This window comes from Panulirus ornatus, chromosome 5 (genome assembly GCF_036320965.1).
Source record: "Panulirus ornatus isolate Po-2019 chromosome 5, ASM3632096v1, whole genome shotgun sequence".
NCBI classification, from domain to species: domain Eukaryota; kingdom Metazoa; phylum Arthropoda; class Malacostraca; order Decapoda; family Palinuridae; genus Panulirus; species Panulirus ornatus.
The window spans coordinates 15,080,544-15,152,632 of NC_092228.1; the positions used below are offsets into that span (position 1 = coordinate 15,080,544).

Here is a 72,089-nt window from a genome sequence, read left to right on the forward strand (position 1 = left end):
ACATTTACTCTCAACTTTCCCCCTCCACACACTTTACCAATATATATATATATATATATATATATATATATATATATATATCCCTGGGGATAGGGGATTAAGAATACTTCCCTCATATTCCCTGCGTTTCGTAGAAGGCGACTAAAAGGGGAGGGAGCGGGGGGGCTGGAAATCCTCCCCTCTCGCTTTTTTTTTTTTTTTTTTAATTTTCCAAAAGAAGGAACAGAGGGGGCCAGGTGAGGATATTCCAAAAAAGGCCCAGTCCTCTGTTCCTAACGTTACCTCGCTAACGCGGGAAATGGCGAATAGTTTAAAAGAAATATATATATATATATATATATATATATTATCCCTGGGGATAGGGGATTAAGAATACTTCCCACGTATTCCCTGCGTGTCGTAGAAGACGACTAAAAGGGGAGGGAGCGGGGGGCTGGAAATCCTCCCCTCTCAATTTTTTTTTTTTTTTTTTCTCCAAAAGAAGGAACAGAGAATTGGGCCAGGTGAGGGTATTCCCTCAAAGGCCCAGTCCTCTGTTCTTAACGCTACCTCGCTAATGCGGGAAATGGCGAATAGTTTGAATGAAAAAAAAAAAAAAATATATATATATATATATATATATATATATATATATATATATATATATATAGTCATTAAGCAGACAGGATGCAGAAGTTTAATAATTGTATGAAAGAAAGTACAGCACAAATAGGTAACATGTTACTCCCAACGCAACCCACGGAAGTAGAGTCGCCTCAGTGTAACCTTCAGCTGTCATCGTTTGGTAGTTTTAGCCGTTGGCCAAAAGTATCTAGTAACTCGTAAAGTTTAAGAATAGACATGTAGATTATGAATGAACTATAGCTCAGAAACGATGAAACACAAGCCCCCGTTCTTAGTAGGAAAGTTAAGATAACGCCCGTCGATTGGCCTGACCGCATATATATATCGGGAGGATCTGCTCAATCATCATTCAATTTCGGGGACACCCACGGCTGCTCCTGGAAGACGAATTCGCTTAATTCTCTTCAGATTTTTCTACCTTCTCAGTTTTAACTTTATCAGACATGGTAAGTCATTAAATTTCATAGTTGTTTCTAAACTGTTTGTGGTTAATAGCACAAGGTGAGGTATGGTTCAGCCAACAATGTTAATGTGGCATATATTGGCTTATCTGTCACGTAGACCGGACCGCTAATAAGGCTAAATGTCTATGGTGTTGTATATATTTGGGTGTTAACACGTAGTCATTAAGACTTGGATACATACCTTGTCAAAAAGAAAGATAATGAAAATTTGAAAACCAATTTCATACCATATATATATATATATATATATATATATATATATATATATATATATATATATATATAATGTAGACGAAAGCTTTACGTCTCTATCTTTGTTTCCTGTGGTTTTATATGTACATACTTATATGTGGATGTCAGCAATTGGAGAACTAGGTTTCCGCCTTGTATTCTTGCATATTCATGTATGTCAGGAGCAAATCAGAGTCATGAATTTAAGTTAGTCGTGTATACAGATATCCAGAGTGCAGACTTAGAAGCAAGAATACGAAGAAAAAAAAGATTTTTCACAAGAACTGAAATGTTATTTTTTCATTTATTTTTTTAAGAGAAACTTGGTGTAACATATGTGGAGAGCTATCTTATAAAGATCCCTGTTACGTCTTTTGCCCTTTTTCTGATGAAGCTGTATGAACAGATTTTTTCTCTAGCTTTTCCATGCTATATATCGAGCATGATTACGTGTTATTGCTATTTAAGTATTTACCTATGGCATACATACAGCGTCGGTGTGACATCTACCGTCAGCCAATCAATTAGGCTTGTGTAAGTTGTCTGGAGAGTTGATGTTTTTCAAGATGTCTATGTGCGTAAGTCAAAATAGCCTTCAAGATTTATTTGATTATTTGCAGTATAACGATAACCTGAATGAAATGTTAATTTTTATTTCGTAATAAAAGCTCTGCAACGTATCAGCATTAACTCCAAATTTCTTTGGATGTCTGCAAATTCCATCATATATTCAAAGTGAGTTGTACTGGGGAGGATACAGGGCACAATTAATACTGAAAAAAACTTGTAATTAGTCTAACTCGAAGAGACAAAGAGAGAGATAATAAACATGATAAGATAAGGGACAATCTCTGAGAACGGAGGAGAATCCAGATAAATTCAATATGAATAAGAGGTGATTGTTGAGTCATGTAAGAGCATGCGCTACTACTTTTAAAGTAATGAAGAAGGCTGATATACATTCAACTTGACTGTATTATCATCTGCTGTAATACTTTATGATAGTCCAAGCGTATATTGCAGTATTTCTCTCACCTGTTCATGTTTATGATTAAACAAGTTTAGGTAAAATAAGACCTCCTCTTATCAGCACATTTTGTTAGTGTATTGTTACGTCTGAGCCCGGGGCCCTTGGCTTGATAAAATGTCTGAGTACAGCAGATACTGGTATAGATAACGGAATAACTCAGCCCAGAAACAATGTGCAGCTCTCACCACTCTCACACATTTCAAATTGAAACGAAAGGCAAAGTTACGAACGCACGTAAAATTAAACATGGAATATCCTTATTAATTTACAGTTGGTTGAATCTTATCAACCGTATTTCAGACCAACTTTGGTATCTGTGTAGGTTCTATTTGTCCATAGCCTTTGCATCATCTCTGAACCTATTCTGGTAAGAGTAACGGTCCTAGAATAGAACTCTCTACTGGTGACTATCCAGTTGAAGAAGGTTCTTTCGATATTTATCCTTTGTTCTCTTCCGTCAATAATCTTTTATCTATTAAGATAGTTTTCCTCTTATTTCTGCCTGTTTTTTTCAGCATCTTAAACTCCCTTGTGGTTCAGTGTCAAATGATTTCTGTCATTTCTGATAAAAACCATATATCCAGACTTTCCTTTTTGTCCAAAAGAGTGCACACAGTTTCATAGAAATCTGAGATTCGTTATAGAAGACCTTTCCCCTAAAACCATGTTGTCTCTCTCATAGGAAATTCTTTCTTTGCCGAAAGTCATCGTTTACTTTCAGATTTTTTCTAATGCCTTGTAGGCCACACTTGTCAGGGAGATTGGTCTGTATCTCAGCCTTCTTTCCCCATTCTCCTTTATTATAGGTGGGTAAGGCGTTTACTGTTTTCTACTGACACATTTTTACTTGATGAAAGTATGGGCAAGTTTTCTCCTGCCTTATCCACCAGATTCTTTTCAAAATCCGTTACTTTTCCTTCAGTGCCCAGCTAGACTCGTTCCTTTCGTACGTTGCATATGCTGGCCGACTGATGTGATGCATTCTGACATCTTTGATGAAGCCGTTCTTCCCTCTTCCTTAACCTTTCCTCTGTGCTTGAGGCTAGAGATATACATGTCCCTACTCCTTCATTGTAAATTTCACAGCACCTTTCACCACAATTCCCTAATTCTGTGCTGCTGAATTCTACCTCCCAGTTTATGTTACCATAGAAATGATTGAGGTTTGTTTACTTTCCACGATTTTACCTTCTCTTCAAGTCTCGTCTTATCTTTGCCCTTTTACATTAACCTCTTCGTTTGCTACATAATCAAGAATGCAGTAGTAAATTACGCGATCAATTTTTCCAGTTGGTTTATCATATATGATAGTTTCAGTTTCCATCCGAGTGTGTATGAAGATATCTAGCAGTGATTGTTTATCAGTCACTGTTTATCCTAGTATGTATGAAAATATCAAGCAATGATTGTTTATCAGTCACTGTTTATCCTAGTGTGTTCACTGACTTGCTGGTGCAGGAAATTTTATGTTCACGCACCAAGAACTTGTCTCCGTATTCCCTGTCACCATGAGGATCCAAGTTCCGACAGTCTACCTCTGTTTTCTATTAAAGTTCCCTGTTCTCAAATGTCCATTACCTTCACTGAGAAGTATAATGAACAGGTACTGCAGGGGGTGATTAAGGTATATGTGAAGGGATAGAAAGACGAATACATTATGCATTTTGTTAGGGGGTATTCAACTGCATTTTTTTTTTTTTTTTTTTTTTTTTTTTTTTTTTTTACGAACGGGCTATTGCTCTCTATAACGCAAGGTGATGCACAGGTGTTTTTGCTGTCATGCTTAATTAGCTCATGACGGAAATAAGTTTATTGGTGTCATTATTAATAAGCATTGCAGATCAGCCTAGGAAGTGTAAGAAATCTAGGATGAAATTATGTACAAAGAACACACGCACATAGAAAGGTGAAAAAGATAGTCCCAGAATTGATATAGAATGATGAAAGGCCATGAATTTGTCCGCAGTGGAAGCGAGAAGAGTAACAGGAGACTTGATCATAGCCATTTTAAGATTTTAGACCAGTTTGATGATCAAACTATCCTCCAGAGATACAAGGGTTGAACAACTAGAGGCCATAATGTGAAATTCAGGAAGAAACGTTAGAAAACGTATAAAAGTAATTTGTGCCGTAAGGCTACTGGATGAATGGAACCGATACGATATTATTAATGCTGACAGGACTCAAAAGTCTGAATAGTTGTTTGAGAAAGACTACTCAAGAGATGGAACAGATAGTTTTATACAACCTCAAGACCTTTTCCACAAAGACGTTAGTGGGGGTTTAACCTCAGCCCCTTCCACAACGCGAAGATTCAACTAGGCTTCTGTGTTTAGCGTACCTGACCATGACTCGGCATGATGGGACCCACATGGGTTCGATTCCTGTGTAATAGCAGTCGGCCTACACCTACATCCAACACAGGTTTTCACACTACCCTTGAGGCTGGTCCTTAAACGGGTCCCTGCCTTAAGCTGGTGTGAGTGTGTGCGTACACAGAAATAAATACCCGAAACATATATTTCTTGTATCTACTCCTGATGATGTGATCGTTACACGAAAGTGCACTTGGGAGCTTGTCGTGTTTCGTTTCCCTGTGGTAAGAATATATATATATATATATATATATATATATATATATATATATATATATATATATATATATATATATATACACGCACACACACACACACACATAGCCACAGCAGATATTGAGTGTTTCAGAATTTGTCATTGACTAGATATTCAACGTGATTTTTTTCCAGATAACCAGCATTGTCATCAGTATACATGCAACCCACACTGAAATCAGAATTATTGCCATCTTTATGTCGTCTCCACAGCGTGAGTGTATTTCCGTCCATGTGGGCCAGGCCGGCGTTCAGATTGGCAACTCCTGCTGGGAACTATATTGCTTGGAACATGGCATCCAGCCAGATGGTCAAATGCTTCCCGAGAAGAGTGCTGGAGATTGTTATGACTCCTTCAACACCTTTTTCACCGAGACTGGGTCTGGGAAGCACGTTCCAAGAGCAGTCTTCGTGGACCTCGAGCCGTCCGTTGTTGGTAATATTCGATCTCTTTTTCCAGTATTAAGTGTTAGGTTTACTCAATGTAACTTTTTTTTTAAAGCCTTGTGACATGATTACCCCCATATCATTATGTTGTTGAGATGTCTTTATGCGTAACACAATATTAGAAAATTCGAGAAAATAATTTTGAGGTGGCAAATGTTCATATTGCAATATTTGCGAAAACTTTGATATTGCTATGTAGAACGGCTGACTTGCAGGTTTTTGCCATTTCTCTATTTAATGGGCCTTGCATGTTAATTATGGCTTATTCATTGTAAACAGTTAAAGGTAAACCTCACATTATATCTAGTTGGGTGCAATTAGGAAATTATAAAACGCGCAGAGTAGGCATCATAACTTATTTTATCAGCATATCTACACATAAGGACGCTTGCTGGTAAGTTTCCTGTACACTAGTGCTCTGAAGGCAATCATATATAGTTTATTTACATTCATGAGTCCTGAGTAGTTAGTGCAGTTAAACTGTGATTTCGTTTGTTTAAGATTATTAATTGCAGTAAATTCATACAAGAATCTGTAACAAGGGAGAGCAAATGAATATGTAGGGAGCACTTACACATGATTTTCACTTGCTGCTGTGTTGCTTATGTTTAGGGAGATCTAGAACGTAATTCCACTTGTTTCGTTTAGTTAAAACGCGGCAGGGTTTCTTTTTTTATTTTTCTTTCCCACTGGGTCCTCTGCACCTAGATGTTAGTCTGTTCCAGAAGGCCTGCTGGTCACTGGTTAAATCGATACCATCTGAGGACAGAACCATTTTATTACTGGTCTTTTCACACCATCTGAGGATGGCAGCGCCAGTCTGTAATTCTATCATACCATCTGTAGATGACACCATTGATCAGCAGTCTCGTCGTACCATCTGAGGATAGCACCATCAGTCATTAGCCTCTTCATACCATTTGGGTGTCACATCATACCGTTTAGGGATGACACCATAGATCAGTCGTGTTATCTGAAAGGGGCACACCAATCAGTAGTAGCCTTGCCATGCCATCTGAAGAGGGCACACCAGTCAGTGGTCTTACCATTCCATATGGGGGTGATAACATCAGAGTTCTTGTCGCAGCATCTGAGGTTAGCACCATCAGTCAGTAATCTTGTCATACCATCTGTGGATAGCCCCACCAGTCTGTGTAGTCTTTCATATCACCCGAGGCTGGCATTACCTGGCAGTAATCTTTGTCATACCATTTGGGGATGGCACCAACAGTCAGTAGTCTTATCATTCCTTCTGGGGATAGCACTCCAGTTCGTAGTCTTGTCATATTATATGGGGGGACAGCACCATCAGTTAAGTCTTGTCATACCAGAATTTAAAGCGAGATAACTTAGGGAATGTCTTATTACTCATCAGTCTTTTATTTTTTCATGGGTAGACTTGTGGAAACCTAAAAGTCTGTTTCTGGTAAGGGCCATCTAGAAACAACAGTAGCCCAGAACAGAATATCTATGGTATCACCCACCTTTTTCACATTAGTAAAAGGAGGATTAGTGTCATTTTTTCCTGTCTACAGGCCCACTGCATTTCCAGCTTGCCCTAGGACAGAGTAGAAATGTATACAAAAGCATCGTTTTTATGGAAATATTAAGATATTTTTACTTTTGATTTTATATGTTAAAAGTTCTCTCTCTCTCTCTCTCTCTCTCTCTCTCTCTCTCTCTCTCTCTCTCTCTCTCTCTCTCTCTCTCTCTCTCATTTTTATATCCTACTTTCAGATTGGAAAATAACAATTCAACCCTGCAGTACATTAACATGGGCATAACTGTATCCTTCCCCTGTCATGGAAACTATTGTTATTAAAAATCATAGAATTTCTTCCCAATATACTGGAGGTGCTGTATAGGTGCTGCAATTATTTGTCTTGCACATTTGGGATGGCTCTTGCAAACAAAGTGGAATGAAACATTTTTTGCCTTATTAACTCCCTTACTGTCACTTCTCCTCAGCCATCCCTTTCCATCCCTCATCATAATTCATTCCTCTCCCCATTCTGTGTGTATTTTTTTGGCTACTACCCTTTAGCACTGTCTGCATGCATGCTCCAGCCCCAGGTACCTAGATCCATGGCATGCTACTGGCTGTTGCTTCCCATAGTTTGTGTGTGGAGATTAGCCACAGCTTTTCATGATGCTGTGGAATTCTTTTCCTTCTCTTGTCTTTCTCTCTTCTTATAATCTTTCCATCTTTAAAAGCCAGGTCAAGATACATGTGAGTTCAGAGTCCTTGATGCATATTTTCTTTTTCTTAAACTTTTCATTCCACCTTTTATCCAAGATAACTTTGAAAGAATTTACTTTTGCCCATGTCATGTTGGCCACTCCCAAAAATTTTAATGTTTTACCTGGTTACCCTACATAGATAGCTTGTTATATCATACTTCTTTGATTTTGGCATATAGAAGAAGTGATTACTGCAATTTGAAAACCTTTAAACAGTTCTGTAGATTTACATGCCCATTCTTTGCAGATGAGGTTCGCAGTGGAATTTACCGGCAGCTTTTCCATCCTGAGCAATTGATCACTGGCAAGGAAGATGCTGCCAACAACTATGCTCGAGGTCACTACACCATTGGCAAGGAAATCGTTGATGTCGTGCTTGACAGGCTGCGCAAACTGGTTGAACAGTGTGCTGGGCTTCAGGTCAGATATCAAACAGATAATATCATTACTAGTATTAATTTTTGGGAAAGAACTTAACAGATGTAAGTCTTGTCAACAAGTCATACTGCTGTTGATTGAGCTTAACACCATGTTCTGGGTTTTCAGTCCTTGTGCAATAAGGGCTTAGAGTGATGTACTGCTCCTTTCCCAGAAAGTATTTCAGATCCCAAGGTAAGGCCTTTCATATAAGAGTAATAAGAGAGGAACAAGCATCGAGAAGATTCTGTCAACAGGTAAAAAATTAAAGGAAAATAGGTTGAGGTTCTGTCATGGCTTGTGGGCTGATTATGGTCCACAGCCATCCATTGTTTTCTGTGATGCTAATGAGTGATGGCATTAAAAAAGCAAAATGAGCAAAACAGCCTACCCTACTAAAAAAAACTTTAGGTTGTAGTTTCTGTAGTTAAAAATCCTGGAAGCTTGAAAAAGTAACAGTTTAGTAAAAAAAAAAAAAAAAAAAAAAAAACTGTTGAAATGCAATGAAACCTAATCCAATTTAAACAATATTGCCTAATTGTTTGAAGATTAACATAACTTGCTTCCTGCAAATGAAATTGAAAAAAGTGTGATATTGCATAGGTAGACACTCTCCACCCTTGAATGTGCCTAAACAGTCCAAGATAAATCCCCCACAGTGAGCTTATTACACAGGAAATGCTTCTTTAATACTAAATGAGATCTATATCTGCCTGTATCCATCCTGTGTAGTACGCATTCAGCATACCCTAGACTTGAGGACAGTTGTGTACCCTGTGGGCCTTTTGAAGTACATTAGAATGGCTTGTAGACAATGACCAGCAAACAAGCATAGTAACAAGTGAATCATTGATGGGATGACCAAAGTGAGAGTGAAAGACAATCATTAATAAAACTAGGTTGAAAAAAGTGATGAATCAAATGTAACATGGTTGAGATCAACAAGAAGCATTATGATTGCTAGAAAGGATCCCTCCGATTTAGGAGTCTTTCCATGTGTGTATTTCCATCTATCAAAGTTTCTATGTCTCTGAGGTAACTTTGATTGCTTCATTACATACTGATACCTTACATAAAGTGTGGTTGGTTTGTTTAAGGAATAGCATATGTAAATATTTCAAATCCTGTTGTCCTGTTAGTATTTTCATTCTTTTTCAAGGTATTGATATATTAGCATATGGCAAGGATCTTGCTTAATTTCATGTTGATGTCCTCTGGTTGCTCTGTTTCTACTTATCTTAAAGAACTGTGCGCTGTCTGTGTCATCAGTCTGTTTTAAACGCTTGAATATTGTGATTATGTCACCATTTAGCCTTTTCCAGTAACTCGTCTCTTAATTCTGGTGCCATCTCTGTTGCCTTCTCTCTACCTTCCCTATTAGCTCTTTGTGCTCCACAGTTACAGTGACCAAACTTATGTTTGTGTCACTTCTGGCCATATAATAGTTAGAAATATTAAAAGTGTTTAAAGAAACACAAAAAAGTTGGAAAGTAGGAGCATAGAATTGCCGAAAGGTGTAAAACAGAAGTAAGAGAAATTAATATCAGGTCTAGAATTCTTTTTGTTGTACAGTACTGTGGAGCGTATTGAGAAGTTTTAGAATATGTGGTCTTGAATACTCCTTTGGAGTAAAGAGAATCCTTCTTTCTTGTGGTAGTGCTGTCATAAGTTAGTCTCATCACAATAACCAAAAGGAATTATTTCAGATTAAAGATACTGTGGTGAATTTTACTTCTTGAATATACAATACTGCAGTGAATATACAACAGATGAGATGTTACATGGTGATCATTTATAAAACATTAGTAATGGCACATGAAGTATATAATAAACGAATGTTTAAATATTTTTTTTTTACTTTTATTGGGTAGATATATTTTGTTTCATCATATAGAAGAAAGTAATGGAGTGTTATTCACATCAAGGTTTTATGCTTGGTTGTGCATCAGTCATCCTATATTTTCTCATTTCTTATCATTGCTACTTCTATGTCATGAAGTAAGCTGTTAAACTGACATTAATCTGAACTAAAATTTCAGGGTTTCCTGATTTTCCGCTCCTTTGGTGGCGGCACTGGATCTGGTTTTGCCTCCCTCTTGATGGAACGTTTGTCAGTTGAATATGGTAAAAAGAGCAAACTGGAAATTGCAGTCTACCCTGCCCCTCGGGTGAGTTTTTAACATAGCATAATAGTTTTACTGTCTGCTGCTACTGCTGAATTTTTAAAAACCTTGGTTTATAAATTGCTGCACCCAATTTACTTGGCAGTATTTCATGGTTCAGTCATGCTGAACTGAAATATTTGAGTAGTTTCAGGAACTGCACTACTGAAAAAAGACAAAGAAGCATAAAGGGACTACATTTTCATGTTATACTTTTCTAAACTAGATGGGAATGTTTATGAAATATGTGCTTGTAACAAATAGTCCGTATGCAAATTACAATGTGTAGTTTATTTCATATATGAAGTGAAAGCACTTTGGCAGTGATTTGTATGAGTGATGTAGTTCTAACAGGTGACTTGAATAAGATTTCCATTTTAAGGACCTATTAAGAGCAGAGAATAATTTTCTGTCTCATTATTTTTCAAGATTCTGATTTTTTGGTAAATTAAAAGTATGTAACATTTACCATTCACACAGTCTCACCACATCCATACTATGCTTCTTACTTCTTAAAGAATGGCTGTTATCATCTTATTAAGCCTCCTGGAACACAGTTTGGGGATAGAGTGGAAGGCTTATTGATCCATCCATCCATCCATCTGTGTGTGTTTTACTTTTTTTCCATGCTTGATTGCCGTTTCCTGCAATAGCAAGGTAGCATCAGGAACAGACAAAGAAAGACCACATATACTCTTATTCATTCTCTAGCTGTCAAGTGTAATGTACAGAAAGCACAGCTTCCTTTCCACAACCAGGCACCAAAGACTTTTCCATGATTTACCCTGGATGTTTCACATACCCTGGTTCAGTCCATTTGCAGCACATCAACCCTGGTATATCACCACATTCCAATTCACTTTATCCTATTCACGCCTTTCAGTCCTTTCATAGCATTGGGCCACATCTGTAGCCAGACTTGAAGTTTGGTGTGCTAAGCCTTATTTCCAGGTATTTGAAGAGCTAGCATAGGCCTGGGGCTAACACCTATGCTGCCCCTCACACCTTGAAGGGGAAAATCTAATAATGTTCTTTTCTGATTTTCTTAAGTACTTACAAAAAAGATCCTAAATTAGGACAGTAGTAACTTCATAAACAAGCAAAATGCACCATTGTAAATATAACACTGATAAAGTGAGGACAAGCATTTCTACTTTGCCGTTAGAATAGAATGAAGTTGGGGGAAAAAAAGAAAAAACAGGCGTGGACCTCTCGACTTAAATTCCTAACTGATGTGTGATCTTATCCATAGATGTCACTAGCTACCAAATAACATAGCTGGAAATAATTCATACATCTCAGTCTTCTGTAAGTTATCTTGGAAAGTTTAACTGCATCATCATGGCAGGAGGCCAGATTTAATCAGCAACTAATGTAAACAGAAACCATTTCTCTTGTATTTTCATTTGCTTATTATAATCAGTAAGTACTGCCTTAGTAATGTTTCCTTCAGCATGTACCTGTCATGTATTCAGTGTATCAAAAATAAGTGTTTCTCAGCCTTAGTGTCACTTGACATATTTAGTTCCTTGTGATATGACTATGCCTATCTTGTATTACATTTTTATTAACTTTTTTGACTATATCACTGAAAATTGTGGACATATCATCAATTCCACCTGTTTTCCATTTATATCAAGTGATATGCATCCATGATATCGCTCAGGCTGCTCTCTCTATCTCTGTCTCAAGTAGCTATGTTAATGTGTTCCTCTGCATGCACAAAGATACAATATATTTTCAAATAGATGTTAGGTTTGTGGTTTACTTCATTAATCAATTCGGTGGGTAAATGTCAGAAGTAAGTTTAATTGGACATATATAAATGTTAGAGACTGGGTGTGATTAAGCAGGGGAATGTTATTTTGATGATATTCATCTGATCGTTATTTGTTTGTCAGCCTGTTTCCTTGTTTGTTTATCCATTATATTTTTGTCTGCTTTTGTGTGTCTATGTACAGCACTTGTTTATTTTTACCTATTAGTGCAATGCGGGAGAGAATTTTACATTCATGGAAACCCATCTTTTTGATTATGCCATCATAGATTACTGAGAGAAAGTTGTATGATTCAGAATACCAAAGATTTCATGAAATTGGTGTTTGATTATTCCATGTTTTGAGAGAGGGTACTGAATTAAAAAAGAATGGAAATCTTGTAATTCAGGAATGCCTCAGATTTTCAAATAGGCACCTGTATATACATTTTTCAAGATTACAAATGTAGTTATTTACTGTAGTTAAAGAAATTCTTCCCAAATTCCATATTCAAAATGTTCATTGTAGTCTGCAGAAGCAATACGTGATCACAGTTCACAGAATCTGAAAGGCTGGGAACGGTATGTGGTCCAGTTAAGGTTGAAAGCAATAGACAGTATTGTTATCTTGGTGCAGTGAGTTTGATGCCTCAGAAGGGGCAGGAGGTAGGACTTGCATTTCATCCATTGTAGGGGCATGTTTGGTTGTACTTAGATCAAGGAAACCCATTTCAGGCACAGGAACACCAGGGGAGGAGCTAGGTGAAGGGGTTAAACCTGCCATACCTAAGCATGTACAAAGTTTTGATGCCTTCTTAAACAATTCATACAGGGCCACTTCATGCAGTTTATTAACTCGTAATAAATCATATGTGCTCAGATTCTGTGAATATGGAAATCATTTCATAGAGCATCATTACCTTAGTAATTGCTAAAGTATGGAAGTTGCCAAAGTTTGAAATACCAGAATGGAGATATTTAAGTGTACTTGATAATTTTCCAAAATTAGTTCTATTTTTTATATCTACCATGATTATCCCTTTTTTCAATGCTCAGCCTGGGCTTGAAGGTAGAGGCACAGCGAGTATTAATGAGGTTGATGCCTCTGACTGGTTGATAGTTTGATGTTTAATCATTTTCACAATGCTCAATCCATGTCCAGAGCTATATTTATTTATTATACTTAATCACCATCTCCCGCATTAGCGAGGTAGCACAAGGAAACAGACAAAAAAAAAATGGCCCCACCCACCCACATACACATGTACATACATAAACACCCACACACGCACATATACATACCTATACATTTCAACGTATTCATACATATACATACATAGACACATACACATGTACACATGTACATAATCATAATTGCTGCCTTCATTCATTCCCATCACCACCCCACCACACATGAAATAGCATCCCCCTGTATCTTCAGGCCCCAATCGCTCAAAATCTTTTTCACTCCATCCTTCCACCTCCAGTTTGGTCTCCCACTTCTCCTCGTTCCCTCCATCTCTGACACATATATATTCTTTGTCAATCTTCCCTCACTTATTCTCTCCATGCGATCAATCATTTTAACACACCCTCCTCTGCTCTCTCAACCACACTTTTTGTTTCCACACATCTCTTACCCTTTCATTACGTACTCGATCAAACCTACACACACCACATATTGCCCTAAGACATTTCATTTCCAACACATCCACCCTCCTCTGCACAACCATATCTATATCCCATGCCTCGCAAGTATATAACATTGTTAGGACCCCTATTCCTTCAAACACACCCATTTTTGCTCTCTGAGATTACGTTCTCGCCTTCCACACATTCTTCAACACTCCCAGAACCTTCGCCTCCTCCCCCAACCTGTGACTTACTTGTGCTTCCATGGTTCAATCTGCAGCTAAATCCACTCACAGATATCTAAGACACTTCACTTCCTCCAGTTTTTCTCCATTCAAACTTACTTTCCAGTTGACTTGTCCCTTAGTCCTGTTGAACCTAATAACCTTGTTCTTATTCACGTTTACTCTTAGCTTTCTTCTTTCACACACTTTACCAAACTCCATCACCAGCTTCTGCAGTTTCTCACCCGAATGAGCCACCAGCACTGTATCACAGCAAACAACAACTGACTCACTTCCCAAGCCCTCTCATCCACTACAGACTGCATACTTAAGTGCCCCTCTCTCCAAAACTCTTGCATTCACCTCCCTAACAACCCAATCCATAAACAAATTAAACAACCATGGAGACATCACGCACCCTTGCCACAAACCGACATTCACTGGGAACCAATCACTTTCCTCTCTTCCTACTCATACACATGCCTTACATCCTTGGTAAAAACTTTTCACTGCTTCTAGCAACTTACCTCCCACATTGCTATGAATTATATAATAAGGTTCACATGATAACTTTGCAAATACATGTCCAGTTTTGATCATGATTAAGATGACTTTTTTCAGTATTGTTCTAATGTTAAAAAGTATAATTCTGTGTGAATTGATTCACCAGGTTGCAAACCAGATAGTGTACACAAAATCTATGTGATTTCTGTTGATAGAGAATAACTCATGAAAATAAGGAAATTGAAATTTCAGAGAAATTTGAGATGGACATTGTTAGAATGAAATTTGATGGAAAGGGCCCAGAATCGAAGGAAAATTGGAGCAAAAATGTCTAGAAGTTCCATAAATGTTTTTTTTTTTTTTTTTTTTTTTTTTTTTTTTTTTATACTTTGTCGCTGTCTCCCGCGTTTGCGAGGTAGCGCAAGGAAACAGACGAAAGAAATGGCCCAACCCCCCCCATACACATGTATATACATACGTCCACACACACAAATATACATACCTACACAGCTTTCCATGGTTTACCCCAGACGCTTCACATGCCTTGCTTCAATCCACTGACAGCACGTCAACCCCGGTATACCACATCGCTCCAATTCACTCTATTCCTTGCCCTCCTTTCACCCTCCTGCATGTTCAGGCCCCGATCACACAAAATCTTTTTCACTCCATCTTTCCACCTCCAATTTGGTCTCCCTCTTCTCCTTGTTCCCTCCACCTCCGACACATATATCCTCTTGGTCAATCTTTCCTCACTCATCCTCTCCATGTGCCCAAACCACTTCAAAACACCCTCTTCTGCTCTCTCAACCACGCTCTTTTTATTTCCACACATCTCTCTTACCCTTACGTTACTCACTCGATCAAACCACCTCACACCACACATTGTCCTCAAACATCTCATTTCCAGCACATCCATCCTCCTGCGCACAACTCTATCCATAGCCCACGCCTCGCAACCATACAACATTGTTGGAACCACTATTCCTTCAAACATACCCATTTTTGCTTTCCGAGATAATGTTCTCGACTTCCACACATTTTTCAAGGCCCCCAGGATTTTCGCCCCCTCCCCCACCCTATGATCCACTTCCGCTTCCATGGTTCCATCCGCTGCCAGATCCACTCCCAGATATCTAAAACACTTCACTTCCTCCAGTTTTTCTCCATTCAAACTCACCTCCCAATTGACTTGACCCTCAACCCTACTGTACCTAATAACCTTGCTCTTATTCACATTTACCCTTAACTTTCTTCTTCCACACACTTTTCCAAACTCAGTCACCAGCTTCTGCAGTTTCTCACATGAATCAGCCACCAGCGCTGTATCATCAGCGAACAACAACTGACTCACTTCCCAAGCTCTCTCATCCCCAACAGACTTCATACTTGCCCCTCTTTCCAAAACTCTTGCATTTACCTCCCTAACAACCCCATCCATAAACAACCATAAATGTAAATGAGTTATTTTTCAAGATCCCTTAACAGGGTTTTCCTTATTTACATGAACTTTATGAGTTATGGACAGCCCTTTGCAAAGTACAAAAAAACATTTTTTTCAAAAGATGAAATGCTTACATGTCACTGGAAAGGGTATGGGTTGGAGAAGATTTACAAAGTTATGTACTTTATATATATACAAGACATATTGGTATAGTATTAAGAGAGATAAAGTATATGTTGAATGGACTGAAAGTGATGATGTGTTCATTAGGGTAGCATATCCTGTAAATGTTAGAGAATTATGTGGTAACTCCAGCAGTCAGAAATAATTTGATAGAATTAATGTTTATGCTTGTTGCTGCTTAGTCTGTGATATTCATTTTAATGGAAAACATCTAACTGTATTTTCTTTTTCATTTTTCAGTGTGCAACTTCAGTTGTTGAGCCATACAATTCCATTCTGACCACTCACACCACCCTTGAACATTCTGACTGCTGTTTCATGGTTGATAATGAAGCTATATTTGACATTTGCCAGAAGAACTTAGATATTGGACATCCATCGTACTCAAATCTCAATCGCCTGATTGGTCAAGTAGTGTCTTCAGTTACAGCATCATTGAGATTCGAGGGTGCATTAAATGTAGACTTGGCTGAATTCCAAACCAATTTGGTCCCATATCCAAGGATTCACTTTCCCCTGACAACATATGCTCCCATTATTTCTGCTGAGAAGGCATACCATGAACAGCTCTCTGTTCCAGAAATTACCGCTGAATGCTTTGACCCAGTCAATCAGATGGTTAAGTGTGATCCTCGACATGGGAAGTACATGGCATGTTGCCTTTTATACAGAGGTGATGTTGTGCCAAAAGATGTGACTTCTACTATTTCTTCCATAAAAACAAAGCGCACCATTCAGTTTGTTGATTGGTGTCCTACAGGTTTCAAGGTTGGTATCAACTATCAGCCACCTACTTCTGTGCCCGGGGGAGACCTGGCTAAGGTGTCACGTGCCGTGTGCATGTTGTCCAATACTACTGCCATTGCTGAGGCTTGGGCTCGCCTTGACCACAAGTTTGACTTGATGTATGTCAAGCGTGCCTTTGTCCACTGGTTTGTAGGTGAAGGTATGGAAGAGGGTGAGTTTACAGAAGCACGTGAAGATCTGGCAGCCCTTGAAAAGGATTATGAAGAAGTTGGCTTGGACTCTGCTGAAATTGAAAGTGCTGAAGAAAATGATGAATACTAGATGGAATTAAATGTTTAAGAAACTAATAAATTGTTAGGTTTTTGCACTGATATTTATTTGTATTTTAAGTAGTACAGCTTGTATTTTTTGTTCATTCCTGATAAAAGTTCATGGGTATTGTCGTTTCATCAGGTTCAGACTGAGAAATGAGTATACCATGAATTTATGAATTTGATTGTAATTTTGATATTTTTCAGTTTTTTCCTTCTTGATTAGGTTAAAGGCATTTGTGTATTGTCATTGATCTTTAAATTTACACACTTTAGAAAATTGCACAGAAATATCAGTTTATTAGATTAGTATACTCAAATACTTTCTATATGAATACCATACTTGATTGACAAAGCTCATTAAACAAATTTGTGGGGAATTGTACCGGTGTTTGATGTAGGATGTCCTGCAGTTCCTTAGCTGAGGAATTGTGTGATTAAGGACATGACCAGAAATTTTTGGTTGATATCAGGGTGATGAAATCCTTACTGATTATATGTAGAATTTATAAAAGGTTCATAATTCAAGAAATTTTTGTACAAATTTACAGAAATAAACTGACACTAAGGTAACTACTTTTAGAGTTTCAGCAACTTATTGAATTCAGTAAGGATACATCTCTTCTCTTCTCCCAGAGTTAGTTCTTTGCATTTTTATACTTCACAATATCCCTCAGAGATTTGAGGATATTCATTTCCACATCTTTTATGTTTCTTATTTGTTAATTTCACATTACTCCACAATGCCTATCTTCCTTTATGTATATGTGCTGAAGCAAGTGTCACTCCTTTGGCACAAACTGAATTTCCTTCATTGCAAACTTCCAAGGGCAAAGAGAACATGCAAAGTTCCCCAGCTAATGTTTAGATTATAGCTGGGTCTCTTACTCTTGAATATATGAATATGACATAACTGATATTATTATTAGGAAGTAGTTATGAGGTAGCCAACGACCATGGAAATATGTTAACAGTCCTACCCACCTGTTTAGTGAAGTGAGCCAACATCTGTCAGATTACACTCTCCTGACTCAGGTAGCTATCATTTCTTTCTGCCTCTCCTACATGTGGACTACCCTCCCCCTTTCTTTTTTTAATACTAAATTAGGACAGCAACAAGCTCATTAACGAAGCAAAATCCATGTCTTGTGTTATGTAACATTGACAGCTTAAATAGGGTTTTCGTTTTACTTTTAGAACATGATGAAGTGGGATTGATAAGGGAGAAGGCCCAGGCTTGGGTTCCCAAAAGATTATTAGGCCCCCAGGGCAGCAGATTCCTCAGTTTCACACTCTAAACCTCCCTCTTCGGACTTGTCCCCAGGAATATCATTTCCAACACCACCATCTCTACTTTTGCAGATTAAGAAATGAGACAGTATTTGGCCTTAACACGGAATGCAGAACACTTCCCAGCTTTCCCCACAACATCCCCCATTGCCACACAGGAGAAACCACCTGCGCCACCTAGGACATCACTGACCCAGTCAGACCACAAAATGTGCTGTTCCATTCTGGTCACCGAACCATATTGACTGAAGAATAAAATAAACTGAAACAAACACAAAAAAGAGCAGCAAACCTAATTCTGGTCCTCAGGAAGGAATACTAGATTTATCATATTTTTCCCTAATTGCAGACCACAATTATTTTGAACATAATTCCTTCATATTGAATAGAGGTATCAGAAATAAAAAAAAATGAAGAAACGTGAAATGAGCTACACTGACCAGAATTAATGGTATGAATTAAAAGAAGTGATGATACAAACTAGCCAAAAATGCTTTGGTCCCAGTGCCCTAAATTCCTTAATAGCCATTGTTGCCCCTGTGCTATCAAGTTACTGTTTCATATCTAGACTAGGAATTCAGGATAGAGTTACTGTCCTCAACATATAACCTCTTCATACACCTTCAGATCCTCTGTTATAATGTTATCTCAACTACTGTCATCTAGCTGATAACCTCGTTATAGAACCATAAGATTTCTCGTTTTCTGGCTTTCGCTTGTACTGTCCTCTAGCAGATAGCCTTTTCATTCACCATCAGTTCTTATCGGGTTTTCCCATGTACTGCCCTTTCACACCCCGCTATAGACCTTCACACCTGTTGTTATCTGGCTTTCCATTTATTAACATGTGCTGTCATCTCATTTACTAAAGTCAAGCGGATGATTTCGTCATAGACCTTTAGCATGAATCTCTATGCATGAAAGAACCCAAGCATCTGTCCTAGAATTCCAATACACGTGGACAAATGTGACGAAGTTACGGTAGGAGTAGCAATGAATGAAGTTAAGATGTTTGAAGCAACCGTACACGCATGGAGTTCAGATTAATTAAAGAATTACTTGATTATACCTATGTAAGATTTTGGAGGTACTATGACAAGAATGAACACTGCTGGCATACTTTTGTTTTGCCATGAACATGATAACCAGATGATTGGGTTTACATGCGACAGTTATATATATCCTGACACTTGAAGAAAATCAAGATAGGAAAAAGTTATTGAATTAAGCCCTAGAATCTTTTACCCTCCATTCCTTTTATTTTTTTCTCTTCCTCGCCATACTTCTTAAACCCTCAAACAATCCTCCCAAGAATATACAATTCCTAGAAACCCGTCCTTCTAATAAAAAAAAATCAATATCTAAAATTTCATACATAGTCACTTTGACAGTGATTGAGTAAAAAAAAATATTAAAAACTACATTTTCTTTCATATGCAATGACGGTAAATCGACACAGTGAAAGCAGGCAGCTGCACTCTGACCTACAGGTCCTGACCTAATCTCACATTCCACTGGCATTTCTTGGTTCCATGATCCATCACAATCTCTACCGGATATAACGGTGTCCGCTCTCCCTCTTGACTTTACAACATTTCTGGTCAGTACTGCCAATATTCTTAATTTGTCTATTTCCCAGATTTTCTTAACTCATTCTGTGGAAGTGTAAACTAGTATGGTTACATTTACCTTACAGGCGTTCTGGCTCGCTTAATACTTGCCTCCCTCAGCGTACTGTTGTTTAATGCCCAAAATCCATTTATCCTTGTTTTATGAAGAATTCATTTCCCTACGTGTCTTACTGTATTTCCATATCATTTGCATAAACTAACCATCGAAAGGTTATGAATAAGCTAACCAGGCAACACCCTGATACCAACCGAAGTATATAATTCTTGGATCACCGTCACTGTTCATCAATGTTACTCCATTGATCTCTTGGTGTACCTCAACATAGGCCAAAGTTAATGTGGCATTGGTCAACATATTTGATGTAATTCTGATTTCATTAATGTGTCACTTGATTCGTCCCCAACGCTTATCTGAGTTAGATTTACAGCAGGTCGAGGTGCAAACCTAACATAATCCACCTAAATTTAGCAATCTAACGATGGTGGAAGGGTTGAATCTACTGATCATCCATTTTTTTTCCGGAGGGTTCATGGAAATCTGATATAACCTTCTTCCTGATTGCAAAGATGTTAAAGAATCGTCCGTAATTCTCTCCAAAATCTCAAACCAGTCATCGTTGGGTTATAACGTGAACTTTCACCAGTCAGGCTACATGGATTATCGTACTAAAGCTCTGAACCTTGTATTCACCTTCGTTTAAATTCTAACTTTGAGGAGAAATCAGTAGTTGAATAGATCCATTTTACAACACAGGTAGTGCGTGTACTGAACCATTTCCTGTTTCTCGTTATACAACTAGTTATACAACGCGTGAGCACTGCCTCTGACCCGCTTTATAAGATGAATGCTATAGCATACACCCACACAAATAGTATGGCATCTCAAATCCTCTCTGTTTAGTGTCTATTGTATTCGAGCAACACCGTGACCTTTCACTCATCAAATTTGCTGTTACTTGTTTTTTGCTTTGAGAGCTAAAGCGACCGGCAACTTTATTAATTGATCTCGTTAAAACAGCTAAGTCTGATAACATTTGATAAGAGACTGACACCTTACAGTGGCTACTGGCGTGGTGACACCACCTGACTGCCTGTGGCCAGCCGCCCACGTAATCCAATTATTCACTCACCATGAACCATGTCCGTCAGACTCCGTCTACGTCCTGCCTGGTTATACTGACTAGTATGAACAGACATCATGTACACTTGTGAACTACCTAAAATATTAATAGTTCATATAACTTAACCTACAATGAGGACCTAACAATGCACATACTTGCTGATAATTGGGAAAATCCAAGTTTTCTAAGATAGCATACAATGTTTTTCTTCATCCTTGGAGAAAAATACAGCATTCCACCCAACCGGCGTTGCTGGTGCTGCACCCATCGCCCACTCCCTCCCCCCAGCCCACCTCTAGTCTCTCCTCACATCGCTCACATCTTCCTCAACAACATCCAGCCAGGGTAAGGAAGCCTTAACCCACACGTCTTTTGCTTTCACATGAAAGACGTAGTGGTGTTTCCATCAATAATTATTAGATGTGGACAGCATAAGCCTACTTATGTGGACGTTGTAATGTTAGAGATATGGGTCTCCTGTCTAACTCCAGTCCCTTTATACACAAACAGTTAAGCCAACACACACACACACAAAAGAGATGCACCGGCGAACATGGTGGATGCCGGACCAACGTCCCTCCCGTCCGTCAGCAACTTCCGGCACACTGGACTCGGCGATACTCTCGCTGCTGCTTATCTTACTCTCCTGGTCCGTGCATGACGCTCGGCTATATTTAGACATGACATCAAGCAGTTCCAGGAGGGCTCGTCGTTCTGGGGAAAGTTGGAGGGGGGTTGAGTTCGAATTGTCATTACCAGTCCATGAAAACCTGGGAGTGGAATGGCATTTCCGAAGCACCAGACATATGAAAACTTGCCACCGAGGAGCAGATAGGTGTAAGTTCTGAGGTATAAGAGGAGGAATGTTGTTCTGTCCATATGACTTGCGTATCTCCAAAGGAAATTGTAAGAAAGAGCATTATATTAAATGTGCATTGGGGTTGAGGGAATGTTACGAGTCATCCAAGATGATATTAAAGGAGAAAAAAGAAATATTGGCTTTATCATTAGAAAAGGCAGTATGACTAATGCCCAGAAAGACTTACAAGTGGAGGCAGAAAAGTTGCTACACGGCCTATGTATAAAAGAACTATTTGCTTCTGGAAGAACATACAATATTTTGGTCAAAATTGAAACGAGAAGGCAAGAGATTCCTTTCAGTTCCAATATGCTAGGTTACTTGTTCACATGGCCTTAGAACAAGCGTGTCTGTGCCATGTGAAGAAATAGGTTTATTGGAATAGGAAATATACCCCCATTTCCGCAACAATAACACATCTAATGGGAATGGAGTTACTTGTAACAATTTTGCGTCTTTTTAACTTTGAATCTTGCGCATTGACTTCGTTAGAAATACTTGGAATGTTACGCGACGACTTTAGGATGCCATCCATAGTTTAAAGGACAACACCCCAAACTCATCACGGTGTGTTGTACAAGATGGTACTTGCTGGATCCTCAGAATTTAGTCTTTGTAAACTGACCTTTACCCTAGCACCTCTGTGTGAGAACTGCAGACAATCTATTTTTGTATTTATCATCTGCCATGAATTCAGCGATCAAGATAGAGAGATTGTAGTTGTGACTAAGGAGTTTATCACCTCTGCCCATATCTGCTGCCAAATAAGCGCCACTCAGTCTTTTATATATCTGTGATAAAGTAAAATCCCTCTTTTATATTGAATTAACTGAGAAGAGGCTCTTGGGCTTTCTGGTGTCCTGCAACAAGTAAAAAGGATAGATTTTCAAAGATTTGTCATGATACGTGCTACAAATATAAATACAAATTTCCCATCACTTGACACTTCTGTATTACATGCAAAAGTATCACTATGTACTGATCATTATGGAAATGTATGCAATTACGTTGACCAGAAAATTATCAATTCGTCATACCTGCTGGATAGATATCTATGGTGTATGGTTTTATCACCCATTGTCCCTGAGTTATCATGCTCACAAAAATGTGCCCACAGACTCAGCGATGACGGTTCTCCCATGTTTTTTTCTAATAGCGTCTCATATAATTCAACTCGAAGGTCTCTCTCTCTCTCTCTCTCTCTCTCTCTCTCTCTCTCTCTCTCTCTCTCTCTCTCTCTCTCTCTCTCTCTACGGCTATATTATACGTGCAATAATGTGGTACATCATGTCATTTGCGTCTGACAGTGTCTGTGGACTCATTCTCGTTAGTACAATGATTTACGAATTCATAACAGAGAAACTTTCTACTTCCACTATAGGTAAACCCTGACCAAGGTGTTAAGTTTCTGAGGGGCGTTACATGCATACCTTCGCAGATGAATCAGGGAAAATGATTTTTTAGTAATGTACCGTAGGAGTGCTGGATGCTGGGAGTTTTAAATTTCTTATTTTGTGTATTAAACAAAGACAAATACCATGTCCATTTTTTTTTTTCATAGATATTCCTTCTGTGGCGGTGCGTCAGTATGCAGCAAGCGCCTCTCTTTTCTGAGCATTGAGAAGGATTTACCCAATCTAAAACATAAGCTGCTACATCAAATATGATTCACTCGGGATTAATGAAGACTTCAAATTTCTATTCGTCAGCATAATTTGGTTGTAAACTTTGGTATTCCAAAAGATATGTATTTATCATGTTATAACCTAATTCACAAAATAGTCAAGTTTAGGGAGTTGTGGCGAAGTAGTTATACTAAGCACCATTCAGCTGTCTATGTCCAGTTTCTGGAAGCTTTGCATCAGCACATTTTCTTACTATCACCTAAACAAACTACGTACACGACTTAACCTAAAGCAACCCTGGCTCATGTGGAACGAAACTATCTGAAACGAGACTGCAATAATATGAAACCTCCAGCGTTGTTCTATTCCTCTTCGCGCAGATGAGAGCATCAGTGTGTTGCCATATTACGCGTTACTATATTTTGTCGAAAAGAAAAAATTATACATATATATATATATATATATATATATATATATATATATATATATATATATATATATATATATATATATATATATCCAATAGAGTAAATTGTTGATTCAGAACGGAAAGATGTGAAGTATGTTACTGCAGAGCCATTTCTGGACAGATATTGATCATTCCTTACTATATTCAAATGCCACATACACACTATGTATTTGGTGTTGGAATACTCCAATGGTCTTGAAAGCGTAGAAATATATTCGGCTGGTGGATGTGGCTTAACGTTGACTCTGTCTTAAGCCCGTAACAAACCAACTAACCAACTTTACTCTTCAAATTCTGACTCCTAGAACATTATAACGATGCTTCTCTTTCATACTGACAGTGATTGCTATTTCGTTATTGTAATGTTAACTGTAGACATCTTTAGGTTCAATCAAATGAATAAAGTCAAATTGGATATAATCCCGCCCAAATATGCGCAGAACCAAGATTTGAAATGCTGCGCACATCATGTGACCAGAGGCTATATATATGAGAGGAACGCCCGCGCACGTCATCCAATTGCGGGAACACCCAAAACTGATCCTGTGAGAGGGACTCCTTCAAGTTTACTGTCTTTAAAAACCTTCAAAATGGTAAGTGCCTGATGTTTAAACACTTTGCCCATAACCAGTTGGTCATTGTACATGTTTTTGCGTTAAAATTTCTACACGATGATAGAACGGTAGGAATTTTGAATTCGAATCATGCCGGACGCGTTTGTCTTTCTCGGTTGTTTCCAGTATGTTACACATCTGTATGTGATATGTGAATTATGTATGTGATTGCTGTCTCATTCTGCGACGTAGTAAATGTGGTGGGTGATTCATATGGGTGGGGCTGGTTTCCGTGCCACCCAGCATGGCCTCCCACGCCGTCATCCCGCCTGTCATGGTGGCCTCGCCGGCGCCCCTTGACGGGCTTCATTTCCGTTACGGGAACCAGAACCTGTAATGAGAATTTAAGAAATGCTTTAATGGGTAGTTTTTTTTAAATTCCAATTTAGTGTAACCTTTAAAGCCACATTCAAATTAACCAAGAAATTTCATATTGCACGAAATGGCTTCCAGCCTCATAACGGACGGCGACGATATGCTTGGTGGAGTGCTGACGTGCCTGATTATCTCAGGCAGTCACCTTGACGAGTGGCCTTGACAGTTTTTCACTGAATGAAAATCAGTATTTACCTCATTTTGTGTTTACACAAAGGACGAGGAATATATATATATATATATATATATATATATATATATTTTTTTTTTTTTTTTTTTTTTTTTTTTATACTTTGTCGCTGTCTCCCGCGTTTGCGAGGTAGCGCAAGGAAACAGACGAAAGAAATGCCCCCCCCCCCCATACACATGTACATACACACGTCCACACACGCAAATATACATACCTACACAGCTTTCCATGGTTTACTTCAGACGCTTCACATGCCTTGCTTCAATCCACTGACAGCACGTCAACCCCTGTATACCACATGACTCCAATTCACTCTATTTCTTGCCCTCCTTTCACCCTCCTGCATGTTCAGGCCCCGATCACACAAAATCTTTTTCATTTTTTTTTTTTTTTTTTTTTTTTTTTTTTTTTTAAAAAAAAAAAAAAATGTGTTTAAAACACCTCTTGCCCATAACCAGTTGGTTTATTGTACATGTTTTTGCGTTAATTATTCTATCAACGACTAACAACGGTTAGAATTTTATTCGAATCATGCCGACGCGATTTGTCTTCCTAGCTGCTTTCCAGTATTACACATCTGTATGGAATATTCTGAATTACTATGTGTTGCTTTCCATTTCTGCGACGTAGTAAATGTGTGGTGTTCATAGGTCGGGCATGGTTTCCGCCTGCCCACCCATGCATGGCCTCCCACTGCCGTTCATCCCGCTGTCATGGTCGGCCTCGCCGTGACCCCTTGACGGCTTCATTTCCGTTACGGAACTCAAACCTTCAATGATGAATTTACTAATAATGCTTTAATGGTATTTTTTTTAAATTTCCAAATTTAGTGTAACCATATATATATATATATATATATATATATATATATATATATATATATAATACGTAAGATTGGATGAGGATTGGTGTAATGCATGTTGTACCATGAGGAAGAAAGATCTAATCATAGGTATTTTACGTGTATCTGTTGAGGTTTGGCTCGGGTATTTGAACCGAGAAATTGCTATGAGAAACTATGTATGTATATTGTATGGAATAAGGTTTCATGAGAGCGTAAGCATTATGGATGTAATGAATATAGGATGTTTAAGCGATTTTGATGTAAGGCGTGGTTGCGAGTAGGTAGAGGGGGCGAATTGCACCAGGTGAAGGTGGGTTTGTGGCAGGGAAATGGTGGATGGGTTTGTAAGAAAGGTAAATGCTAGGGTCGTGAAGAGAAGCAGGAATGTTATGTTTGATGGAGGCCAAGGTTGTCCTTCGTTTGCTGATGACATTTAGCAGATTGTAGGGACATTATATATATAGATAGGTTAGTAATGTTTGTGGGAAAGGAAAGTTGAGAGTAAATGTGAATAAGGTTATTAGGTTGAGCCGTGCAGAAACGGGTTAGTAGGGTGCTAGATTGAGTGGGGAAAGCTTGGAGGAAGTGGTTGGTGGTCCTAGAGACTGGTGTGGAATGGAACCCTGTAAGTAGTTGTCATAGTATGTATGAAGGGGAGATTGTTTGGGAGCTTTTGAGTTAATATCTGGAAAGGATTGCTTTGGGAACATTGAGTAAAATGTCGAAAGGGAACTGCTAAGGAGGGCAGAAATAGTTGATGGAAGGTGCAAGTTTTTTGACTTTATACGAGACGTTTATTAATATACAGAGGATGACGTTTTGAAAAATTTGAGCACAATGTGGCTTGAGGTTGGATAGAGTAACGATAAAGCAAGAGCGGTTTGCCAAGAAGAGTATGGATTGGATAGCAGAGCTGGTGTGCTTTTATATATTTTTTTTATTATTATTATTATACTTTGTCGCTGTCTCCCGCGTTTGCGAGGTAGCGCAAGGAAACAGACGAAAGAAATGGCCCCCCCCCCCATACACATGTATATACATACGTCCACACACGCAAATATACATACCTACACAGCTTTCCATGGTTTACCCCAGACGCTTCACATGCCTTGCTTCAATCCACTGACAGCACGTCAACCCCGGTATACCACATCGCTCCAATTCACTCTATTCCTTGCCCTCCTTTCACCCTCCTGCATGTTCAGGCCCCGATCACACAAAATCTTTTTCACTCCATCTTTCCACCTCCAATTTGGTCTCCCTCTTCTCCTCGTTCCCTCCACCTCCGACACATATATCCTCTTGGTCAATCTTTCCTCACTCATTCTCTCCATGTGCCCAAACCATTTCAAAACACCCTCTTCTGCTCTTTCAACCACGCTCTTTTTATTTCCACACATCTCTCTTACCCTTACGTTACTTACTCGATCAAACCACCTCACACCACACATTGTCCTCAAACATCTTATTTCCAGCACATCCATCCTCCTGCGCACAACTCTATCCATAGCCCACGCCTCGCAACCATACAACATTGTTGGAACCACTATTCCTTCAAACATATATATATATATATATATATATATATATATATATATATATATAGTGAGTAGAGGTTGTTTGAAGTGGAGGAAAGATGGTGTGAGATTGGAGATAAGGGTATAAAATTGAATGGAGGTTGAAGGATGAATAGAATTGAGTGCTTGGGGCCAGAACATGCAGGAGGGTGTAAGGTGTATATGGCTTGATCACTAAGTAAAGGGATAAAGCAAATGTGGGTCAGTAGGGACTAATAAAAAGCTGGGGCAAACCACTTAAATGTTTGTAGGACCTGATTATGGACAGGAGGCTCTGATGTTAGTGCATTATACATTACGTCTAGAGAATGAATGCTTGGGAATCAGGATTTTCTGTTCTTGGAATTACTTCATTTGTTTAGTAATTGTCATATTTGAAATATTTGCAGAATTGTAGGGATTGGAAATCTTTTTTTTCTTTCTGCCACCTAGTTGATACATATTGATTATAAGCTTTTGTGAAGTTTTTCATTATTGATAACTCTTCCTTATTCTTTATACACTGGCATCCAATAAACCAGAATCTGCCTTTAACTTGAGTTTTTTCACAATACTAATTCATATTTACTTTTTCACCACTCTCAGGGACATTGCTTATTTCTGTTCATCTTGCAAGCTAATAATGCAAAGGGAAACTGATGTGAAAGCAAAATATGCAATAACCTCATTGTTGGTGTCAGATGGGTTGCTGCTGGTCTGTTCCTGTGTGGGATGTTTGGAGAGTCCTTTTCTATATGGACTATCTCAAGATTGGCAGAGATGGTTTTTGAAGTCTTTTGAATGGTGGTTTTGCTCCTTTTTTTCCATGTGTTGAAAATGTTAACCATTATTGTTTGTAATGGCAAATGGGTGTTTTTGTAATTTGAATAGAATAGTTTCATTCTTCAGTCATCTGTTGAATAGAAGGAAAAATATAGCTCATAGTCTGCTTTGAAATGAATTTTTTTTTACAAATATATTGAACTTAAGCACTTGTAAATTTTGTCATGTAAATAAGCAGTCATTTAGATGTTTAAATCGACGTTTGATATATTTGCAGTATAGGGAGGAAGTATTGACACTTCAGTACCTGCATTTTTTTCTTTAAAGTAACTTTAAGCTACTATTAGATTTTCAGGAAAATTTATTAGCTGGATGAATTAGATATTTCAAGTTTGAGATTGATCACGGCAACAAGATGTGTTCCTTGAATTCAGAATTTTCATTTCCACAGCGTGAGTGCATCTCCATCCATGTGGGCCAGGCTGGTGTGCAGATGGGCAATGCCTGTTGGGAGCTTTACTGTTTGGAGCATGGCATCCAGCCTGATGGTCAGATGCCTTCTGACAAAACTATTGGCGTCGGTGATGATTCCTTCAACACATTCTTCAGCGAGACTGGATCGGGAAAGCATGTCCCAAGGGCTGTATTTGTTGACCTTGAACCTTCTGTTGTTGGTAAGTATTGGATGTATTTAACACTGTAAGTGAAGACTAGGTTGGGAAAGTAACTCCATTGTGGGAATAACTGGAATTTGAATGGACAAAGTGATACAATAGCCTCAAATATTATCCTAGGGCATGATGATTTAGATCTTGGCTTGCCACATTTAAATGTATTGATTTTTTTTTTATACATGTTAGTGCTAACACTTTTTATGCATGTTTCTACAGTGCCATGGATCTTTCTTTGTCATTTTCCAGAACGTGCTATAATATTGCTTTGATTACAGTAGCACTTTGGTGGAAGTGCTTATTCTGAAGCGTACAGATCTTTCAAAGGAAAGTTAGGTTATCCATTGGCAGGAAATAACTAAGATTCTCCACTGGTTTTGTAGCTTTGTGTAAACATTCTTGGATCAGCTGCTTGTTTGAGAAGTCTGTTGTGTATGGTTAAGTTGGACTATTTTCCCTTCAGATTTTATATTATTTTTGTGATTAAAGTGTGTGAAATTGCTGAATGTGAAGGTTGATTTATGAATTACAGGCAGTTTATTATGAAACCATCATTTCAGTGGTGCATAACTGTATTTGCAATTTCAAGTTTGTGCTAGTAAATGTTGCTTTTTTTTTTTTTTTTTTTTTTTTTTTTTTTTAAGCATTATATGGATGAAATACTTTCATTGTACTTGATTGCCGTTTCCCACGTCAGCGAGGTATTGCCAGGAAACAGATGAAGAATGGCCCATCCACTCGTATATATACTTGCCCATACATGTACATAGTCATACTTGCCTCCCTTCGTCCATTCCTGTTGCTACCTCATGCTTCAGGGAGGTGGCATCAGGGAAACGGACCAAAAAAGGCCTCATTCGTTCATACTGTATCTAGCTTTCTTGTGTAATACACCGAAACCAGTTCTACATCCAGGCCCCACAGACCTTTCCATGGATGAAATGTATAGTATTATAAAGTATGATACTATACATTTTTCCTTTGCAGTTTGTGATGTAGTAAATATGAATGATCGAGTTCATAACTGTAAAGCAGATTTTGTTTGCAGATATACATAATCTTTGGATAAAATTTTGTACTGATTACAGAATTACACAGGTTTGAGGATGCTTGTGTGTATATTTCCTTTTAATGCCTTAGCAAGGTAGGAACAGATCAAAGTGCATGTCGAGTAAGCCTAACTAGGCATTAATTCCATTTAGAAAATGATACATATTGGAATTGTGCATCCATCCTGAATTGCCTTGTATATGTAGTAAGAGAAATGCAAAGGTATTGTCTCCTTATACCTTGAGATGCACAATTATTTTAACATCTTGTAATTTTCAGATGAGGTGCGGACTGGTGTGTACCGTCAGCTTTTCCACCCAGAGCAGTTGATAACGGGCAAGGAAGATGCTGCCAACAACTATGCTCGTGGCCATTACACCATTGGCAAGGAAATTGTAGATGTGGTGCTTGATCGGATTCGCAAGCTGGCTGATCAATGCACAGGGCTTCAGGTCAGCTTAATTTTATCATTGCGCTTAACCCCATTTGGAGATGGTTGCAATATGCAGGACACAGGCATATCCACCTTAGAAAATCCTACTAGAATAGATTATTTCAAGCGGGTGAGACAGTTAACCAGTGCTGTGTGCCTTAAACTTAGGTGATGCTGCATTAGTCAGTCTAGAAAGTTTCTTCTGGATTACTTTCAGGCTTACAGATTGAAGTGTGAGTTTGTTAGTGAATTTTTATTCATGTTAGTGTTAACTGTCCCATAATAGTGTATGAGCATAGATTTTAAACTTCTTTATCTCCTGGTATAAATAAATTTGTAGGAAAGAAGTTTACTGTAGTGTTGGGAAACTAGTGTGGAAAGATGCATAGAATTATGGCTTGCTTTTCCTTGAGGCAGAGACTTCTCATGTCAACTACTATAAGTACATGCATATTTGTATGAAGTTGACCATATTTTAAGGGTTAGTGGTAATGCAATTTTCCTGTTGTGCAGTGTTCAGGGTGTAAATTGTAAGGGCCTCAAGTACGAACATGATTGAAATTAAGATGTATGACAAATTTGTGCAATTTGCTATTTGTTTACCAGTATATGTAATCGGGCATTTCATCTGTAATTGTTTGTAACTCCTGGGAGTGAGTTTTGCATTTGTTGGGGGACCATTTCCTGAACATAGTCATTCACGTTAAATTTGTGTGCTTGGGATTAACTGATCCGTCCACCCCCCAATCCACCATTCCTATATTTTAAAAGTACTTTTTATATAATTTTCAACATTTCTTGTGCAACTTTTTCATGTTTGCTCTATTCTTGCATGTGTTGTAGAACATGTCACTGTCCACTTCAGTGATCTTTTACATTTTTTTTTTTTTTTTTTTTTTCCCGCATTTGCGAGGTAGCACAAGGAAACAGATGAAAGAAATGGCCCAACCCACCCCCATACACATGTATATACATACGTCCACACGCAAATATACATACCTACACAGCTTTCCATGGTTTACCCCAGACGCTTCACATGCCCTGATTCAACCCACTGACAGCACGTCAACCGCGGTATACCACATCGATCCAATTCGCTCTATTCCTTGCCCTCCTTTCACCCTCATGCATGTTCAGGCCCCGATCACACAAAATCTTTTTCACTCCATCTTTCCACCTCCAATTTGGTCTCCCACTTCTCGTTCCCTCCACCTCCGACACATATATCCTCTTGGTCAATCTTTCCTCACTCATTCTCTCCATGTGCCCAAACCATTTCAAAACACCCTCTTCTGCTCTCTGAACCACGCTCTTTTTATTTCCACACATCTCTCTTACCCTTACATTACTTACTCGATCAAACCACCTCACACCACACATTGTCCTCAAACATCTCATTTCCAGCACATCCATCCTCCTGCGCACAACTCTATCCATAGCCCACGCCTCGCAACCATACAACATTGTTGGAACCACTATTCCTTCAAACATACCCATTTTTGCTTTCCGAGATAATGCTCTCGACTTCCACACATTCTTCAATGCTCCCAGAATTTTCGCCCCCTCCCCCACCCTATGATCCACTTCCGCTTCCATGGTTCCATCCGCTGCCAGATCCACTCCCAGATATCTAAAACACTTTACTTCCTCCAGTTTTTCTCCATTCAAACTTACCTCCCAATTGACTTGACCCTCAACCCTACTGTACCTAATAAGCTTGCTCTTATTCACATTTACTCTTAACTTTCTTCTTTCACACACTTTACCAAACTCAGTCACCAGCTTCTGCAGTTTCTCACATGAATCGGCCACCAGCGCTGTATCATCAGCGAACAACAACTGACTCGCTTCCCAAGCTCTCTCATCCCCAACAGACTTCATACTTGCCCCTCTTTCCAAAACTCTTGCATTCACCTCCCTAACAACCCCATCCATAAACAAATTAAACAACCATGGAGACATCACACACCCCTGCCGCAAACCTAAACTTAAAAGTTGAAATTGGGTAACCCCTTACTCTTCCTAGGTTGTTACATTGAGCCTTTAGCCTTTCCATGTAACTTGACCCAATTAATTCTGGTACCATTTTCTTAATCAGCCTCCCAATTGGTTAGGGTATAATGGTTTGACCTGTACACTTGCAAACATGTACTGTAATTTGAACATTGTCCACCCCCCTCCCCCCTTTTTTTTCCTTTGTATTGTATACAGGTCGCATGGGTGTGTGATTCATTAGTCTGCAAAGATTATAAAGGTGGTCATGTATACCTCAGCTTGTGGGCATTAAGCTTTGTGTAAATCCAGATTGTGTTAAGATAAACCAAATTCATAACACTAGTAGATCCTTTCACACATCCCTTACTGAATTGAAAAAAGACAGTTGGCCAATTAGAATTATTGGTGGTTTTAACATGTGTAAAGTTATTGTTGGTAACATTTTCAGCACAGCATTTTAGCGTTTCCTTATTGGCCACTATTTTACAGGGCTTCCTGATTTTCCACTCATTTGGAGGTGGTACTGGATCTGGTTTTACTTCCCTGTTGATGGAACGCCTGTCAGTTGATTATGGAAAGAAGAGCAAACTGGAATTTGCAATTTACCCTGCACCTCAGGTAAGTTGATACAGCATGTGTCAGCATGTTGCTTCATTTGCAGCTATGGAGTATGGTGTTGATTGTGCAGTGCAAAAGTTTAGGCATATGGAAAGTGGACTGATTGTTGCAAAAGGGTTAAGGAAACCGAGATACTATCTATATCTGACATGTGTTCCAATTGGAATTCCCATAAAGGGTTGATTGCAGCAACATTCATACCATAACTGAGAACTCCAGTAATGCTGCTTAGCCTTTAGTGCCTCGCCCTTAACAGGCCACTGGCAGAGGGCGGGTCTAGCAGTGTTTGCCGATTCTCCTGTCTAATGTTCCTAATGACTATCTAATGCTCCTCCTTATTGTTTCTACCAAATAATCCTGCACAAATGTTCTGATCTACTACTATCAACTGCTACTATTTTGCTCAAAGGCAGGGCTAGTGCATAATGCTATGCAGGAAAATCTAGTGTTATCTAGAACGAGATGTTTTGTCAGAGATATCAGATTTTTTATGTTTGTGATCAGAAAGTAGTCCACATGTCAGACGAGTGCAACTTGACATCCACTAAAGTGTGAGCTCGCTAAGCAAATGTTAATAACCCTCCTGATATCCAGGCGGGTAGTGCTGGTGATATACCTCCCTGATCATTGGCTGCCTACCAACTCGCACCTACCACTGATGCTAGGGTGGATCCATGTAAAGGAATTTCATATAAAGTAACTTGAACAATTAGGTTAGTGGTAAAAGTACTGGGTAAGCTTCCTCTGACCAGGGAGGTATATTACTAGTCCTACCTTCCTGGGTATTGGAGTTATTAACAGCTGCATAGTGTGCCAACACTTTGTGGTTGTTTCACATCTGTGGCCCATGTAGCCATCTTTTCTTTCTGCCCAAGCCATGCATGGCTTGTCCACAAAGTCTTTGTCGAGCATAACACTTGACTCGCACAGCTCATTCTTGCCTAAATTTCATTTGGTGGAATCTGTGCTAACCCACATTTTTATGAAATGGTAGGAGCAATAGATTTTATTAGGAACTTGCAAGAGCTTCATATAGAAATAGTTGAGGAATATTAGATGGATGTACTAGGTAGTAGTTGGTAGGAACATAATGTAGGAACTGCTGAAAACATTTGTAAAGTTGCCCTCTGCCATTGGTATGTTAAGTGTGTGGCACTAAAGGCAAGTAAGTTGCACTGGAGTTTGCAAGTTAAGAAGACTGCCTTGCCATGGTCAACCCCTTGAGGGAAGTTACCACAGGGAATGGATGCGAGATATAAACTTGAGCATATAACACTTGTTCATCTTACTATCTAGGAAATGAACATCCATGAAAAATGTCAACTTGATAAAACATGGCATTTTTGAGGAATTTGTCTACTTATGAATATTTTTGTTGCATCAGAATTTGTATGACACCAGCTAGGAAAGTTTTGGGGTTTTGTTCACTGCTATCCCATTACCCACTGTATGCACAGGAAGTTTAGGCATTTCAGTATGTGTAGTGGGTAGATATTTGTAGGACTGAAACCATAGAAATTTTCACATTGGAAAGGAAAGTTTGAGTTTTACTGGATATTTTGAAATTCAGCGTTGAAATGGTAAAAAAAAAAAAGAAAAAAAAAAAATTCTTGTGCCTTCTTAAAGGATGTTTTGCTTTTCACTGTGATGTCTATTTTTTCCATCCCAACAGGTTGCTACTGCTGTTGTTGAGCCATACAACTCCATCTTGACAACCCACACAACCCTTGAACACTCTGACTGTGCATTCATGGTTGACAATGAAGCTATCTATGACATCTGCCGCAGGAACTTGGATATTGAACGACCTTCCTATACAAACCTCAACCGTCTGATTGGACAGATAGTGTCTTCCATTACAGCTTCTCTCAGATTTGATGGTGCCTTAAATGTTGACTTAACTGAATTCCAAACTAATTTGGTTCCCTATCCAAGGATCCATTTCCCTTTGGTTACCTATGCCCCCGTTATATCTGCTGAGAAGGCTTACCATGAGCAGCTTTCAGGTTGCAGAAATCACAAATTCCTGCTTTGAACCTGCCAATCAGATGGTAAAGTGTGACCCGCGGCATGGAAAGTATATGGCATGCTGTCTTTTGTACAGAGGGGATGTTGTACCAAAAGATGTTAATGCTGCAATTGCATCAATTAAGACAAAGCGCACCATTCAGTTTGTGGACTGGTGTCCCACAGGTTTCAAGGTTGGTATCAACTATCAGCCACCAACTGTTGTACCTGGAGCAGATTTGGCTAAGGTGTCACGTGCTGTGTGCATGTTATCAAATACAACTGCAATTGCAGAGGCATGGGCTCGTCTTGACCACAAGTTTGACTTGATGTATGCAAAACGTGCTTTTGTCCACTGGTATGTGGGTGAAGGCATGGAAGAGGGTGAATTCACAGAAGCCCGTGAGGATTTGGCAGCCCTTGAGAAAGACTATGAAGAAGTTGGTATGGATTCTGCTGATGGTGAAGATATTGAAGATGGAGATGAATATTAAATTCACTTGTGTGGATTACAAATAATCTGAACGTATTCCCATTGGCATCAGTAGCTACATTCCTCACATATGCACTCCCATAGATTGTTCAAAACCTAAAACTGGAGTTTCACATTCCTAAAAAGCAAATTTTGAGTATTTTTTTATTTGGAACTTACACATTTTAAAAGTAAATTATTTGTCTAAAATGTCTTTTATTTCCATATTTGGTAGTTATTCTATTATCTTCAATTTACAAGATTCAAGGGTTTCATAGTTGGCCTTAGTTAAGGTAACCACTCAAGTTTATTAGATGAAACTTGCGATGGACACCAACATAAGGGTTAGAAAGGTAATGGGCATCATTAACGAGAACCACAAAAAGTTTGGAAACTTGTGAATGGTAACATTTTGGTTACATTTACGGTGTATTTGGAAACTTCCTTAAGGGAGTTTGACAATTTAATGAAAAGTTTAATACCACAGTAGACATTGGATTGCATTACTATTTAAAAATTAAAACTGCTCTGGGTAAAAAGGCAAGGAAAATATTGAACGTACTTTTATTTCAGCGCCAATTGATAAGGAAACAATTACCAAACCAGTTCCTGAACTTGAATTTTTTAATTTAGCTCAGCATAACTGTTGGTGGGTTTGAATTCCATCATAAACTTTTAAGTATCACTAGTTATCATGAAAACCATCCAAGAAATTTCTTTACTGGAAATCACTTTTATTAAACTTTATCGGTTTCCCTCGTCGGCAAGGTAACGCCAGGATACTTGATGGCCCTTCTAATTGTGTGTATATATATATTTTATACTCTGTCTCGCGCGGTAGCCAGGTAATGCAAGGTAACACGATAGAATGGCCCAACCCACCCATATACAAATGAATAAAAATAAACTTGCATATATCGACGTATACATTCTTACGTACATATACTTGACTTCATCTATAACCGTCGCCACCCATCCACACATGAAACGAGATTCACATCCCGCGCGCGCGCTAGGTAACGCTAGGAAAGGACGATGAAGGCCACATTCATTCACTCTATCTGCCATGTGTAATGCACTGAAACCACAGCTTCCTTTCCACATCCAGTCCCTACAAAACTTTCCTTTGTTTACCCCAGATGCTTCACATTCCCTGGTTCAATCCATTAACAGCACGTCGACCCCGTTATACCACATTGGTTCAAGTCACTAATCCTTTCACCCTCGCTCAAAATCTTTCACTCAATCTTTCCACCTCCAATTTGATCTTGTTTCTTGTTCCCTCCACCTTTGACACGTATTCCTCTTTGTCAATTTTTCCTCATTCTCTCCGATACATTGTTATATTTTGAAACTTTTATCTTGTAATAAAAGTTGCAGTGGTTATGATATAGGTAAGTAAAATCTGAAATCAAATAATTAGCACGATAGAAATTAGGTTTATTTATGAATTAAAAACTAACAGAGCATCAAAGAAATGATACACAACGAATGCCATGGGCATGTTAGTTTTTGGACCTTTAAATGGTGCTTTGAAATAGATTGGCAGTACCATTTCTCGTTATTTAGGTAACTGAAGTCTGGAATCCTTTTAATACAGAAATATCGGAAAGAGGTTTCAAAGCTATACGAAGAAAATGTCATCGCATTACCAGCACACCTTCCCAGTGCTTTTCAGAGATTGGTTATGTAGTCAAACCTAGAATAGAAAAATTTGTGAACTTTTCGTGATCGAAAAAAAAGATTGATTTAGTTGCCCGAGAACATAAGTCGTGACCTATAGGATAGCAGTGGGTTAAGGATTCCAATGTGTTTCGCTTTGCGGTGTGTGGAAGGAGGACAATGCAGGTCTTCACTTACATCAAGGATTCTTACTGCTTCGGAGAGTACATATATGACTGATGAAGGTAGGGTGATGATATAGGCAAATCGGTAAAGCAATTGAGGCAAAGGGTTGTTCATTGAAATGGATGAGAATTGAAAAAGATTAATTGTGGTGTTGGGAAGATCCTGAATAGTGTGAAGAATGGATATGACCCATCTTCTCAGAGATAAGTCAAGGTTTAAGTGGAAGTATATACAACAAACTGGTGGATCGATGTCTTTGAAATCAGTGTGCGGGACACACTGCAGAATCCATGCTAATGTACAGTAGAAGGAAGCAATTTGTATGTAGTTTGATAAATCGGATAACCATGCAATGATAAACTTCATTGCATTATTTGGTGACGAGGAATCGTTCATTTTCCTCTCGGATTTAACAACTTGCATATTTGGTCTCGTGCATTTTAAATGCTATAAGCGCTAATGCTGGTATGTTGTGCATTATATACAGGTAGTGACATTCAGTACATTATCCAGTATTCATGTCATCTAGATATATCAAATTCTGTACCGGACTTTAAAGACCAGTTATCTGATCAGTTAACCGTAAAAGTTCACCCTCTGGCATTAAACTTTAATAAGAAACGGGATGTTGCATATCATCGATTGTGCTATAGTTGCATTTACTGTTGTTTGGAATACACATATGCTGATTAGTGCCTGTTATACCACTAGCTTTAGTTTTCCCAATATTCTCTAATGGTTTTCTTTATCAAAGTTCATAAAAGGAAATCTCACCGTGATTCTTATGGAAATTTAGAGCATTCCGTGGCCATTTGGGCGGGATTTCCTTTACCCTACGTGAGGTAACGGGAGCCTCATTGCAAACACACACACACACACACACACACACACACATATATATATATATATATATATATATATATATATATATATATATATATATATAATAGAATACCTTGATATATCCAAAGCCTCTGACAACGTGTGGCATCGGGGTATCCATCATCCCTAATCTGATCTCTTAGCTACGCTTCCTCAGTTTGTCCCTTCATACCCACCTTCCTCTGTTTCCTTGCTACTGGGAGTATTACATACGGGTTGGGGTAGCCTCTGAAATTCATCCAAAAATCAAACTTCATTTTTACAAGTATAGAATATTTGGAATCATCACATGACTACTCACTCAAAACACATAGCACATTATCTGCATATCTAATACGCTGCTGATAAGGGTGATTGCTAAGCTATGGTATCATTGCTTGTGATGGGGCTGCAGAGTGCACTTTTACAATATCATCTTGTGAGAGGAGAAAAGCAATACGCAAGGTATATATTTTTAAGAAGTTATCCCTTAATTATATCATAGAAAATAGTATTTTATTTATATTTTATAGGCGAGACACTTGCATTATGTATTCTAATCATCTGGAAGTATACAGATGTCAAAAGCTTTGATGATAATCTCTGTCTCTCCTCATGTTTGTTTGTCGTTTTTCCTTCTTTCACATTCTTCATGCAAGTTCATGACCTTATATAATTCCGTCAAAGACTAGTATGATTGCCAAAGCGTCTGAAAACATAAGTTTGCCAAAGCATTTTCAGACGCGTCCGCAACTGTTTAGAAAAACTGCTGTTTTTTGATAAACGAGTAATCACATACTGTTTTAATTTTGAAAAATATTTGTAAGGGATTAGAAAATCAAAAACTTTTGCATTACCAAACCCCATACTGCTCACTGTTCTCAACGAAATAAACGCCTAATATCATCTGATCTGTATCTTTAAATGTTACGGTAATTCGACAGTTGCAAGTGTTTCTCTTCTATGTTTGGTAATTTCATGCTATGGCTTTACCAAAAATTATGACTCCTTTGCTATAGATATTGGCTTTTGTTTCTATGTTTGGTAAGTATATCAAAGTCTTGATTAACATCTTTTGACTGAGATTCTTTTTATATTTTCCAAATACGGTATTGCTCTTGGCGCTCACAGCGAATATAATCTATATTTGCAAGTCTTACCCCAGCTCTCACTGCCACCCATGTGACTGTTGGCAAGGCCTCTATGACCACTTATGTTTACATATTCACTCTTACCCCGTTGAAGTATTTTTGCGGTGTGATTGCACCATCGCTTCTCCATACTTTACACCATCACATCTTCCTAGCTTGGGTAAAGATCTTTCATAATGGATCACTTCGTCACACAGCCCAATCTCCTGCTATATTAGTACATGGAGAAAAACATGTCTATGTTGTTGGCATCTTCACACCCCCGTCCACACCTAATCACACAAGTGTAGCGTGTACCCGACCAGTCTACCGACAACCCCTCACATGAGTACCTCGTAACTGGCATTTATTTACACCCACACATGAATATAGCATGTACCTAGCCTCTTTACCCACAAATCCTGCACATAAGTCTTTGAATCGCTCCTCAACTCCCATATCCTCAGACATCTTGAATCAGTCTACTTTCTGATCACCAGTATTGCTTCCTTAAGGCGAGATTCGCTGGTGATATTATTTCCTGTCATACTAACACCTGATCACCCCTGAAATTTTATTGAGAATCCTTCGTAGATGCCCTTGACATTATTCAAAGCTTTTGACAAGTGTGACATCGGGGTATCATCTCTAAGCTCCCCTCTTTTGCCTTCCTTCCCTCAATTTGCTCCCTCGTATCTAACTTTCTCCCCGGTCGATCTATTCCCGTGGTTATTGATTGATCAGCCTTTCCCCTTCTCTTCATCAACAGCGGTGTCCCTCAAGGTTCGGTCCTGTCTCTTACAGTTTTTCTCCTTTTTATCAGCGACTTCCCATCTTCTGCTAGTAACCAAGTGCACGTAAGGCTGACGACTCAACACTGCATTCTTCCACATCCTTCAGTCTTGCTCCTTCTCAGTCGACCTGCGTCTCGTCTCGACACAACTTCAGTAAACTCAGACTTGGAAAGGATATCCCAGTGGGGCGGGGCAGACGAAATCTAGCTAAGTTTAATGCCTCCAAGACCCAGTTTCTGCCCATCTCTCTATCCAAAAATCCTCACAATTTTCCTCTCTTTTGAAGATTCTGTAATCCCACCTCTTAATTGATATACATGGTATCACTGTAACATCCTCTTTCTCTTGAAATCCCACTTTACGGAAATATCTAAATCTGCCTCTAAGAAAGTGGAAGTCCTGTTAAGAAATTTCTTTTCTTCAGAACAGTTACTCCATTTATACAAAGGATTCATTTGTCCATGTATGGATTACTGCTCTCATATCTGGGGTGGTTCTAGCTCTGCATCCTTATTTGACAACGTTCACTCAACTTGAAGACTCCTAAGCTAACTTCACAACTTCACTTTCCCTCTTCTGTAGGTATTACTATGGTTTTTGCTTCCGAGAGCTGGCTGCTTGTGTGCCCCCACTCAAGCAAGAATACGTAATGCTGTGACTGTTGGCAACTGTGTCTGTACCCTCTCATGTCTTTCCCAATAATTATGACCTGGCACATTTTAAAAGACAGGTTTTTCACTTCCCCAGAATTCGCAAATGCAATCCTTCGTCTTCTCTTTTTCCTTTCCATAAATTTCTCTATATTTCAGTTTAGGATTTTTGTGCAACTTGTCTCTACCCACACCCCACGCAAGTGTTATATTGGGTCTATAGGTTTTTGTTGATGTAGGAATGTGTGGATCCTGAGCTCCAACTGTTGGTTAAGTAGTTTGTCTATCATCTTTCTGTAATATTTGCTCTTCCTCTGTCATATCATTTTCCTTGCATATCAATTTTTTTTTTTTGCTCCTACTCTACTTCCGTTTATTTTCAAATCACAGAGACAAAAGACTTTTAAGATATACCATGTTATTTCATTTCAGGAAAAACTTATGAAATGAGGCGATTCGCCTTGTCTTCAAGAAATTTGTCAACCTGAAAAGAGCACGGAGATAAAAGAGCTACCTTACAGAGGCTCCCAGGACAAGCAGACTGACATGAAATCTAAATAATATGTAGTGATTTGATATGAAGGCAATGAATGAAAACTTAATATTAACGAAAACAAACTTGAGGAAGGAAGCAAAGCCTTATAGAAAAGTGTATGCTTGTACGTTTTCTGTGAACACACTTGTGTTATGAAGTCTTGCCTCCCGCCACCCACACAAAGTTCAGTACAGATTCGAAGTTTTGTCAAGCATATTCAATAGGTTTATATCTCTTAATGACGATTTTACAGACATAATTACCCACAGCAAAGTAAAAAGAGATAACCTACCATTGAAAAATGTACGTGTACTGAAATTTAACCCGCTGGTTGATGGCAGCGAACAGATGTTTTTACAGCTATGCTACCATTATATAGTCCTCTCTCACAGGTCTATAAATTGACGTTTTACAAAAAGACGCCTTGCTTGCCCATGTATAATGAATAGCGTCTTTAGCCACAACACTGCTATTCACGAATGGAGGAACACGGAATCAGTGGCCCACTGCTGTAACGAAATGTGATTTCATCCAACCTCTCCCCAATCTCTTGAGGGACCATCGTTAATGAGCTTAGCGGCCACACCCTTACAATTAAGGTTAGCAGTGTCACCGACCTGATTTGCCTCGCAAATATCCAAGCATGGACGATAAGGTCAGGTACTTAAATCAGCACCTGGGTTCTGGACGCCGAGGCGCGGCTGGCGCTAGGGAAACTTCCGTTATGTGACTCCTGGTCACCGACTCTCCAGCAGGTGTTCTGGGGCGCCTCCTCCCCATGGCATCTCCGGCAGGAAGTCTGTGTGACGTAGTTAACACCATCTCTTCCCATAGTTCCCACAGGATTATGGCTACACCTCCTCCAGCATTAACCTGGCATCCACAACAAACTCTCCGAACTCTAGGACTGACTTCGGTTACTCTCTTTTCCCTCTGCTTGCAGAACCTTGGCACCTTGGCAGGCCATTTCTCCTACATCCACCACCATGATGCCCTGGCAAGAAGGCACCTCTGGACACTGAACACACGAACACCAGACATTAGGTGATGTCTTGTGGCAGTGAGAACAATGTGTGTGTTTGTATTGCTTGATGGTGCCCAGTTGGTAGACGCGAGTAACACTTCACTTTTTAGGTGATTCTTTAGAGTGAATCTCAGGTGTTGGGTACTCCAAAGGTTGTGTTTGGGTTTTGGTTGTCGTGGACTTGAGTCATGAGGTTATTGTGGCTGTGACGAGTGAATGACGTGCTACCCATGGAGGATAGAGGAGTAAGAGGTGACCTGTTCACACCCTCTGAGTTTTTAAACCAAACATGATGCAAATAATGAAACATTTTCCCAAGATATACATGGATATAAGACTAAGAGAACATAACATGAAATTATGCAAGAAACTTGACGTATAAAAGTACTTTCATACGAAAATAGCGGTGAGGGGATGGAATAAGCAGTAAGAGTACTTGGTCAACAATGAAAATATCCAAGAGATAGGGACCAAGTGTTTATGTCCCTTCCTGAATTAGTAAAGATAAATGGGTAATTACACCCCGTAAAGTACAAATAGGTAATTGTATAGTATATGTGTGCGTGTGTGGCAAACACACACACAAACACACACACACACACACACACACACACATATATATATATATATATATATATATATATATATATATATATATATATATATATTTGTGTGTGTGTGTGTGTGTGTGTGTGTGTGTGTGTGTGTTCTTAGCAGGTGCGTTAAGAGTTCACAGAACACAGGTTATAATGTTTGTGTTCCTACCCACGTATGTCGAGTAAGACGAATCCAGCTTTTATCCCTGAGGAAAACGCTAAATTTAGAACAATGTCCTCGTTGTATTATATGGTATATTGTTGAACATTGATTACGCATCTAAGCGTATACAACGGCATAGCCAATTTGACAAGCTTTCTATTTCACGGCTAAAAGAAGAGGGTAAATAGACCCGTCTTCTTCCCTAACACAGATCCCTGCCTGGCCATCTACCGGGAAGGGCGGAAAACAAACATGGGGCTGTTCTACCAAGCGGCCGTGACTCTATATTTATCGATGAATTCAACTGTGAGACTTGTATAGTTCATTAACACTCTATAAAATGAATTATATCCTTTTAATTTTATATTTGTGATAAGGAATAAAGGCTAAGAAAGTAAAGTAATCGGCGATGAAACAGAAACAACTGTTTAACTGTTTATTTTCGTGGGGATGAGCCGTTTAAACGGAACAGCGGACCTCAGTTTGTCAGATGTGAGGCTAGTGTGTGGAGGTGTGTGTGGTGCTTGTGAGAAGGATCAGTGAAATAACTCTGTTTTACCTTACTAGTCTGTTCTTTGTTGGTATCAGTGGCGAAATTTCACCCTTCTCAAAAGGTAAGTGATAAGTTAAATCGATGTTAAAGTAATTTAGAGGGAGAAATAGATGGTGGACGTAGCATTTGTGGGCAGTGAGCCAAGACTCTCAACATACACGGGGCGGCGCGGAAGCTGGATTTGGACAAGATGCTCGCTGCAGTTTCGAGGTATATGACTGCTTCTGCTATATTAGTTCTAATTCTTTTTCAGGGTACAACCTCTGTTGACTAGCCATCGTAGGTTAACTGGGTCGTACCCAGCTGTAAACCTAAATGCAGTGATTCTATGTTGGTGAACGAGAAGTGCACCATTAACTTTGCGGCTTTAAGAATTTATCTCACTTAAATTGTAACTTAACCTGGGTAGATAAGATATATTAATATATTAATAACATATATTGATATAGTTCTAGTTTACTGATAATGTTTGATATTGTGGTGGACGTATCACCGCCCAAGTAGATACGGAAACCCATGAAAGGTGTTACAAGAGAGGAATTAAGTATGTGTAGGAATCCTCTATCTATCTTTATCCTGGAATGTGTACAATTTCCTCGTCCCACTGTATCCCATATATCCCCGTTGCGCAGTGGGATTAATCTTAATTCCTGCAATATTTAAAGTGTTATGGAATGCATCCCTTTAATAGGAATTTATTGTTATCATATGTAATTGGTGTATAATGGTGATAAATGGGAGGTGGTAAATGCTGGACCATATCCTCACGAGACATGAATGTGGTACAGTGCCGGTACTGTACCCTCTTGTATTCTCCCTCTCGTTCACTTGTTGGTTGATGGACTCGGCCGAAGAGAAGCTCATAATTATGAACCGTATTTGCTTTTTTTTTTTTTTCCGTAGATGTTTAGGATTTTGGGCCCCCCCTTCATGCTTCTCTGACACATCATTGATATATCTGATCGTATTAGTTCATCTGATTGTTTTTAAAACTAAGATTAAGATGGTCAGTATTTGTCGTTGTATCTGTAGCGCAGTGGAGCTAACTGTTCCCCAGGGTTACTCTTGTAGCGATTTTTCTTATTAACCATGAGTCGTATATCAATTTCAAGTGGGTCGAGCCAAGATTAGTCTTATTTTGGGTAAGTTGTGGTGGCAGACCCTTATGTCAGGACGATGGTGTGAAAATAGATTATGATATTGTGTGTAGTCGTATGATGCTAACACCTAGATATGATTAAGAAAAGCGATAGACATAGCTAATTTTGGTAGGGTACTGTACAAAGTCATGGGGTTTAACCTTACGTGATACAGATTATGTGAGAAATTAGGCCCAGGGCTGCAAATTATGACTAATGGACTTTAGGTTCAGTTGTTATTAACTGAGCCTTCAAAACCTCTTATTTGTAGGGGCTGGAGAGACATTCGTTTTGTTGCTTATTCCTTGGAAAATATATATTAGATGAATATTTTATTGGGGGTGTAGTTGAAAGTTGAGGTTCCTTAACGTAAAACTAATTACGAAGTATTCACGAACTTAATTTTCTTTGTGGGTTTTAAACATGATCCAGCTTTTAGATTGATACAGCTCACGTCGTAGTGTTACTGGGACATAAGACGTATCAATTAATGTCCCCTCGATAGTGTTAGTATTTGTTATGTGAATGAACCTTTAACATTCGTCCTTGATTTTTTTTTTGACATTCTCAGAAAAGGGTAGAAATGATTTTCATGTCTAAATTTGATATTACTTTAAATTGGGTGTAAGCCAACTTTTTGTTAGGGGCTGACAGAAATATTGAATTCCCTTCCACATGTACTTGGGCATTGACCACCACCTTATACCTAATTGTTTCTACTGCAATGTATCTAGTTGTTGCACCCTTCACTGATTATGGATTTTATCCCCTTCCCTTGTATTCAGGTACTGCCCTATCCCATGTGTCTTGAAATGGCCACCTTCATTACGTCTGAAACTTCCCTCCCCAATCTGGTTGCTGTCCCCTCCCCCCCTTTGCTGTGCCCTTGGGCCATATCCCCTCCCTTTGAGTGCTTCCCCGTCATTACCTAAATGCTATCCCTCCCCTGTTCCTCCCATGTTCCTCGTCCCAACTAATTAGGTGTTACCATCTCTCTATGTCAGGGTCCATGAGTCCTGCTTCCCTCCCCGGAACAGTAATTTGTGCTTTCCCTCCCTTGCTTTGGATTACCATCTCACTCCCTCTCTTGGTTGCTGTATCCCTTCCCACTTATACAAAGGTTTTACCTACTTCCCCTTCACCAGAGTATTGGGCTCTCCCGTGCTCCTGCATGTTGCCTCCCTGCACCTTAATTTTGCCCCCATTTCCGTGACTGTTTTTGTATACCCTGTAGTGATTTTAGAGGTCTTCTCCCACCCACAGCTTGGGTGCTGTAGCCTTCTATTTTTGATCTTGCATCACGGTAGCAAAATAATTGAAAGAAATCTCATTATCTGGACTGGAAATTCTTCGTCGGTCTACCTGCAAATATCAGAAACAACACTATCCAGTGGGTAGATTTCTGTGAGAGAGAGGTGCGGGGAACAAGGAGAACGGGGAGACCAAATTGGAGATGAAGGGAAGGAATGAAAAGTATTTTGAGCGATTGGGTCCTAAACATGCAGGAAAGTGAAGTGCATGCGCGGGAAAGAGTGAATTGGAACGATGTGGTCAGGAGTCGACGTACTGTCAGTGGAATGAACAAGATCATTTAAAGAGCAAGGGATAAACCATGGAAAGGTGTGTGGGGCCTAGTTGAAGATAGGGAGCTGTAGTTTCGATGCATTACATGTGACAGCGAGAGAATGGATGTAGGCGGATGCGGCCTATTTTTCGTCTGTATCTAGCGTTACCTTTCTAAAGAGGGAAACAGCAATCAACTATGAAAGTATATATATATATATATATATATATATATATATATATATATATATATATATATACATATATCCCACAGTTCCTTCCTATTTGACATGGTTTATCATTCATGTTTATTTAAGTATTTGGAAAACCATACAGCTTAGTTTTAGTGGCATAATGGCGTTTGAGACAGCCAGCAGACTAGGTGTGTGTGTGTGTGTGTGTGTGTGTGTGTGTGTGTAAGGTGACACCGGGACACACAACACCAGGCTGGCTGGAGTCATGCTGAGCCCGGCCGTGTGACGGGACGGGGCCGACGTTCACTTGGCCCACCATGCTCATTCCAGGCATACCAATTTTCTTGTGTATGAATTCTTTGAAATATGTTTCTTAATTTCTCGTGTTGTGATATGATGACGCAGGCATCGCTGTGTTACATCAGAAGTTAGGGCGAATTATTGTTGTCATATCCATCCACGGGATGGCGTGGAGCCTGCATTGAAGAAGATATTACCACTCCCTTCTGGCTTCGCACATGTGCGCATTACATAACAGTTTTATGTTTACGCTGTTTCAGAAGTTCAACTATCTCATTAATTGGTTCTTTAAACGTATGGTATTGCAATATACTACCACAAATGACATTAATGATATTAAGAGTGTTACTAGTTTTTAGGCTGCTGTATTAAACGCTCATTGACAGTGTTGTGCATTGATTTTGGTGTTTAGTGGTATATAATGATTTTGTTTTGACGGTTTGAGTGATGGTAGTCTATGTTATTTTGGTCATGATGGCTTGACCTGTCCTTCAGGGTCAGGGCATGGGTTGTTGCCCCGTTATACCCAGGGTCGTATTGTCGTGTCACAGGAGTTAATTTGTACGTGGTGGAGGATAAACAGCTCCTCAAGGTCATGGAAGCCGAGGTCGTCCACCTACTGGCGGAAAACCTGGATCATCGGTGAAAAACGATATGTTCTGTGACTTGTTTTCAGCCTGGTTTTATGTCCGTTATTTAGTTAAGCCTTTTAAGGATAAACCTTCAGACCGCCTTCCACCCTACCCACGTCTCGTGAGCCGTGGGTCACATAGTGAGGTGGTCCCAGCACCGCCTCAACCCTGGGAACCTTCCCACACCCAGCTGACCTCTTCCCTGCCTGTCCCCCTCTCCACACAGTCTACGACCACCACCCCGCTGGCTGGTGGTTATGGCGTGGAGGTCGTTCCAGCCCCCATGACCACCACGCGGCTTGCTGGTGGTTATGGCGTGGAGGTCGTTCCTGCCCCATGACCATCACCCGGCTAGCTGGTGGTTATGGCGTGGAGGTCGTTCCTGCCCCATGACCATCACCCGGCTAGCTGGTGGTTATGGCGTGGAGGTCGCTCCTGCCCCATGACCATCACCCGGCTAGCTGGTGGTTATGGCGTGGAGGTCGCCCCTGCCCCATGACCATCACCCGGCTAGCGGGTGGTTATGGCGTGGAGGTCGCTCCTGCCCCATGACCACCACCCGGCTGGCTGGTGTTAGGTTATGGTGCAGAAGGCACCTCAATCCTAGTAGTGGCGTCCCCTCGGACACCACTTGCCCTCGGCCAGCCTACTGCCCTTCCCAACGTATGGTTCCTCCCTCACGCTCCTTCTCGGCTGCTCGGGGAAGTATATTTCCCTAGGGAGACCATTAAGTTTCATCAGGAGAGAATGGGGGGGGTTGGGGGGGAGAAACAGAGTAAGTAAAAGGTCTTTGCTTGTATCACATTCTAACTTTGGGTTTGGGTTGTTAGATGAGAGAGAGAGAGAGAGAGAGAAGGATTCTTTAATGAATTTCTCTCGCTAGCGATCGTGTTTTCTTTTACTCGATTTTTCTCTTATTCGTTTTCAGCCTGAATTGGTAATCGATGTCAGTGCGCGCGGGATACTTTTTTCCCCTCAGTTTCTCATGAATTTGAAAAGTTCAGGATTTGTCGGTTGATTTTTCATAAAGTTTGGTTCTCTCGTGTAAAACGTTTGCGGTAAGGCATTAGAATTAATGTATTTTTTCCTACCTAAACCGAAATTTATTCTTTGAGGAAATTATCTTGCCAGAGGCGACCGCTGGTTCTCTTCATAAGAAAGATAGTTTATCTTCGCTGTAATACACCGTATCGAAGGCCTCTCTGTACCAATTTTTCCTCACGAGTTATTCAGGCAAAACCAGACGTTCGCCTCGGCATAACGCGCCCTGAAGGTATTGCCAGCTCATGAATATTAAATGATTAGCTTTTGTTGCTTTAATTACTGGCACGAAAATGATTATAGTCATTTGAGGACTATTGGCCACACTGGGATGGTCTGGGCGAGGTGTGCCGAGAGTGAACGTGATCGAGACCGTTTCGAAAAGAAAAAAATGGCTCATGCGTTTATCTAATTATCATGGCTTTTCTGGTTTATATTTTAACTTTATTTGGAATGCAAAATCTGTAAACCTAGAATTACAAGTGTAAAGAGACTATAGTCTTATATTCTGTTTACATCCATTTTGTATTGGGATATTATTGCTGTATAAGGCCAATGTCAGTACCTGCACTTGGATTATTTATTATTTATCGAGGAACAGAGGCAGGCGTTGCTTAAAATACAGTGGAAAAATACGATGACGGTCTTGGTAGTGTAGTGCTGTAGGAGTAGGATTACTGGCTATATTTACTCTTGTTCGTTTACAGAAAACGTGGCGATCTGGACTAGGTTAGGTTGCAGTGGATCTCTTTTCCAGCTGGATGGCATCTTGACGGATCGTGTGGCAGGTTTCTCCGAACAGACTCATAGGGCACCACATTTCTAGTACTTTGCCCATGGAGTATTTTCCAGTGATTTAGCCCGTATATCCTCGCCCTAATCTCCTGCCCAGTACTACGATCCTTCCAAAATTAGTGGAGTATAATATCCTCGGCTAATGTATATTGTGCCGGCATTTACTTGGTATATCTTCCCTTACTAGATTTTTTCAAGAAGAAATTGATGTCTTTATGTTTTATTATCGTTATGTTTGCACAGTTCCAACGTTTGATATTCGGTCTTTGGTATATGTAGGTGCTTTGAGCTAAACATATTGATAGCACCGTTTTCATATACGTTGACTAGGCTTGTTTACAATGTGTTGTAGTGTGGCACTCAGGGAAGGACTCCGGTGTGACTTTCCAGGTTTTCTGTCTGTTCCTCAGACGTGGTTCTCCAGTCCCTGTATTGACCCCATGTAATGTGTCCCCGCCTAGCCTAGTTATCTCGTCTACCCCTACCGTTTTCCCGCAGTTGTTGGTTAATGCTCCCACCAGAAGTACAGGTTGTGAAAGCAGTGTGAACATTTATAGAGATGCTTAGATCCGGGAGTCAAACAGTGCCTGACCTTACTTTATCACGTCGTACGTCAGCCAGTGAACAGGAAACGAAGGAGATGGACATGTCCACTTGACATTAACTTGACTGCAATGGATGCACAGATCACCGACCTCGCAGACGACCAACAGCTTATTAGATCAGTGACCGATTAAAGAAGTTTGGACCCACCACGAGTTCCCTGTCAGTGCAGAGAGAACAACAGATTTTTTTTTCTTAAATTCTTGAAGAGGTGTTTAGATATTATGACCTTTCAGCTCCCATTTTCTTTCATCACCTCATGTTCATGTTCTCTTGAATTGCTGTTCATCTCTACTGGTTTCACGGGCCCTTCCCTCTCTCTTCACCATCTGTTAACCCTCTCTCGCAGCTTCCATCTCTTTCAGACCTCTCCCCTTTCCCTCACGCCCCCTTCCATTTTATCATGATTTACGTCTGCTTTCAATCCGTTCCTTCTCACGTCGCCACCCAAGTGTCCAATCCTCCTTCTTCCCATCCCCCCCTTTTTTTTTCCCACTATTGACGCCAGTATCATGCCTTCATCCTCTCCTTTCCAGTATACCTCACGGGATCAGAGGACTTGCCGTCGTAAGGCGGAGACTTGGCGAATTTGACTACAATCCGGTGCCCATGAGCGTGGTTACGTGGTGTCATACGTGGTGCTGGATATCGTCCATAGCTATCACCGGCCGTACTCCCACGGCTTCATTAATTCTTTATAACTTCGCACCCGTAAGTCCCGTCCGTCCCCAACCCCCGTACTCCCCACGGTACTTCATTCAGGTAATGTTTTCCAATAAGATTTGGCCCCCCTCCCCCCCTGGTGCTGCTTCTGCCCGGTTATTACACGCGAGGGATCGTAGAGTACCGTAACTAACTCGACAGAGTGCGTATATGCCATAGGCTATCTCTCCCGGTTAACGTATCCAATGCTGGCGTCTAGGCCTAGAAAATCACGCCATGAGAGGTTTGGTATAAGATGTTTGGTTGACGGATCCATACTCCTTTTTTCTGCTCTTGACCTCTCGTGTGGGACTCGAGTGCTGGAATATGTTTATGTCGTAATCTATTTATTTTTACCCCCCCACCCCCAAGGACATGACCAGATAGCCTATGCTACTTGGTGACGGCGTTCATCCCGAGACTTGCATCAGCCTAGTCTGATGTGATCTTAACGAATTGGTGAAGCACCTGATTAGACCTGAGAGTATTGGTTCATAGGTCATCTAGGACGACCGAGAGTAATTTCTTTTGGTGATGATAATCGGGAATCGGGAGACACGTAAACTTGTTGTTTACAGCAAGAATTTGTCGCCTCTCATCAGCACAAAGGCAAACCAGTAATTGGTCTGAAGTACAGGAATCCCCGGACGCTCACCCCCATTTTATATTCTGGAAGCGTTGGTTCGATCCTTGCAGATTACCCCGACGATTTCTGTTTACCTAACCCTCCATGGGAGTGGAATTTCCGGTGCACTCGTTGGAAATATGTGCTTACCCTCCCGAGGGGGGCGCGGGCTGTTCCTGGAATGAGGAGGTAGTGCTTGTGAGGGTAATGGAAGCGCGGCCGCTCTGCAAGCAGTATACACCGCTGGCTCAGGGTTCCTCGACTGTCTTCTGACGCGGATGTATTGCCCCCCCCCCCCCCTCTCTGGTGTTATCTGAAATGATCTGTTGATATGTGTGTAGTTGTCGTTAAACCAGTTTAAATGACGTGGACAGAACGTAAAGGCGAGGCATCAGGCATCCCAACTATTTATTGTCTTCACTTTAATGTTTCTATTTATAGTGAGAGGAGAATGACTCTTGCAGTATTGTTTATGGTATATGTGAAGGTTACGCTAGTTGCAAGGGCTTTCCTGTACCCCCGGCAGCTCGGCCTGTGAACATGATTTACCCTAGTGATCACCTAGTGTACCGTGAGGGCCCCCTGTGGTGTTCTCCACCTTGCATAACCCTTGTTGATGGCTTCAAGCAGAGGTGTTTGTGTGAATGTGAACTTGGAATTTTACAAATGGTTCACTAGTCAAAAGTGGGACCGTTCATAACACACTCTCTAGTGCTGTGTTTTGGGATGGCTATGGCAAGGAGGTGACGGTAAGTTGCGAGGAGAGAGAGAGAGAGAGAGAGAGAGAGAGAGAGAGAGAGAGAGAGAGAGAGAGAGAGAGATAAGGTGATACCAGGAGATACATTTGCGTTTCTGTCGTCTCTTAACTTTGCACGTAAACCATGTCTTAACCTTGAACACACACACACACACACACACACACACACACACACATGCAGCCCAGCTTGCACCAGGTGTGTGAGAGGTGGGGGGGGGGGGGAGGTGGAATTACTGAGTGAGCGAAACAGACAGACGGGCAGACACGCTAAGGGTCTCAAGTAGGCTAGCCAGACCTCCTGTCAGCTGCGCTAACCCTGAATACCAGAGCCAGTCAGTCACCTGTGCCTCGTTGCTGAGGACCGGATGGAGAGCCAGATGATACGATGGTTTGACTTTTGACCTGATCCTTAAGAAAAAACGCTCCCCAAATTGCTTAATACATTTTCAGCAGCTATTAGAAGCACGCTGGACTTTCTGGTAAAGTTGAGATGTATTTTTGGAGAAGTACCGGCCCAGCCAAGATGTATGTGGTGGTTACGTAGGCCTCCCATAGTTTTTTTCTTGGGACCAGCCACACGAGGATTGACCATTATGATAACTCCTTCCCCTCGAACAGCGAAGTTATGGACCTTTCTTCTTCCTTTTATTTTTCTCACCTCCCACAATCTTTCTGCCTTTAAAAGTTTTGTGTACAAAAGTCCGAGGACCTCTTGATTGTATTCTATCGTTTTGTTACCATATTTTCTTCTATCGTTTGTTATCCTATTTTCCTTTCATGTTTTGCCCGGACTGTGGTGTCAGTCACGTTATTAAAAAGAATAGAGGCATAACTTATCGTTAGTAACAAGATACTGTTTTTGAAGCATTTGAGACTGTACCCATTCTTTGCACCTTGTGGACGAGTTTACTGTACGGTAAGAACTTAAGGTTACTTAATGAACCAACTTTTTGAACAGGTTATGCCATCTACCCGCTAGAGTCTGATTGAACACCCTTTGTGGCCTTTATGAATCCTTCTGTGCCACGGTTCACTGGACGAACACGAGATGCACGGTGAACAAGCCTCTGATACCACCAGAATCCCAGATCTTTTCTTAGGGATGGAACTCCGGCTGACTCCTCGCGAGTTTTTCGTAGCCGAGGTGATGGATTGCACGGTTACCTTGGTGGTCAGGTCTTCCGGATGGCTGTGCGAGTCTCTGGTCATGGGAGTGGACGGGAACCAGAGAGCCAGAGGTGTGTGTGTGTGTGTGTTGGCTGGGGTGTCTGCAGAGACCAGTTAGAACGATCGGGTTATGGAAGGTTGGTGACCTGATTAATGAATGGCTGGATCACATTACCCTCCCTTCGGCTTGGTGTGGGGGTTTTGGGGGGGTCTCATTATTGACTGCCTGCTGTTGCTCCCAACCGAGATTTACCAACCTTTTCCTCTCTCTCTCTCTCTCTCTCTCTCTCTCTCTCTCTCTCTCTCTCTCTCTCTCTCTCTCTCTCTCTCTCTCAGTGTGTGACATTTTAAATATGTCACACACCTTAACGGCCACCTTAACTTTTGATCAGTTTATTGCTGATAAAAGTTGAGAAATTCTTTTTATTTAAGATAATTGGTTTTGGCGTTGCTCTGGGAGAGGATCGTGTTGATGTGCATTTTACTGAACTAACTGCATAACAGTTTTGTGTGACTACTTTGGATTCTTTGTGATAAGAGAGTTGCAAATGTGTTTCCTATTAGAAGAAAGGCTGTAGTGTCTCCTATAGACAGGGGGCAGCAGTGTCTCCTATTGATAGGGGGGCAGTAGTGATGTGAGGGCAGAAGAGTTACCTATTGATAGAAGGGCATTTGTATCTCCTGCCATGACTGGGGTTCGGATATTGGAATGTGTAATAGGCTTTGAACTATGTGTTAGTGGAGGCCGGATGAAGGAGTAGTTGGGCTTGAGGATGAAGATGCAGACGATTGAATATTGGGAACTGGATAAGTGAATTCTAGATTAATCGATGAAAGTGCTTAGATTAACAGGTAGTATAGTGTGGATGAAAAAGTAGTATACTTCGGAGCAAGAGGTGGTGTAATTCGGATGAAGGAGCGGTATAGTTCAGATGAAGGGGTGGTATCGTCCTGATTCATTAGAGGTAGCAGATAAGGCGTTTAACACTGTCTGTTGGGTTTGGATGAGCGAGTAGGAGGTTTCTGATTGACGAGTGGCTGGGGCCGGACTGGTGAGTTCGTAGGGCCAACACAAGTTGGAATTAGGGAGTTGGTTTGGCTCAGACGAGTCAAGATTAGCGAGTTGATTGGGCCCAGATGACTCCAGATTAGCGAGTTGGTTAGGTCCAGACTAGCGACTTTCTTAAGGCTCAGACGAGTCCGGATCAGCGAGTTGCTTGGGCCCAGACGAGTGATTGGCAGTAGGGTGAGTTGCCTGTGTGTTTGCGGTGTGGGGCTCAGGTGTCGTGGCCCGGGTTGGGTTCCCGGCTCCCGCTGGCTCATACGAACCTTCGACAAGTGAGTCAGGCAGGTGGGAGCCTCCTTGTCAACTCCCCCTCCTCCCACCCCGTGTCGTCCCCCTCCTTCCCCTCTTCACGCTCGAGTATTGCACCGTCGAAGGTTATGATCCTCTCTGGTGAACGACGGGACGACCCTTGGGTCGCGTCGTTACGTCATGGTCGAGCTGTCGTATCGTCGTACTAAAGTTATTAACTGTTGTGCGGTGTAATCGTACGTTATTACGAAGGTTATTGATAGCGCAAGACGTCCGCCATAACGAACCCCTTTGAGGAAAATGATATATGAGGGGAGGATTTTCAGCCTCTCCTCCCTATCCTTCCCTTTCGAATCTTCAAGTTTGAAAATTCCTGGTGGACTTGGTTCCTTTTCACTCTCAGTAACATGCATGGAAGATGCTGATTAAAGAAAAAAAAAAGTAATTGAGAGGAACCATACGTACTGTTAAGACTGAAGTTTGAACGTTTGGTACACCCTGAAACTGATGAGCGTAGTGCCTGGCTTAGAGATATATGAGAGACGCTCAGTGGGACTGTACTGCCTGGCGTAGAGATATATTAGAGACGCTCAGTGGTATATATTGCGGTCCGTAGCCAGAAATAGCCTGGCTGATCGGAGGAGGAGGAGGATTGGATGTTAAGATTGGTTGCGGGCTGAGGTAGGCACGTCCCTCGGGGAGCCAGGTGAGGTGACCCGTGTGTGGAGATGATTAATGTATGGCAGAGCAGAACAGTTTGACTGGAAGGTGATCGATCCATAGGTATTGCAGGGACCCGCTGGGTTAGCTGGTCTAGTCTAAGGATTTCCAGCATATTTGAACGTCATGTGTGTGGCGGCGGTTGTAATGAAGAGCCGTGGGAGCAGTAAGTATGTGACGAGTTTCCAAGACAGTGTGTGACTGGAATGTTGGTGAGGGAGGTTTGGATCGCCGAGTCCAGGTGTGGTGGACTCGTTACGGCTCTGGATCCAGCCCTTATCTAGGGTCATTGTATAGCCAACTCTTACCACAGATATATATGTGGAAACGTAGACCCCGTCTTAAAAGATGAAGTGTATTTTGTGAGTATGTTAATGGCGCATGGACGTTCCGAAGTATCTTGGTGTGGAAGTGACAAAGTGGGTGGTTGGAGGAGTTCGTTTTCCCCTCCGTCAGCGTCTAATTCGTTGTGACGGCCGTGCTCATCGTGTGAGCGGTAGCGGCAAAGGATTACGGAGGGTCACAGTGGGGCCTTAGTCAAACTCCAGTGGCCAGATGATTATAAGTTATTATAAAAGTTGTATTGTTTTATTAGCTTTTCAGTGTTATTTTTCGATATATAGTAGACTCATCTACTTGATGTAGTCTTATAATTTCTGATCTGTTCTCATGATCAGTAAGGTGCTATGCTTTTTCGGGTTTGTTTTTTTTTTTTTTTACTTATCTCTCAGACGCTAAAGTTCCCCCCCCCCCCACACACACACACACACTAAGACACGGTGTTGTGCTCTGTGTTTGCATCCTCGCCTGCACACTGCACAGTTTGTTTTGGTAAACCTTTCCATGATAACATCTCCAGAGAAGCTGTTAAATACCTGAACATCTGTTTAACTGTACCAAGGATAGTGATTCCTATGTAATGGACTTATTTGAAAAATAGCAACGCGTATTGACCTCCCATTCCGAAGGGAGAATAGTTGCTGAATTGAGCCACGTCTTAAAATGTGAGGGGCGAATGTACCAGTCACTCCCATATTGATTTGTGACAAACTGTGCCACTGTACTGTAACGGAACCCGCCTTCCATCTTCAAGCATAACTATTTCAGGAAGGTCATCAGTATGAAATCTGTTACTCTCTGGAAATATTATGATGATGATGATGGTACGAAGAAATGTATCATACATCATGATTAATGATTATTTCTCCAGTAGTGACGTGTGTCTGTACAAGATCAGAGCTTGGGGTAGGAGGACTGATGTCATCTGTAAAATTGGCGTAATTGATCATTCAAGCACGACGCAACGACCCTTTGATGTGATGGCCTGGCCTTTGACCTGACCCTGAAGGTCAAAGGTGAGGTAAGGCTCTTCGTATCCTAACGTCGTGCTGTCGTGCTCAAGGAGTTTAAAGAAAATTCTGCCAGAGGGAGATGGCTGATCAGAGGTGTGCTTTTCTCTCTCTCTCTCCTGCCTAAGCCACACTCGAATTCTGTTCGTATTGTGTTGTGTCCCGATTCCTACAATGTGTCTGCCTTTAAGAGGCAACTTCATCTTCACTAGAGGAATGGGGGATTTTTTTTCTCTCTCTCATTAGCTTGAAGTTGATGTGGGGACCTGTGTCTGTGTTTATCTTGGCGTGGGGACCTGCACCCGTGTTTGGTTTGGTGTGGGGACCAGTGCCTGTGTTTGGTGTGGGGACCAGTGTCCGCGTTTGGGGCGACTTCTTCTTGATGGGAAAGAAAAAAGTTAATTCGTCTTTTTCTTTGATGCTTTCGAGGTAAATTGTTTCTGGTAAATTGGTATTTTTATTTTGTTGTTGAGTGAATTAAAGTTTTGTGTTCTTGTGGAGTCACCTTGGCTGGCGGCTGGCTGCGCTTGGTTATCATAATGGTCATTAGTTGTATGGATATGTCCTTCATCTTTAGATGCAATATTTGTGTATGCTTAACATCACTGAATTATCAAACCCTTTGTGCACGACGTTACTACCCGTGGGCACGACGATACTACCCTTGAGCAAGACAGTACGACAGTGGAGCACGACGGTACGATGCCCTCGAGTACGACGATACGACCCTTGAGCATGACTGAGCGACAGTTGAACACGACGCGTCTCGACCCTCGAATAAGTCGATGAGACCTTTAAGCTTGACCTTACGACCCTTTGTGAACCATCATATCCAAGGGTCGTCGTACTGAAGGGTCGAACCATCGTGCCTCGGGGCCTTAAAGTTTTACGCCTGGTGTCCCGGTGTGGGTTGGAGGTGACCCGCTGGGAAGGCTAGGAGGCTTCGCACGTTGACTCTTGCCCATGTTCAGCTGGGTTACAGTTGACGTTTAGCAGATACGTCTGGCCGGGGAGGAGGCTCAGCGCTTTGGGCCCTTCTCTTGGTGCGTCCCTCTCCGTGTGTGCACCACTGGTCAACCATTCGTCTGATGTGCGGATTCCATTCGACTTTCTTTTGTAGGAAAAGGCGTTGGTCAAGGGCCACTGGTGCCCTCCGTCAAGAGTTGCTCCTCTACACTGTCACCCACATCAAGCTTGCTCCTTACACTGCAATAACCACCAAGGTTACTGCAGTATTCGCCAGCAGATTCCAGAGATGTCTGGGGAGGTTATTTACATTATGTATACCAGACTCGTGCTTTTATGTAGGTTCTGATCCGTCGCTTTTGTGTGACCCTTTTTTTTGTGTGTGTGTAGTTATCTCTTGAACCTGTTTTTGCGACGAGACTCTAGAGGCCACTTACATGTATGATGGGATTTTGTGGGTGTTGAACATTCCTCATGTGTGTGTGTGTGTGTGTGTGTGGCTGGCTGTGACAGCGTGTTGTCTCCTTGATACATAATTCCTACAGTCGGTTTGACCATCTCACTCCCCCTATTGTCCCCTCGCGTCCCAGGCAATAGAAAGGGATCATTTAGGCTATTAGACTCTATCACAGGCGATCAGAGGCGACTCAGCAGGGGAGACGAGGCGTCTCGCGTGCTGTGCCAAGGCATAGCCTCGTCTCCTTACCTTGGCAAAACTGGATGTATGTTTTGTCTACATTGCAGTTCGTAGACTCTCAGAAGTAGCCATTGTAGGATGGGGGTTTCGAGTTGAGTATGATTGTAATGAGGCTTTTTATTACAAGTTTTTGATATCTATTGTCCAGATTTTGATCGTGGTCCTTGCGTGTTCCTGTGACCCCCCCCCCCCCACACACACACAGTGCGTAAGAGGCTTCTGAAATTTTATCCTTTAGTATCCTTGGTTATTACTGTCACACACACATTATGGGACATATCATGGAGATATCTTGTGACCTTCTTAAGTTATTGTGAGTAACTTATGGTCCTTGTTAAGTGTCTGTGAGACCTTTAAGTGTCTGTGTACGTCACGTTAAATGTCAGTTTATTTTTATTTTATTTTCATTGTGTTGTTGAGGTCGTAAACGTCTTAATACCTTAACCTCTGAGTACGATAATTCCATCCTCGAACGTGACGGTACGACCCTTTTGCACGACCCCCCCCCCCCCCCCGTTACAATCCTTAGGTATGATGGCGGGACCTTATAGGATTGACCCTTTAAAGAGGTCAGGTCAGAGGTCACCCCACCACCCTTTGGATCCTACCGTCGTGCTCAGGGGTCGGTCGTGCCTCTTGTATTCGACGGGTCGTAACGTTATGGTCGTGACGCGTCGTGCCTCCGTCTTCAAAAGGGTCGTCATGCTGAAGGACAGAGAGAGAGAGAGAGAGAGAGAGAGAGAGAGAGAGAGAGAGAGAGAGAGAGAGAGCTGGAGGTCATGCACGTGTGAGTCATGAGTCTCTCTCTCTCTCTCTCTCTCTCTCTCTCTCTCTCTCTCTCTCTCTCCCTCTCTCTCTCTTCGCCTCTGGTAAATCCGATGACCCTCCCTCCCTCCCTTTCTCCCTTACAAGGTCTACTTCACGACGGAACCTATGTCATTAAGTCTCTCTCTCTCTCTCTCTCTCTCTCTCTCTCTCTCTCTCTCTCTCTCTCTCTCTCTCTCTCTCCCCAGTAGCGTGCACCAGGCCAGCGCACCACCTCCTGAGGTTCTGTGTCATTTAAGTTCCCCCTCCAATACGTGCACCAGGCCAGTCCACCTCCTCCTGAGGTTGGTTAGGTTGGCCGGCCTCGTCGACCAACCAGTCATCCTAGATGGTTATTGATAGACCGAGATGCTGGGAGGACAGATCTCCTCCCACATATCCTCTAGAAATGCCATTATACACACACACACACACACACACACACACACACACACACGTGTGTGTGTGTGTGTGTGTGTGTGTGTGTGTAATTTTGACATGAAGCTTAATTCTGTTTTCATAGGTTCACCATTTTATCAGCGTAACACATTATTTGGGCCTTGGTATATATTGAAACTTGACTATTCTCCGTGTGTGTGTGTGTGTGTGTGTGTGTGTGTGTGAGTGTGTGTGTGTTTGGAGCTGGCCAACGGCTACATAGGCCTACTGATAGGCTCCAGACTGGCTCTTAACTCATGTGACGCACCCACATCCCATTCTGATAGGCTTATTTCCGTTCCTCCAAAGCTGTAACATTTGTCACTGTGAAGAAAGTCGTATGTACGTGCTGGCTGGTGAGGCTCATGGGTCATGTTCTTGTGTAGGATGTTCATGAAGGTATTTTATGCCGTTACTGTTCCGCCTTAACACACACACACACACACACACACACACACACACACACACACAAAACACACACTCACACACGCTGGCCACAGGTTGAAGCACGTGGAAGTGTGGTTTCAGAGGTCGTCTGTACCCGATCTGCTCCATGGAATTGACTGTGGAGTATGGATGATACTTAGATCAAGGCTTTTACGTGTCACCATTTCTCACTGCAGCAGGTATTCAGTCGTACAGGTTAGGGTGAGGGAGGTGTGGCCACCAAGCACTCGTCTCCTCTCGTGTGTCAGCTCCCCTCCCTCCCACCCATCCTCATCCATTTGCCCTTCCTCTCCATTTGCCCTCCACCCAACCACTACCAACGCCCCCCGCCCCCTTCATCGCCCTCCTTCAACCCTCCATGACGGGACGACGCGTCATCAGCGTTCCCCGATGGGTGACGGGTTTATGGTTAACTATGTCAAGCCCTCTTTACCTAACCCCTTCCTCCCACTCACCTCCCCTCCTCTCTCTCTCTCTCTCTCTCTCTCTCTCTCTCTCTCTCTCTCTCTCTGTAGCGTAAAAACCTTTTGGACATTATGATGAAAAGGGGGCTCCAAATACTGAACACAGCCATCAGTTCACTGTAAACCGTAGTGGACATTTTAAGTGAACCAGGAGCGCGTACCGCTCTCTCCCTCCCAAGGCATAGAGGAAGAGAAACTTGAGAAGACATTAAGGTGGACGGGACGATACGTCGTCCTCTCGTGGAGTTAAATGAGAACTGTAACTCACAAGGTGTACCAGATGGTCTGTCACCGTCGGATTCCGGGAGAAATGGTGAGGTTCACGTCTTCCATATTGTTACGTTCAGTATCGTATCAGCTCAGCTGTATCAGGATTAGAACCTGACTGAAGTTATCGTATTATAAAGAAAAAGATAACTGGAGTAACTAATCAAGAAAAAGATAACTGGAGTAATTATCTTGATTTTCGTAACCCTGAAATGTATGGAAAGTAACAACTTAAATTGGTTGTGAAAATATGGTAAACAAATGATAGTTTTCAAAAATCGTAGCCACAATTCCTGAACATTTTCATTGAACTACTTCAGTGTGTGTGTGTGTGTGTGTGTGTGTGTGTGTGTGTGTGTGTGTGTTGTAAACAAATAACATCTTATGTGATGTAAAGTATTTATATTTGGGTAAAAAAGTCTTTGATAAAGTAATAGAGATAGTTCCTGCAGCGGACGTACAGTACTGTTAAACAGAAAACGGGTTATATTCTACTAATATCATGTAATAGATCCGTAGGATTATGAACCTGTCATTAGGGGACGTTATTTAAAAAAAAAAAAACGTTTCCGGATCTAGTGAATGAAATATTTATACGATGTTGTAATAAGATTTAGTTAATGTGATTACAATTGTACAGTAGTCAGTTATACACACAGACGGAGTAACGTTGTGGTAATGCCGAACGTGTGAGAGACATACCCTACGCCAGACGTGTGTGGGATAGTCTCTATAATTTGTTAAGATCTCATTTTCTTAGTTGATTTCTAAGATCGTATCTTGAAGGATTGTGAACCTTCTGCAGCAGTGATTGGAGGGCTTAGCATTACGGATGTCAGGAGGAGAAGAAAAAAAATTGTTGAAAGAACACAGTAAAAAGGGATCTTGAAGGCAGTGATAGAAAATGGAGGAGTAAGAACGAAATGTGTAGTTAAAGGAACAGTCGAAGAAGGGAGGAGGAAAGAAAAATGTTTTTGTTGAAGTAAGATTATTTCTGTTGTATGTTACATAAACAAAAAGTCTTCTTCGTTGGTTTCATTGTTCATTATTGATAGTGAAATTCCTCTTACCACGGGAAGGTGAAACAAAAAGTCTTCTTCGTTGGTTTCATTGTTCATTATTGATAGTGAAATTCCTCTTACCACGGGAAGGTGATTGTGTCATTTATCTTTGCCACCAGCTGTCATGTAAACTCTTGGAGAGTGATTGGTTAAGGAGTATTTCCCACCCCCCAGTGATTTTAGACTTCCAACTTCAATTTTCAATTTTATGATCCAGGAAAACCGCCCGAGATCTAGTTTCGAGCAAGTTTTTTGCCGGTAAACTTGGCGCCCCCTCTGGACGTAATTAGTGGAGAGTCAAGAGTTTTGATAGCGTCATTAAGGGCATGTGGTGTATGTTGAGGCCACGAGGTGGCATGTGGCTCATGTGTCTTACATTACCTTGATGACTGGGCGTTATATGGATGGCACCCGTGCCGCCCACTAGAGGTGTGGCAGTGGGTGCAGGTGTCTCCCAGAGGTGCAGCAGTTGGGGGAGGTGGGTTCCTCCCAGAGGTGTGGGTGCAGCAGTTGGTGGAGGTGGGTTCCTCCCAGAGGTGCAGCAGTTGGTGGAGGTGGGTTCCTCCCAGAGGTGCAGCAGTTGGGGGAGGTGGATTCCTCCCAGAGGTGTGGGTGCAGCAGTTGGTGGAGGTGGGTTCCTCCCAGAGGTGTGGGTGCAGCAGTTGGTGGAGGTGGGTTCCTCCCAGAGGTGTGGGTGCAGCAGTTGGGGAGGTGGGTTCCTCCCAGAGGTGCAGCAGTTGGGGGACGTGGGTTCCTCCCAGAGGTGCAGCAGTGGTGGGAGGGTTCCTCCCAGAGGTGCAGCAGTTGGGGGAGGTGGGTTCCTCCCAGAGATGCAGCAGTGGTGGGAGGGTTCCTCCCAGAGGTGTGGCATGAAGGGGGAGGGGGTGTGTCGGTGAGTGCCAGATGACCTCACCTCACTGTGGCACCGTGGCTCTGCCACCCGCCTGACGTCATGCGGCCGCCCTGTAACATGACACCCAACACATGTTTCATATTCTCAGTGGTGACGTTGTCATATGATCCTGGCGATGGGTGTGCTTGCGCTCGTGTGTCACAGCCCCGGGACTGTTGTTAAGAGCACACGAACTTTGGCTGTGGCTCTGGTGACTGAAGGTTCATTCATTATTATCATAAAGGGGGAAGCTGTGGACGCAGGATAACTGGCGTACAACTGGAAAGAAAAAAGAAAGTACAGAAGATTGTGTTTTAACATCGTCTTGCCAGGTTTATGGAAGACTGTGGACGCTTCAAATGTATTACGTCTTTGTCAGTCACACGATCGACTCCGTGATGAGTTATTTCCCAAGAACAATCATTGTTATTGTGCTTTTTTATATATATATATATATATTTCCGAGTGTTGTAACCAACGGTTATGGCTCCCCCATGACACGGCAGACAGATAAGTCATTGTGTACATGCTCTTCGTTATCATTTATTTATCTTGCTTAGGTTGTGGTCTTCGACGAGGGGAAGTCTTTTCCCCTGCCCTTGGGATGGTCTTGGACAATGAACGCCCAGTTACAGGCAGAACTTGTTGCTATTAATGAGGTCTTAAAGGATTAGAAAAAAAGGGGAGGGGGAGGGAGAATTCCGAATGTGAGATGATGATAAAAAAGAAATGTCTCGTAAATATTCCTTTGTCAGAATGAAAAGAGAGGATGTTGTTCACGAAGCTGTTCTTACTGAGGACATTTGTTGTAATGTTTGCGATGTAGAAATTTAAGGGAGGAAATGTTTACATTCCTCTGTGCCCCTGCACATGTTGGTGTGGTTGAGAGTGAATTTGGCAGATACTCTGGTAAGAAAGTGGATGTAAGAGGAATGAGGGTTTCATGTCTCCAAACATATATAGGAAACATAAATAAATGTCAAAAGGAGAGTTAAAGAGAAGCTAAAGGAAAGAGAAGATATTAAGGGAAACATGATTATTATATTATTACTATTATTGTTATTATTATTATTATTATTATTATTATTATTATTATTTTTATTACTATTATGATAGTTTTACTAGTATAACCGCTGGACTCCTATTTCGAGTTTTTCGAGGGTCTGTAGCCTCAGGCCTGCCCCTACCATCAGTAGCAGGGAAAAGATGGACTCCTTTGGATTCTATAAGTTCTTCGACGAGATTGTAATCGGATTGAAGTGACTTTTCACCCGCAGCGAAACCAAGAGCAGTCACATCCCGCCATTAAAGATGGCATCCATTTTCTATCAAACTTTTGAAAGTGAGATTGAATTGGACGCCAATCTCTGTAAGTGTATTGACGTGACTTGGAGCTGTTGGTACACTTCTTCAGTATTTATCCTCCTGACAAGCGTTGGTAGAAGTCCAGACGAATATCTTGAGAGAATGGCATCTAGTCTTAGCTGGAAATTCCCTGCCTGTGAGTCAAATAATGATCGGCGTAAACAGTTAGGCTGAGAGCGATGGCGGGCTTCACCACGTCCGATCCCGGAATGGCAATACTGCAGGTGGTGATATAGGTTCCCATTGATATAAAAGGGGGAAAAAAAAAGTAGGACAGACTTATGCAGATGATGTACAACATCATCAACATTAGTCTGCATTTTATAGGTGACAGTTCTAGGAAGCCGGGCGAAACCCGTGTTAGGGTGCGTAGATAGGCTTCGATAAACGCTACGTGGCTAGGATTGTATTCGCACGGTTGGCCGTTAATGGTGTTCTCTTTATGTCTTGATTGTCTTTCTCCTCTCTGTCCTATCCCTCCAGTCAACCAGTAAGTAACCCCTGCCATCCAATTACCCGTGTATTCCCCCTGACATCGTCGTCCTTTGAGCAATTGTCCTTCCCCTCTCATTGTCCGTCCAGCTTATATACTCAGCAGGGCCGGGGCTGGCAGCGTTAATAGTGACTATCCGAGTTGAGTGGGTGTATCGCGGATACTTAATGATAATGTCTTTCGCTACGGTATTATCTCGTGGAGCGCCGTCACCGTGGTATTATCCTGGTGATGAAATTTTTGTCGAGGTTCAACATATACACGATGGTGGAATTTTGACATCTTTTTTTTTTATATATATTACATTCCCCCGAGTGTGTCATTGTCAACTGATGAGGTTCAACGGCCAGGCGAGATGGAAGAGGGTGCAGGTCTTTGTAGTAAGATCGTGTGTACAGGTCTGTGTGAAGGAAGCTCCTTATGTGTGTGTTCCAGTGAGATGATGATAGCCCTGCTGAGGCTAGGGCAGCCAGTGGTCGTGTATGTAAGGTGGGCGGGTCGAATTGTTGGAGATCGTGTGACGCCCTCGGACAGACGAGGATGGACTTTGTTTACATTTTGTATTTGAATTGCGATTCTTAAGTTCACGAGATTCCACATCTGGTAGGGTCTTATGAAGACTTACGTTTCACTCTATGACTGTGTTACATATTATTTCGCCCTCCCCGCACCATGACTGTTAACTTTCATGATTCTAAGGTGATCTAAGGATGTGGATAACGATAGATGACTCGTGTGATTTGCCTTGTACAGGTCATGTTACGTTAAGGCATGATGGATGACCCGCGTCTTCTGTCACGCCTTTATAGGTCGTGTCACGGTAAGGGGGTTATTGTCTCGTTGCTTCAGGTGATAGTAAAAAAGTTGCTATCTCAATACATGTATGTCGTTTTATAAACCTTAGGGTAAGGAAACTTTTTTTTAACTGGTATCTAATTAGAGCTATAGAATTTGTAGCCTGGTAGGAGGAAATACCTGTTCCATTTAGTTATTGACTTTGGGGATTTTTATTGATGTAAAACAAGATTTCAAATTTTGCATATGTTCAGTGTATATATATATATATATATATATATATATATATATATATATATATATATATATATATACACGTTGTGTTAGTGTTCCTTACAATGATAAGGATGTTTAGACTAATGCTCGTATGAGAACTGACTCTGTTTCCTAAAGCAGTCAGTTACGTATTCCCGAAAGAATTTGTTATTCAGAGAGTTATTTGGATGTTAATCCCAATATCAGAGGACAGAATTAAAACGCTCATCTGTAGGCTCAGGGGGGCACATCCCGAATGATAACCCAACTAGTGTGTATTGATCTGGTGTGATGAACATGTAGAATAGCAAGATTCAATTTTTCAGTGAGACTTGCTAGAATGAAATGTCAGAAATGCTCGGGCACCACAATAGTAGTTTAAATAACATGTTAGTCACTAAGAATTTATGTGTAGCTGAATCTTTTTTCAGACTACAGACGTCCACGAGAGGACGTAGATGGTGTGGATAGGAAGGATTTGTTTTGTATGCCTCTTTAGGTTAGACACAGTGTGCCCCCCCCCCCTCTCATCTCTATCCGTGAGGCACGAAAGTAGAAGAGACCAGTTCCTCATCTTCCTGGGAGACAGACCGAGGCTTTGGATAATTGTGAGTCATGGAGCAGAAGTTGACATGTGGGGGAAAGAATCGTGATACTCTTGTTTGGTCAGAGCCAGGCATGAGTGAGAAGGGATGGTGTTGGTGGCGTGGTGGTGGTGGTGGTGGTGTGGTGGCTTTAATTAAGGCAGATGTTGTACACGGTTCGTCGGGCCTTAACGCCTGGCCGGGGACTGTGTCTGTATACGGCATGTAGAGATAGTCGTAATGGTTGTGGTAGTCTTGAGAGAGAGAGAGAGAGAGAGAGAGAGAGAGAGAGAGAGAGAGAGAGAGAGAGAGAGAGAGAGAGAGAGAGAGAGAGGTTTTGATGGTGGGTGAGGGAGGGAGTGGCGGTGTTGACGGCGTTGAACGTTAAAAGGAGGTAGTGGTGACAGGCGTCGGGCTGTGAGTGGTGATGGTGTTGAGAGAGTGAGGGGGAGGTAGGTATGGTGGTGGGGGCTGATGGAGACGGTGATGGTAACGGTGGGAATGAGAGAGGCGGCAGTGTTGGTGGTAGTGGAGGAGGTGGCAGGCCTAAGACTCCGGTGGTGGCGCCTGCGGTGAGAGAGCTCGAAGGGGGAAGGTTTCCTTTTTTTCCCTTTTTTTGAGGGAGCGTGTGTCCACCAGGCGGCGATGAAGCTATTTTCAGGTGGTGGGAACAGCTGCCTGCTGGCGTCGACGGAGGCAGGAGCCTGGCTAGCCATCTACGGCCGGGCGTCGGGACCAGATTAGCGCCGGCGGCCCCTGGACGGTTTGGGGCGACGGGGCTCGAGCTGTGTCGGGTCGGGTGAGACTGGTGTGGGAGAGGGATGGAGGAAGAGGAGGAGGGAGGGAAGGGATGGAATGTGTATGTGGAGGAGAGGAAGGGATGGGATGTGTATGTGGAGGAGAGGAAGGGATGGGATGTGTATGTGGAGGAGAGGAAGGGATGGAATGTGTATGCGGAGGAGAGGAAGGGATGGAATGTGTATGTGGAGGAGAGGAAGGGATGGAATGTGTATGTGGAGGAGAGGAAGGGATGGAATGTGTATGTGGAGGAGAGGAAGGGATGGAATGTGTATGTGGAGGAGAGGAAGGGATGGAATGTGTATGTGGAGGAGAGGAAGGGATGGAATGTGTATGTGGAGAAGGGAGGAAAGGGATGTAAGGTGTATGTGAAGAAGGAGGGTAGAGGATATGGCGATGTCGGTGGAGAGTTATCCGGGGAGGGAGTATAGCAGTGTGAGGGAGAAGGGCAGGGGAACTGTAGCAAGAGGAGTGGGGAGGCAATTATGTTGGGTTAGGGAGAGGAGGGAGGAGGAGGAGGAGGTGAGAGTTTTTATTCAAGGGATGATGGATGTGAAGGGGGAGAAAAGTTCCTAAAATCACGTCGCGATTGTTTGAGGGAGAGAGTCTTGAAGGTACGTTGGGAGAGGGGGGTGTCTTTGCGTTAAGAGTGGATGGTGGGAAGGTGAGGGGGTCAGACGGAGGCAGATCCGTGCTGGTGTTTTGGTGGCGAGGCGGAGAAACTGCAGAAGTGAGCTGCAGTTTCTTGGAGACGTATCACGTGGGTGGCATAAGACACAGGACGCGATTATAATCATCGCACAACACCAGGCGCAGCTCACATCTGTGTCGTGGCCGTGAAAACATCGTAATATTCATCTCGGTTGTCCTTGAAATTAGTTGAAGTTTTCTGGTGGTTGGGAGCACACTTTTTGGCCTGAACCCGTGTGGGCAGTCACTAGTGCTCATGCAGACGTGGGAGTGGTTTAGGGCCGGGCTTAGAAAGGTTGGAGGTGAGTGTGTGGTTTGTTATATGTGTGCCGCAGCCTGGCCGGGGTCAGGTTTAGCTGATGACTACCAGAGACCTGCTGGACAGCTGTACAAAGATACAAAGAGAGGAATTACTTACATTACTTACGTTACTTACTTACTTACGAGTACTTACTACGATATTTTGCCAAGGTGCAGGGCCTGCCCGTAGCGCTCACCGCTGAAAAATGTAGTTGAGAAGAGCGAGTCTTGTGTGTTGAATGTTGTCAGTAGTTCATGAAAGGGAGAGATTGTATACACGTGTGTGGACTGAAAGCCAGCAGCCCACGTTTGGGTAAGGCAACAAGAATAGACAGCTCCCTGGGTCAAAGGAATGACACTTGATAGTCACTGAAGAGTTGGCTCACACTGCACAGCCGTTACTACTAACCCTCCCTACACCCAGGCGGGTAGTAGCGCTAATATACCTCCCTGGTCCGTGGCTGCCTGCCACCTCCTGCCTACACACAGAGAGAGAGAGAGAGAGAGAGAGAGAGAGAGAGAGAGAGAGAGAGATCAGAGCGAGTGTAGCGAAAGCAGCGATGACTTCAGTCAGCGCGTCTCTCCCGTGTGGCGTGCTGTTGTGCGCTAACATCATCGGAGAAATGTCAGGTCTGAGAAGACGTGTGCAAAAGTCCTCTACAGCCGTCACTCTCGATTCAGCCAGACGTCTACCCGCTTAGCCTGAGCAAAGGAAAGCCTGCAGAACTGGACCCATCAACGTCGTATCACACACACACACACACACACACACCGCCTTTCGCATCGAACCGAATCTTTTGGCTAACAGCGGAGGCCATTTAAGGTTCTATGGCTTTTTGTGGGGGAGGGGGGGGGGGGCGGCGAAGCACCGGGGTTACATCCACAGCTAATCTACTTATTTGCATTTGCATCAGTGGTTCTGCCAGTGGTTGGAGTAAAGGGGATGGGGTATTGAACGGCTCGGGCTTGCACGCGGGAAAAACCTTCACACTGGAATTCTCATTTCAGTGTCTGAGTTGATTGTTTATTTTCCGGTTGAGAAATGACCGACTGCGAACAGTCCTAACGGTTGATTGAAGCAGCGATTATTTCCGATGGCGTTGGTATATTTCATGGTTGACCTTACCTGACGAATGTACTGTGTCAGTGTACTGTGTGTACCAAATTTAGAAATTTTAGTTTCTTTTATTGTTTTTCTTGTTTTGGTCGTCATCATCCGCTCCCATTCCCAGGTCTGTCCTCGCCCCCCGATCCTCCTCGCCCGCCCACCACACTCGGCACAGGGTTAAGAATTAACAAGGTCGGTGTTGGAGGGCGTAGGGGGAGAATGCTAGGCTAATGCCATCACTTTACTTGGATGCCTTCCCGTTCTCCTTCGGCCCACGGGGAACGGTGGAAAGAAATGATATTACAGGCAATAGAGTAGGCGCTTCTGTCGTGTGGTTATCAGATCTGTTGTGGTGTCAGACCTCGTGGGTTTAAATGTCGTTCCCTGTGTGTTGTGGTGTCAGCCATTGTTATATAGGGTGTCATTTCCTGTGTGTTGTGGTGTCAGCCCCTGTGTGGTGTGGTGTCAGTTCGTGTGTCCTGGAAGGATGCTTACGTGTGTGTATGTGTGTGTGTGGTGAAGGTAAAGTGAGTAACATACATGACCATGATCACGCTGATATTCGTCAGGAAAATTCCGAAAGTCTTCGTCATGAAGTGGGGCCTGGTCGGTGAAACTCCCTCGTCTGTGAGTCAGGTGCCACTTTAGGGATTCCTTAACTCCCTCGTCAGGGATCCCTCGAGGAGCAGAGATCCACCCCGGTGTGAATCCCGCGGCGACTCCTTAATATTTTGCATTTTAAGAGGAAAACAACAAGATTTTGCAGAAGTCTCTTTAAGGAAAGCAGTTTTCCCCCAGCTCCGACCGTTGGGCTGCCTTAAGTGTTTCCCCAATGGTAGATATTTAGATTCCTCCAAACTATGAATTCTAACAAGGTCTTTTGTGGTAATTTGGCTTTTTTTTTTTTTAAACCTTGCTTTTCGGGGAAATGATAAAGTGTTGAGTGTCGTTATTTATTCACACTTGCTTTAGGTTCATATTTATTATCCCAGATCCTTGAAACTGTGTGTGTGTGTGTGTGTGTGTGTGTGTGTGTGTGTGTGTGTCTGTGTGTGTGTGTGTGTGTGTGTGTGTGTGTGGAGGAGTTGTTTTGATTGTCCTTGTGTGTGTGTGTGTGTGTGTGTGTGTGTGTGTGTGTGTGTGTGTGTGGGATATGAGTCCCAGGTAGTTCTGTAAACGTAAGTCCTCTGGAAGCTGTGACTCTATTTGGATTACCCTCATTAGAAACATACGGTAATTCTGTGTATATTTAGACAGTGATGTTTCCACCCAGATTGTTAATTTCATACTTGAGTATATTTTTGCCCTGTTGTAATGAAAGGCTTGAGGGGGATAGTTATTTCGAATGAATGTGTAATAATCTTATATCTGGATATTTATCTTCTAATTTTTTTTTCTTTTGTTTCAGGTGAGTTGTGCGGGGACGTGCCAAAGCTGAGACAGAAGAAGCAGTTGGATGTGAGCTGCAGTTTAAGGTATTTCCATCTGACACCTTTTCGAGACGTCATTGGGAAAATGTGGTGACCTGACTGTTGTGGGAGAGATGATGATGATGATGGTGACTGGGTGGAGGAAGGTCACTACCGTGTGCCAGGCTTCTCTGTTTGGTGTGATAGATAGATCTTTAGTGGTGTGGTGAACAGACTGATTTTTAGGTTTGTGACAGACGCATGACGTGCATAGTTTTTAGGTTTGTGACAGATGCATGACGTGTATAGTTTTTAGGTTTGTGACATGCATGACGTGTATAGTTTTTAGGTTTGTGACAGACGCATGACGTGTATAGTTTTTAGGTTTGTGACAGACGCATGACGTGTGTAGTTTTTAGGTTTGTGACAGATGCATGACGTGTATAATTATTAGGTTTGTGACATACATGACGTGTATAGTTTTTAGGTTTGTGACATGCATGACGTGTATAGTTTTTAGGTTTGTGACAGACGCATGACGTGTGTAGTTTTTAGGTTTGTGACAGATGCATGACGTGTATAATTATTAGGTTTGTGACATACATGACGTGTATAGTTTTTAGGTTTGTGACAGACGCATGACGTGTATAGTTTTTAGGTTTGTGACAGACGCATGACGTGTGTAGTTTTTAGGTTTGTGACAGATGCATGACGTGTATGATTATTAGGTTTGTGACATACATGACGTGTATAGTTTTTAGGTTTGTGACATGCATGACGTGTATGATTATTAGGTTTGTGACAGATGCATAACGTGTATAACTTTTTTGGCTAGATCCTCGTAAGATTATATTTGAATATCTTTTCTAATCCTACGCACACACAGTATTTCTTACCATTCGATACCTCTCTCCTGTGAGGAGGTAGCGCTTCTATCAAAAGCCGTGTAGCTTTTCGCTGTGGTATAGGTAAGTTGGCAGGTGTTTTCAGCGTGTGTTTGTGATCACTATTTGTGATTACTATTTATGTTTGACGGGCAGAGAGTTTCACACTCTGCGTTGCCCCGTGTACTTAACCTTGTATATGGATGTACCATGTCCTTACTCCTATGTATGAATGCACACACACACACACACACACACACACACACACACACACACACACACACACACACACACACACGTCGTGTGTTCCAGGTACCCACTCTATCGACCAGCCCTTAGGTAAGGGAGGCTGAACAGCTTTGTGTGTGTGTGTGTGTGTGTGTGTGTGTGTGTGTGTGTTGTGTATACATTACTGTTTTTTAGACTACGTTTGATGACAATAACAGTTTGAGGGTGTTGATCAATTTTTTTTAGACAAGGTCTTCTTACATTGGGTAGGTACGGGAGGTGTAGTCGGGCCGTCAAAACCTTATATGGTTTTGGTGAGCATCTTTAATTTTTCCCCCCCCCCTCCCACCTTTTCCTGGTGGCTGGTGTTTGTGTGATGGGTGTTGTGAGTGCCACTGGACTCGACCATTTCTTACCCCCCACCACCACTCCTCTCCT

The 72,089-nt window shown here is 41.6% G+C and overlaps 3 protein-coding genes and 1 long non-coding RNA gene across 11 annotated transcripts in view; 3 read left to right on the forward strand and 1 right to left on the reverse strand.

Annotated features, from left to right (window-relative positions):
• Positions 1-912: 912 nt before the first annotated feature.
• LOC139748596 (tubulin alpha-2 chain) lies at positions 913-17,624 on the forward strand. Of its 2 annotated transcripts, XM_071661708.1 has the most exons (5): positions 913-1,070; positions 5,193-5,415; positions 7,915-8,087; positions 10,124-10,252; positions 16,230-17,624. In XM_071661708.1, exons 1-5 carry the CDS (start codon positions 1,068-1,070, stop codon positions 17,055-17,057), a joined length of 1,356 nt encoding a protein of 451 aa, XP_071517809.1. In that variant the 5' UTR covers positions 913-1,067; the 3' UTR covers positions 17,058-17,624. The 2 variants fall into 2 exon arrangements, with proteins under 2 accessions (XP_071517809.1, XP_071517808.1); XM_071661707.1 differs by lacking the exon at positions 913-1,070 and having other exon boundaries at positions 5,163-5,415.
• Positions 9,488-21,682, reverse strand: LOC139748599 (uncharacterized). 2 transcript variants are annotated; one of them, XR_011712781.1, is made up of 3 exons: positions 21,245-21,682; positions 10,756-10,890; positions 9,488-10,411 (listed from the first exon to the last, which is right to left on the reverse strand). It is a non-coding gene; the product is annotated as an uncharacterized lncRNA (long non-coding RNA). The 2 variants fall into 2 exon arrangements; XR_011712782.1 differs by lacking the exon at positions 21,245-21,682 and adding an exon at positions 21,099-21,143.
• Positions 21,683-24,422: 2,740 nt separating this feature from the next.
• Positions 24,423-35,860, forward strand: LOC139748594 (tubulin alpha-1 chain-like). The gene is given in 6 exon segments (XM_071661704.1): positions 24,423-24,635; positions 28,856-29,078; positions 30,405-30,577; positions 33,043-33,171; positions 34,844-35,170; positions 35,172-35,860. Coding segments are annotated over 6 exon segments (1,551 nt in total). The 5' UTR covers positions 24,423-24,437; the 3' UTR covers positions 35,673-35,860.
• Positions 35,861-43,711: 7,851 nt separating this feature from the next.
• Positions 43,712-72,089, forward strand: part of Cdep (Chondrocyte-derived ezrin-like domain containing protein) — a 729,829-nt gene continuing 701,451 nt past the window's right edge. For 4 of the 6 annotated variants that reach the window (XM_071661711.1, XM_071661716.1, XM_071661717.1 and 1 more), the window contains exon 1: positions 43,712-43,865. The gene's annotated coding sequence lies outside the window, so the exon portion shown is untranslated. Of the gene's footprint in view, positions 43,866-70,557; positions 70,606-72,089 lie in introns of those variants that run through there. The other 2 variants (XM_071661713.1, XM_071661714.1) reach the window with 2 other exon arrangements.

What these genes read in the sequence shown, in the direction of transcription:
- LOC139748596 (XM_071661707.1), top strand. Translation starts at nt 5,178, where the DNA reads ATGTCGTCTCCACAGCGTGAGTGTATTTCCGTCCATGTGGGCCAGGCC. An exon ending in CCTCGAGCCGTCCGTTGTTG is followed by an intron (nt 5,416 to 7,914) that starts GTAATATTCGAT and finishes CATTCTTTGCAG; the next exon opens with ATGAGGTTCGCAGTGGAATT. An exon ending in CAGTCTACCCTGCCCCTCGG is followed by an intron (nt 10,253 to 16,229) that starts GTGAGTTTTTAA and finishes TTCATTTTTCAG; the next exon opens with TGTGCAACTTCAGTTGTTGA.